The sequence below is a fragment of the Quercus suber genome, unplaced genomic scaffold (genome assembly GCF_002906115.3).
Source record: "Quercus suber isolate HL8 unplaced genomic scaffold, Cork oak 2.0 scaffold_198, whole genome shotgun sequence".
In the NCBI taxonomy this organism is placed as follows: Eukaryota; Viridiplantae; Streptophyta; class Magnoliopsida; order Fagales; family Fagaceae; genus Quercus; species Quercus suber.
Genome location: NW_027069656.1, coordinates 352,716 through 413,392, shown reverse-complemented (window position 1 = coordinate 413,392; position 60,677 = coordinate 352,716). Strand labels below are relative to the sequence as shown.

Sequence of the window (60,677 nt, the reverse complement as noted above, 5' to 3'; positions counted from 1 at the left end):
GAAAGTGCATAAGGTAATCCCTCATCACCGGCCCCATGGGGATCGTCATCCCCCCTTCAAGGAAGGCGACTACGGGAATTACCACCTCGCCCTCCTGCCTGTATATGCGCCACTCCCCGTCCTCACAATGTCTCAGATTCACATTGCCGGGAATTTTATAGTCGGCGATGAATTTCTCCATCGCCTCCTCAGTATCGACGTATTTCTTAAACCTACCCATCCCAGTAGACGCCTAAAAGAACTAAGAAAGAACAGGCGAAGTAGAAAAAATGGTAAAGAGAAAGAGGGGCCAAAGAGAGAGCGACTTACAGGAAAGAGAAAGGGCTCCTCGGACAAGCTTTTGTGCTTGGGGTGCTAGTAAGAGTGTGGCTGAACTCGGGAGGGGCGCACGAATATTCTCGATTACAAATGAGGAACAGGAAGAAACGGTTCATACGGGTATTTATACCCCAAATCGAGGAGCCATGCGGGTTTTCCCGCTCATAAATGCCAGACGAATCTCCACCGTTGGATGGGTAACGCCTCATTGGACGTGGGGAGCACAGAGCTGCCTGAATTTAATGATGGACACGTTACGTGCTCCGAAGCGTCAGCGACGTGCCCTTGGCAGATGAATGGGCCCTAGCACTGACGAGGGGTGATAGGGGGTAAGGCCGAGGATGTCAAAATCTTTCTCCCCGCCCGAGGATGTGTGCAGCAAGATTTTGAGGGGCTATTGTGGGGCCAGAAAATCGAATAGCCAAGGCCCACTTCAACCCAGGCCCAGATGCCCACGTCGAGGAAGCACGATGGGTCTAAGGATGACCCTATCCTCGGTCGTTCGAGGCCTCGGTGCAAAGAGGGGCAAGCTCTGGGCGAACCATCACCTCGGCATTGAATACGTTCACCTAACCCCTCTGGCCGCATTAATGGGGATGTAACCCCTTACTAGGGCGACATCGATCAGGGTGAACCACTTGAGCACGGATATGACCTTCGATGGGATAGGCGGTCAGGAGGAAGGCCAATAGATGATCAACAGGAGGAAGAAGATGGGCATATATAAGAACTGTAAGCAAAATGTATAGTGGGGCTCTCTAAAAGGGGGGGGGGGGGAAAGAGGAAGCCTCATCGGCCATGGGCCGAGGAGCATCCCCCAATTGTAAATTGTTCTAAGTATTATTTCAATGAAAGATAAAGGTGTTCATACTTTGTAAACGCCGGTCAGCGCCTAAACCTTCATCCCACTCTCTACAAATTCATTGTTCTGGGTTCGTTGGGCCTTTAACCCATCTCTTTTGGGTTTAGGCAACAAAAACTGATCCTACACATAACAATAGTGGTTGTGTATATTTTTGCACAAGTATTGTAGCAAAAATGCATAAGCTAAAGTGGGTGTTTTTTGGATTGGTTGGGCAAAATTTGGACCTTATGCGATTTCACCATAGCTTATTTGAGTTAGAAGATTAAGAAAAAAAAAAGTTGAACTCTACATAATTTTTAAAAATCATTCAAGGCATTGAGCCACGTATACAACTTTGCAGGTATATTGCTATATTTTTAACACTTTCACATTGATTTATTTTCTCAATTTATTTTAAAGAATCACATTACATGTTTAAATTGTTTAACTTATAATTTTTTATTTTTTTATTATTAATATCATTTAATATATATTTTTAGATTCAGTTTACTTTCAATCTTGTCTTTTAATCTTACTCCCCTAACCTGAAACCCCAGCTTCTTCACCACAAAATGACTACACGACCTATTAATCAAATGAGTTGTGTGAGGTGGTGTCGACCCTACAAAACCCATTTATCAAACAGATTACGTGAGTTGTCTTGTGTCGACCTATTTGATAAATAGATCATATTAGAGTTGAGAAATCATGACACAATTAATTATTGCATCGTGTTTGTGTCAACTACCAACATTAGATGATTTTGTTATTGAGAGACATAGTCCTATCTCTCTTGTGATTTTTGCCAACTGCCAACTTGAAATTTTCATTAGTGGATAAAGAGTACTTGAATGTTCAAAAGTAGAACATAAAGTTCCTCTATGGATCACTAAGTTATGGACTGGCGTACACTACTAGAGCATTCTCATTGGATAATGCAATGTAGCAACAAATCACTTAAAACCCACTACATTAGCATATCTATTAATGTAGCAAATAACACATGTTATAATAACATCTAAGGGCATTAGTATCTGAAATTCTAAAAAATATTTCATTTTACTATCTCAAAAGCTACTTTATCTATTATATCATACTATTTTCCAACACGCTCAACATCCCAAACTCTATTTTTATACAACTTTATTTAAATATTCTTTTTTATTCATTATTACTATTTCTTTATTCATTATTTACTATTTCTTCCTCTATTATTTACAATTTCTTCCTCTATTATTTACAATTTCTTTATTATTCATTAAAAAAAACCACCAACAGATCGGATCAACAAAAAAACAAAAAAACATCATTAGACCACCACCAACAAGGCCACCATGCCACCATCATGCCACCCACCAAAACCCATTAAAAAAAAAAAAAAAAAACCACCAAAAGATCGGACCAGCACCATAGATTAGAACCATCATTAGACCACCACCAATAGAGCCACACACCACCCACCAAAACCCATTAAAAAATACCACCAATAGATCGGACCAACAAATCAGCATCAGAGAGAGAAGAGGAGAGAGAGAGAGAGAAGAGATGAGGAAAGAACACAGCAAATAGGGAGAGAGAAAAGAGAACGGAAGAATGAAGAGAGAGAGAGAGAGAGAGAAAAGAGGTAGAAAGATAAAAACTATTATTTATTTTTCCAACTGGCCATAGTAAGTTCTAAATTTAGGATGTTATTGTACTTGAGTTGTATATTTTTTTGGTAATTAGCCTCCCGTGTAATGCATGTATTTGTGGAAATATGCTAAAAAAAATAGGATATCCAAAATTTTACAACTCCGGATACTAAGAGGCTGTTTGGATGACCCATTCTCATGACTCAATTCTCAGTTTTCATAACTCAATTCTCAAAAATGGTAGGACCCATAGCAAAATACTCGTTTGCCTACACCAATACTCTATTTCCATAACTCTGTTTTCAATACTCAATTCTCTACTTTTTGAGTTATGAGTTATGGAAACTGAAAACAACTTTTGGCTGTTTTCAGTTTTCAATTCTCAANCTCTATTTCCATAACTCTGTTTTCAATACTCAATTCTCTACTTTTTGAGTTATGAGTTATGGAAACTGAAAACAACTTTTGGCTGTTTTCAGTTTTCAATTCTCAATTTTCAATGGCAAAATTGTAAATAACATTACAAACCGGTCCCACAGTCAGAATTTGCTCCCTCTTTTTTTTTTTTTTTTTTTTTTTTTTTTTTTTTTTTTTTTATCTTTTCTTTTTGTCTTTCACGGACAGACATGCTTTCTTCTTCTTTTGCTTCTTTTGCTTCTTTTTCTCACTTTCTGGGTTTCTTTTCCATTCTCCTTTCTTTTCTTTTTTTCTTTTCTTTTCGTTTCACGTTGGTTCTGGGTTTGGTTTTTTTTTTTTTTTTTTTCCTTTTCCTGGGTTCGGTCTCTCCCGGTGTTCATCCTCTTTTTTTTTTTTTTTTTTGCCTTTTCCTGGGTTCGGTCTCCCTGGTATTCATTCTCTTTCTTTTTTTCTTTTTTTTCCTTTCCTGGGTTCAATCTTCCCATTGTTCATCCTTTTTTTTTTTTTTCCTTTTCCTGGGTTCGGTCTCCCTGGTATTCATCCTCTTTCTTTTTTTTTTTTCCTTTCCTGGCTTCAATCTTCCCATTGTTCATCCTTTTTTTTTTTTTTTCCTTTTCCTGGGTTCGGTCTCCCCGGTGTTCATCCTTTTTTTTTTTTTTTCCCTTTTCCTGGGTTCGGTGATCTGGGTATTTTTTTTCTTCCTTTCTTCTTTCACTGGTTCGGGTTTGGGGGTATTGAAAAAAAAAAAAAAAAAAAAAAAAAAGCTGCGCCAGTGACAAAGCTGGGGCCCACAAATAGTGTGAAAAAATTTGAGTGATGACATGAAAAAGATGGAGCCAAACGGGTATTAATTTTAGAGTGATGGGTGATGAGTGATGAAAAATGAGTGATGAGTGATGAGTGATGAGTGATGAAAATTGAGTGACGAAAATTGAGTGACCAAAAAAAAGTTCCCAAACAGCGTCTAATACTCTAAAGATAAAAAATATTGTAGCAACATGCATTTGATTTATTTAATTTGATTATTTTATACACTTTCCCTCTTTCCTCTCTTTCAATCAAACCACGACTTCTCTCTCACCATCTCTCTTTCCTCTAAAACGAAAATAATAACAATAATAAAGTATGTGGGAGAAAGCGAAAATATATTATTTTAGTGTGATGAATTGTAATATAAAAAATGAGATGTGAGGTGCATTTTTAAAGTAATAATTTAAAATAAATAAAGTATGTTTTGACAGTGCAAAAAAACATAATTTTTAAAGAATCCATTTATATGTGGGAGAAAGTGAAACTATATTATTTTAGTGTGATAAATTATAATATAAAAAAAGAGATGTGAGGTGTATTTTTAAAGTGGTAATTTAAAATAAATAAAGTATGTTTTGAGAGTGCAAAATACATATATTTTTAAAGAATCCATGTTAGGGATGCTATAAGCATATGGATAATAATTGTTGTATTGGGATTTAGTTAGTTAGTTGGTTAGTTAATTATAATTCCAAGCATGTTAATATGTTAGGGATGTTATAAGCATATGTATAATAATTGTTGTATTGGGATTTAGTTAGTTGGTTAGTTAGTTACAATTCCAAGCATGTTAATCATATTTAACATATGTTGGAATTATTAATGCACATGGGAAATAATATGACCATTAGGATAAGGTCATGTGGGCCAATAGAAAAGTTTTATGGTTCTATAAATAACTACTTGTAATTACATTTCCATTATTGAAGAATAAACCAATTTCTTATTGCATTAGTGCATCTTTCTCTCTTAATCTCTTTTTTTTTTTTCCCTATGGAATGTGACTATCTTAAATTAAGTCAATTTCCTTATAATTTTCATCAATTCCCCTATAATTCTCATTCATTCCCGTTAGGAACCACCGGGTTCCTAACAATCCAATAGGAATGCTCACAAGAAGAAGTTATATCCATCGCTACCTTTGTACAACTAGGGACAGAACCAAGATTTAGAAATTGGGGAGGGGGGGGGGGGAGTATAAATATTTTTTTTTTTTCAACATATAGACCAAACTTAACATAAGCTTGTTCAATTGCATTATGTCAATTAACATCATAATTATATTTGTGGAAATTTTAGATTATTTTGTAATGAACTATTACCAATTTTATCAATGGTGATTTTTCAAAAATTTATTTGATAGATTTTAGAAATTGGGACATCAAACTAGATGACATTTTCAATATGAGTTTCTAAATTATTTTTAATTTTTCTTAATAAAAAAAAAAGGTAACAATAATTAATTATAAAGAATTTATCCTATATCTACCTAACCATTTAAATAATATTTTGACATAAGACTGTCAAATTTCTCTCATTTCTTAAAAAGTAATACTACCATACAATTTATCACTCAAATTCATTATAATTTTTTTTTTATAAAGTAACATTATTATTACTGCAAACACAACTAAATACTTTTAAAAAGTAATATTAAACATTTCACAGTTCACACCATGTGAACTAAGAAACTGATCAGTAAAGCACAAATCTGACATTATAAAATCGTATGATTAATCTCATGAGAATCATATGATTTGATAATGTCAGATTTGTGCTTTACTTTTTTTGTCAATATTAGTTTGTCGGCAAGTAATTCATGTTATTTTTTGGGGCAAATTGTAAATTTTCTTTGTGCACACACAAGCTAAGCATTTTTTTTTTCTTCCAAAATTTGGGAAAGGCTAGGTCCATCTGTGTGTGCAACGGAGATATTTTCGTAGGTTTCCATGGAAAGGCGTAAGAAGCCTTCATTGTACACTATTTCAGGCGACAAATTATTTAAAAAAAAAAAAAAAAAAACCATTTTGGTAGTTAAAAAGGCACTATCTTCAGTCTTAGTTCTCATTAATTCCTCTTCTCCAAATACAATCAAAAGACCCACAATGCCATTCTGTCCACCCTATGCCATGTCACGGCCACCTCTCTACTTTTTCTACCTCCTTTTTTGCTTCTTCTCCCTTATCTCCGGTATCCAACCTGCTGACCTTCAAATTCTCATGAAACTGAAATCCGCACTTCAAACATCAAATTGTACTAGTGCCTTTAAATCTTGGGAATCCAGCAATTCCATGTGCAATTTCACTGGAATAACCTGCAATTCAGATGGTTCCGTTACAGAGATTGAACTTTCACGCCAAAATTTAACTGGGGTTCTTCCTCTTGACTCCATATGCCAGCTTCAATCATTGGAAAAGCTCTCGTTTGGGTTCAACAACTTGCATGGTCCAATTATGGACGACTTGAACACTTGTGTCAAGCTGCTGTACTTGGACTTGGGCAACAATTTGTTCTTAGGGTGGTCGGCTCCAGACATATCTTCTCTAAGCCAATTACAGTATTTGTATCTGAACAGAAGTGGATTGTCCGGATCATTTCCATGGAAATCATTCCAAAACATGACTGGCCTTGTTCGGCTGAGCCTCGGACACAATCTTTTCAATCCTTCTCCATTTCCGAATGATGTGTTGCAGCTTACCAACCTCACCTGGATTCACCTATCCAACTGTAGCATCCAAGGAACAATTCCGGCAGAGATTGGAAACCTTAAAGAGTTTATCAACTTGGAGCTTTCGTGCAATAACATGACAGGGGAAATTCCAGTTGAGATTGGCAACCTTGTCAACCTCTGGCAGCTTGATCTCTCCAACAACTCATTCACAGGAAAACTTCCTGTTGGTTTAAGAAACCTCTCGAAGCTTGAGAGGCTTGATGTTTCAATGAACTCTATTGAAGGCGATCTGTCCGAATTGAGGTTGTTGAGTAACCTAGTTTCTCTGGAACTATTTCAAAACAAGTTCTCTGGCCAATTACCGACCGAGTTTGGTGAGTTCAAGAAGCTTGTGAACCTTACTCTAAACAAGAACAACTTCACCGGTCCCCTGCCTCAAAACCTTGGCTCTTGGGCCAAATTCGAAAAAATCTCTGTGTCTTATAATTTCTTTACTGGTCCAATTCCGCCAGATATTTGCAAACAAGGTACTATAAAGGGGCTTTTCATGCATCACAATAATCTCACTGATGAAATTCCAGCCAATTTCGTCAACTGTACCACTCTACTTGAATTCAGGATCAATGATAATTTGCTTTCGGGTACTGTTCCCGCTGGAATCTGGGGATTACCGAACTTGCTCATTTTTGACATCTCGTTCAATAGTATTGAAGGCCCAATTACGTCTGATATAAAACATGCAAAGTCTCTTGTGGCGTTACGTGCGGAAAACAATCGCTTATCCGGTGAATTACCCGCAGAGATTTCGGAAGCCACGTCTTTGGTTTCAATTCTTCTGGGTGAGAATCTATTGCAAGGTAAGCTTCAAATTCCAACTTCTCCTATAACATTGTTTAGGATCCCAAACAATAGACTGACTGGAGAGATCCCATATATGATTTGCAATGCAAGTTTTCTTAAAATCTTTGATGTCTCAAATAACAGTTTGAGTGGTAAGATTCCACAATGTTTGGGAAACTTCAGTAATCATCTATGGGTGTTAAAGTTGCAAATGAATGACTTCCACGGTGCCATCCCTGATACATTTGCAAAGTGCAACAGTTTGGAACTTCTTGTCTTTAATGACAATCATTTGGGAGGGCTATTGCCAAAATCTTTGCTCAACTGTACAAATCTGGCAGTTATTGACCTTGGAAATAACATGATAGATGATATCTTCCCATATTGGTTGGAAGCTCTTCCCCAATTAGAGGTTCTTGCCTTGAAATCCAACAAAGTCCGTGGTCCTATTGGGAATCATAACACTAGTGGGATGTTTTTCCCGAAGCTACGAATTCTTGATCTTGGAAATAACAAGATCAATGATTTCTTCCCCTGTTGGTTGGAAGCTCTTCCCAATCTACAGATTCTTGTCTTGAAATCCAACAGATTCCATGGTCCTGTTGGAAATCATAACACTCGTAGGATGTTTTTCTCTAAGTTACAAATTCTTGATCTCTCTTACAATGAGTTTACTGGTTTTTTACCGAAAAATTATTTTGAAAACTTGAACAGCATGATGATCAATGATGAAGGTAAAAATGAATCACAGTATTTTGGTAAACGTCATTATTATCAAGATTCGGTGGTGGTGACAATAAAAAATTTTGAGATTAAGCTACCAAGAATTCTAACCATCTTCACAACAATTGATTTATCAAGCAACAAATTTGAAGGAGAGATTCCAGCAACACTTGGAAGGCTTACAGTTCTCCGCTTGCTCAACCTTTCCCATAATAACCTAACCAATCATATCCCTCCATCATTGGCAAATATGTCAAGACTTGAATCCTTAGACCTTTCTTCAAATAGGCTAACAGGACAAATTCCTATTCAATTGACAAGTCTAACATTTTTGGCCATGATAAACCTTTCACGAAACCAACTTATTGGACCCATACCTGAAGGCAAGCAATTTGGTACGTTTGAAAATGACTCATACGAGGGGAACTTGGGGTTGTGTGGATTTCCTCTGTCAATGAAATGCAACACTAATGAGCTGCTGCCACCGCCACCACTACCATCAATATTCCAGGAAGACAAGGATTTGATATTTGCTAGTGGATTTGATTGGAAGGTCGTGTTAATGGGCTATGGATGTGGATTTTTGTTTGGAATAACGATGGGATGTATTGCCTTTAAAAGAGGAAAACCTCAATGGCTTATAAGGTTTATTGAAGGAAAACGAAAAGAAAAGGTGAGAGGGTGCAATAATCAAAGACCCAGGAAAAGAAGAAATTAATGCATTCAAGGTATTGTAGAAAATGATAAGGATTTCATTCTCTACTAGGAGTCAGAGGAATGAGCCTTTATCTTACAGCAAAGCATTAGAACCACAGAATGGTATCTGACGTCGTGTTTATTATACTCGTATGAATTAAGGTGCTGTTTTCTTCATTCTAAAATAATCATATTCATCTTTTCTGAGGATATTCTGTTTGAGATTGTATGGAATGTTAGAGCTAGTTTCGATTTTAGTCATATGCTTACTTTTTTTTTTTTTTTTTGTTGATAAAGCAGTCATGCTTAGTTGGAGTTCAATTTAGGGTATTTTGTGTGTTGGTTTCTTTGTTTGAGACTTCGTGGCATGTTGGCCTTAGTTTGAAGGGTGGCCTAGTGTTAAGTTGGGCTTTTTGAGAGTTACATGGTTTAGAATCCTTTTTCGGCTGATGTCAATTTTAAGCTAATTTAGCAAATTAAGTCCAATTGTTCAATTAAGTAATTAAACAATTGATATATGTATAAATAAACAATCAATAAACACAATCCCAATCACAAATATTCAAGCACATCGAACACAAGGATTTTTAAGAGAGAAAAACTCGAGAACTGGGCAAAAAAACTCTTTGAGCCACTACGACACCAAATTATCTACTAGCAAAAATAGATGAACTGGTGTATAAAGTTCAGTTTCAAGAACTATTACTCGGCCCATCAAAAAAAGGAAAAGACAAAAAGAACCACTACTCGGATCCAATAGATTGTATCACATGTATAAAGTTATCACTGCTGTAAGATTGAAATAAGTAGAATTGGATAAGTAGTTTTAACCTAATTTTCTGATAAGCTGATTCTTTCGCATCGCGCACGCATATATATATATATATATATAAACCCATTATTTTATGTTTTTTATTGGCAAATGATTGGAGGAATAATTAGAAGAAAATTGAAGCACTAGTAAAAAAGAGTTATAGCCAAGTAGGAACTAGGAGGTTGTCCCAGTAACATGCCCTGCACAGTCCACACAAAGAAGTGTTACAAAACGCAAGTCTTAGATTGAGAAATCCAATTTGTTCTCTTCTAAAAGAAAAACCGCACCAACCAACACCCTCTTGTTTTATGGTCAATTGACTATGTTAAAACTTAAAACCATCTGCATGAAAGAGTTCTTTTTCCCAGCACAAAGAGGCCTATTGTTGCTTCAAAGAAAATTCCAAAGAAATTGCTCAGTTGGATTGGGACCTAAACATGTGAGTGTGGAATGGGACATTAATTTAAATCTATAAATTACAGGAGTTTTTTTTTTTTTTTTTTTTTAAAAACAAACACACACACAAGAGAGAGAAAGGGGTTATTACTAGTTCAAACCTTGTTTTTCCCTTAGGCTCCGTTTGGGAGTTCATAAGGGAATGTAATGAAATTGAATTAAATGATCATAAGGGAATGGAAATGAATGAAATGTATTTTAAGTAAGGAAATGGAATGAAAAAGAATGAAATGAAATGAAATTAAGTAATCTTGATTGGATGTTTTAAAATAAATGAATGAAAATGAATGAAATGTGAGTAATCTTGTTTGGGAACAATATGGAGGGAATGGAATGGAATCATTTTATGACAATAATACTATTAGACCCCTATTTAAAATAAGGACAAAATTTAGCTAAAAATGATTGTAGCCTTAGGCTACAAACTCATTCAATATCTTTTTATTGGAGGTGAATTTTAACAAATCCACCATTGGATTGCATCTTCTTCTTATATCTCTCATTTTTGCAAAATTTCAAGAAAATAAAAGATCAATACTATGTCATCAATAAATTTTTAAATTGAAGTTTTTTAATTTAAAATTATGCATAAAATATAAGATATAGATTATATAGTAAATGATATCCGATTGATACAAAATTGACATGTGCATTAAGAGCGTAAAGAAATGTAATTCAACGTTAGATTTTCAAAATATAGTAATATTTATTTTATTAAGTGAGTTTGTAGCCTAAGCTACAACCAATTTTGTAGCTAAATTTTGTCCTTAAAATAAATGGTTGAATATATAGGGGGATTTTGAGAATTTTAGTTTAAAAAAAAAAAATCATTAAATATAATTTCATTCCCTCGTATTCTTCCTAATTTTGGGGGAAATGAAAATTTGAGATTTTAAGGGAATAGAGAGGAATGAGGGTTCCCTCCTACACATTCCATTCCCTCCCACTTAAAACTCTCAAACAAGGAAATGGAAGAATATTCTAAATTTTTTTTTTATTCATTTCTATTCTCTCCTCCCAAACGAGACCTTAATTTGTATTACCAATATTTGATCTTGATATATCTCTATCTTTGCTATTTATGAGAGTATATAACCATATTTTCAAGAAATAAATGAATTTTGACTTTCAAATATGCAAAATTGGTAAAGTCTTTGATGGTTGAATAAGAGATATGAGGTTCAATACTTGCCTACATAAAAAAATCAATTAATATCTTGGTCTGATGATAAAGAGCTATTACTAAGAGCGGACGCTATAAATTGAAACTCTCTTAACAAAATGCAAAACTTCTATTCTTTATATATATATATATATATATATGCAAAAGCAGCAAAACTTCTACATGGGTATAAGAATATGTGGTTGAGATTTATTTAATTTTTCTAATAATAAATGTGGATGGCTCTACTCCCATTAATGGAGAGTGGTCACCATTTCTAACAAACGAGAACCCTTCAATAACAGCTCACATACACGGGGACCCATTTGAATTTTTAACCCTTTCTTTTTTGGGTATTGTCAAATTTTCACATACACTTAATCAATTTTTAGGGTTTTTCTTTTGATGCTTTTAACTAGACAATATTCATATAATAGTTTCTATCAACGACTTAATTGGAAGAATCTTTATATATTATTAATATTTAATAAATTAAGATGTTTTAATAAAAAAAGATGGTTGATTAATTATGTATGGTTTAAAATATATATACAGTTATAACCAAAACTTATTATATATTCAACTTTAAGTAATCAAAGAAAATATATATATATATATATAAATTGTGGATAATAAAATGTGTTAGCGGTGAATTTATATGAAATTGATGTTGTATAAATAGTTACTTCTTATATATATATATATAATATATATATTTTTTTTTTGCTACCCTTTTTTTATTTTTCTTACCAAATGTAGCGTGGGATTTGTAGCCAAACTTGCCATCATCTTTTTCGTTTAATTAGTCTTTATCTTTTTTAGTTTATTTTATGCACAACTTTTTTATTTTTAATTTTTTTTAAAAGTTATAATTATACCTCAACTAATATTTGACAAATAGGCAAATCCATAATTGGTAAAAAATTATATTTTTGTTTTGATTGGTAGATAGGAGGAGAGTGCGAGCTGAGGTTTGAATTTTGAACACATACATAAACATCATTAAAAAAAAAGTAATTATTACAATTTATAAGACTATTACTTAAACATAAAAAAAATTTGCATCTACCTCTAAACAATAGGGCTGTTTGGTTTGTGAGTTTAAACAATAATTTTCAGTATTTAAATATTAAAAATTGTTGTTCCCAAAAAAATACGGAGTAACATGTTTGGTAGATGGTTTTTTTTTTTAAATGTGTTAGAAAAACATTGCTTAAATATTGGTGTTTAAAAACCAATTTGAGAGAGCTCCTCGTGGTAGNCAAATTGTCCTTTAGAGTTTTATCTCTGCATAAACATAGGGGTGTATAGGCATTTTTGAACAAAAAAAAATGAGGATCCAAATAGGAGAAGTCCCTTAAATAATAGTATAGATATAGATGAAATGGGGGATAAGGAGCAAATTCTACGTCTAAGATCATGTTTTTCAAAAAAATAAAATAAAATAAATGCTTAAGATTATCAAACACTCCATGGATAAACATGGCTAGTTTAAAATTTAAATTGTGCTTTATATCTAACCAAAAAAAAAAAAAGTAGCCTTTGCGCGTGTGATGAGGGTTTTTTTTTTTTTTTTGTCTTGTCATAATTTTTATAAATTTTGGATAAATTTGATTTGAAGACATGGATTAGTAAGACAGTGTTCTATTTTGTAGGCATTTTAAGCAAAATTGGAGATATATTTTTATGGGGTTGTTCTCAAGTTTTTTTTTCTTATTAAATGTAAAGTTAAGGGGTATTTCTGAACGGACAAAATTTAGCTACAAAATTGATTGTAGTCTTAGGCTACAAACTCACTCAATATCTTTTTATTGGAGGTGAATTTTGACAAATCCATCATTGGATTGCATCTTCTTCTTATATTCTCCATGTTTGCAAAATTTCAAGAAAATTAAAGATCAATAGCTATGTCATCAATAAATTTTTAAATTGCAAGTTTTTGTAATTTAAAATTATGCATAAAATATAAGATAATAGATTATATAGTAAATGATATCCGATTGATACAAAAATTGACATGTGCATTAAGAGCGTAAAGAATATGTAATTCACGGTTAGATTTTCAAAATATATAGTAATATTTATTTTATTAAGTGAGTTTGTAGCCTAAGGCTACAACCGATTTTGTAACTAAACTTTGTTCTTTCTGAACCACATAAAAATTCAGTATAAAGAGGAGAATCCTCTTATAAATAGTATAAATAAAGAGAATAAAAGTCTAACAATAACTATTTGTCACCTATGATTGGTTACTCATTTTATTGGAAAGGGGAACCACATTAGCCAGACGACGTGATTCTCCTAGAGAAGTGAATAACTGTTGACAAATACGCGTTTATATTTTAAGATTTTAAAAAATTGTATATTCTTTTTTTACATGAAAAAAAAAAGTTAAACCAAACATGCAAAAAAAAAAAAATCACCAAATCAACTCGAGCAATGTTTGCATTGAGCAGAGAATCACCACATTCATGCTCAAACCAACAATATCTTAATCAATTAACTAAAGGGATTGAAACTTTTTTTTTTCTTTGGCATAACATTCATAATATTGATAACCACAATATGGCTGAGAATGAATCCGGTCTTGCAAAAGCTGGTTTTGGAGCTATATGTTTAGCTTTCTCCGAACCACGTACCATCCTTTTTTGCATATGCCCACAACCTTCCATCCATTTCTGAGGAAAAACCTAAGCTGATCATCACCATCCCTTTTCTTCATCTGCTTCCTTAGCTTCATATATATCGGGAATATTTGAGACTGAATATTGGTATAAAATTTATGTATTGTTGTCTTGTATATATAACTTTCCTACTACGTACCTTGTGGTTGTCTTTTATATATACCCACTTGTGAAAGTCGTTAGAAACACTTATCTGAACTACCAAATTTAGGTACCCTTTATGTATATTCATTGGTTCATCAACTTAAACTATAGAAGGTTCTCTTCCAAAAGAACTGTAAGTAGAAGATTCAGGATGTATTCTCTCTGTTTGGGGGCCGACACTAATTAATTATAGTTATTTTAATTGTTTACTAGTATTGTATGTCCTAATCAGGGTCGATTTGTTGAATGCAATCTTTCGTGGTGTTCTATATCTGTAATTATGTATATATAGCATGAGTTTGCCTCAAATTAGTTCATTGATAATTTGGTAGAGGTTCTCTTTTTGGTTCCTCAAGAACTGATTTTGCTAGCTTATCGGTAAAGATCTATTTCATTTTCCAAATTTGCGTTCAAAGTTGAAACTCCAAAAGTAAATTAAAGCAAATCAGTCCTGGTAGGCAGATCACGCAAAGCATGTCAGTCTTCTATTTAAGTTTGAATAATGCGAGATACAAATTATTTTACAAAAATTTTTACAAACCGCGCACTGAAGTGATAAGTGATTATTGGTAAATGAAAAAATGATATTAATGGTGGACCTAGATGAAAATTAATAAAAGGTTGGCCACATCAATAGTTTGTAAAAATGTTATAAAATAGTTTATGACTGTAGCATTACTCTTTAAGTTTTGCTAACATGTTATTTTTTTATTGAGAATAGAACCAATAATTATACACCTAATCTTTTTGTGTCATACTTAATCTTAAGTATGACTTTATTAATTTAGATTTTGAATAACTTTTTCTTCTCTTGTAGATTCAACAGGTAAATGATGTAAGCAATACATACATTTGGAAAAAGAACCCAATCTTTCTAGATAATCAAGATTGCTATATAACATATTTAAAATTTTAAACATGATTATGATAATTTTTATTGCATTATTTCATTATAGCTTCTAGTTTTTTGATAAATTTCTTCTTTATTGTGAGATTTTCATCTGACATATTATATATTTATATATATTTTTTGCCAGTAACAAAGTTATCAGGAGATCTGAGTTGAGATTCAATTTTTTTTTTATTGTTCACCTTTTTTTAAAAATAAAGTCTTTCATATTCAAATTGAAAATTTCTAGTAATTATTTATAATTTAAAAATTAAAATAAAATGAACACTAACTACAATATAAAATTAAAATATGACAATAATAAAATAAGTTTTAAAGTGTAGAATAATCGATATAATTTAGGAAAGGTATTATTATTATTACAATTTTGCTTAACATTAAAAATCACCCAATCGCCTTAATATACTCTCAAGCAAAGATGAAATCAACACATAACTCAATGAATTAATACTAACTAAATCAAGATTAATTAGTTTCATATAAAAAATCATATATCATAGTTCAAGACTTCCAAGTATAAAATTTAACCCAAAAAAATTATGAATTTTTTTTTTAAAAAAAGAGTTTAATTTTATCTCATCTCCTCTCTCACTACTTGGGTGTTTCATGTTTGTGCCAGTGCCACATGACCCATGATGTCATGACTCATGACCCATCCTATAATAAAACATTACCCTTATTCGGCCAAAAAAAATTGACAACGAATTAAATTGTTAGGATATCATTCTGTGTTAAGCAAAGTCAGACTTTCACTTCTCACAAATATCCGGCCAACTAACCAAGATGCTTGACCTTCATCTTTTATTCCATCTAACTTTACTAGTATATCTATATTCTAATCACTAGTGATTTTTTGTCTAATATTCTTAAAGCAAACATGTTGAATTTAATTTTAATTTACTCTCTAATCTGCCCATGAACCGCTTTTGCAAAAAAAAAAAAAAAAAAAAACATTATGACATCCCATTTTTGGAAAGAGTAATGCTGGAGGCAGACTATTTTTTATTTTTTTATATCATACATGTTTAGATGGTAAATTATGATTAGTATAAGAGTCCAAATTTGGTAAGGATAGAGTGTAAACCCATGTTTTACACCATCCAACCACGTCAATATTTCACTTAAAATCCAATGCATCATACTACACGTAATAACATCTCAATAAAATCTCAATTTGGCTGAATTTATATATACCCATTAAAATTGATTGGTGTGGCTGTGTTTATTTTTAAATATGTGATAAGATGCTGTAGCATATTAAGATTTAAGGGGTAAAATATGAGTTTTACACCATATTCTTATAGAATTTAATCTCTTAATATAATATTATAAGTTCTTCTATGTACATAACAAAATCTCACAATATCTTTATAATAAATTGAGGTGTCAACCTACCATTTTTCAGAATAAAATGAAATAAAATAAAATAAAATATTAGCTTAGACTCATTACATCTAAAAACAAGCTAGGTATTATGAAAATGTGGCGAGATTTTATTGTACCAAATATTATTTTTTGTAAAGTATTACATGCAATATATATATATATATATATCAATCATATTATGCCAGGGTTTAGTAAAAAACAAAAATATTATGCCATGTGAATTTTGTGTGAAAAAATATTTTTAAATTGAGTAATGCTACAAACACAACAATGTTCACTATATTTGTAAAAGCCCTATAACTCAACTAATATCTTTTAGTGTCCTCTCTATTATAACTGCTAAATTAAAAAATATATATATATATATACTTTTACAACGGTTGAGTTGGCAACTTTCTAAGTAATTTATTGATTTCATCTTTTTACTTTAACAATATACCAGCTATGAAGTTATGAAATAAATATTTTTGTGAATTTTTTTAGTGAGAATTGGAAAATGAGAGAATGCACCAAATGGTAATCGACTCACTATTTGGTGCTCCATCTTTGTTGCTGCTATTTTTCTAACACAAACACCAAAAGAGGTGGCTCAGTCATCAAAGTTGCCAATTCGGTAACAAGAGTTGGCGATCAGATGGTTAGAGTTGAAAATCTAATGACCAAACTGACGACACTAACTACTAGACCATTAACTCTGGTTGATTGGATCAGCGGCACTAACTGGCGAACCAACAAGCCAACCATTAGATGGGGGAGCCACAATGTGTTTTTGTGAAATATTTTACCTAGTTTTTTAAAGTAAAATATTTTATAGCATTTTATAATAAAAAAATTATTATTAATTGAAAACATTTTTAAATTTAACCAAGTTTTACGATGAAACAATCAATAAAAACAATAAAAAGCAAAACATACGTAATAGAACCACANTTTTAAATTTAACCAAGTTTTACGATGAAACAATCAATAAAAACAATAAAAAGCAAAACATACGTAATAGAACCACAATGAAGCACAATAAAAAAGAGTATTATGAGAACACAATTTCACACTCCAAGTAATGATTATTTTTCTTGATTTTATGAGAACACAATCCTATTTTAACTCAAATCTTATTACATCTACGAGCACATTTGTAGACTGTAATAGACACTGTAATGTAACAGTTATTTTTATGGTTTAGCTATTCAATAATTTGGTTATGTTTTTATTATAACGAATAATCATTCCTTATGAATAGTCATTCTTTAAAATGATGAATAACTATTTATCTCTAAAAGGTTGTAATAGTTATTCCTTAGTAAATATAATAATTTATAACATTAATATATTTTTAAATAAATAAACTTTCTATATCTACCTAACAATTATGGAAATAAAAAATCATCAAAAAATTACTCATCTCTCTAAAATTTAAAATATATTATTTTCTAAGAAATATAATTGTATGAATGAGATTTTCCTAAAATAGATCATAAGTTTTATTCTAATGTTACAATTTCCAATCAAACTAATGAATAAGTTTAGTTATTCCATTACAACACATTTTATTCCCGTTAATAAAGATTTCAATTCTTGTTGTAATCCACATTCATTGTACTAAACGTACCCTTAGAGCATCAGCATCAGCATCAATTAGTGCAAAATTTTCATCTATTTTGCAAGAAAAAACCTACTTTTTTTCTATTTTACACACTCACTTTTACCAAACTCTCACATCAGTTTATCTATTCTACATATCTATTCAATAAAATATTCATTTCTTTTAACACTGTCATCTCTCAACTCAACCCCCGCAACCACCATCATCAACCCAACCTCCAACCTCCCACTGAGCAACAAGATCGATACTAGCATCCAAAAAAAAAAAAAAAAAAAAAAAAAACCCAAAGAACAAATCGGTGATCACTAGAAATAGCCCACCATAACCTAATCGAAACCCACACAACCCACCGACCCACACCCACAATCACCGATACCATTAACCCACACCCACAATTATTATCACTGCAGCCTTAAGCTTAACCAAAAAACTAGAAAAAAAAAAAAAAAAAAAAAAGAGGAAAAAAAAGAAAGAAAAAAGATCGGCGATCAAGAGAAATAGCCCACCATAACCTAATCGGCGATCAAGAAAAAACCAGCAACTGTGATCTGAAAGAGTTGATCTGATCCACAACAGATCGACAATTGAGCTTGAGTTGGCGGCGTGGGTTGGCGAGAGTGAGGTGATCTGATGAAATGAGAGAGTTGATCTGATGGCATGTGAGAGAGTTGATCGGAGAGAGTGAGGTGAGAGAGGAAATGAGAAAAAAAGAGAGGTGAGAGTCAGATGTATTGAGAGGAGAGAGAAAAAAAATACTATAATATTAAATAAAAGAGCTACAGTAACCATGCATATATGCACAGTTATTGTAACAATTGTGCACATTTACTCACTTTTATATGGACTGATGTGGGGATTTTTTTTGGTTAAAATGTGCAAAATGATGCACTTTTTGTATTACACACGATTTTACAACCGCTGATGCGGTTGCTCTTAGTGTATAACCGAAAATACTTAATATATCGGGAGTATAGTGAAATGGTGCTCCTTACTCTCATATTTACGATAAATCTCACTATAAATTTAATGAGTGAACCCACGCAGATACGAGAGAAAACAGCATCATCCACCATTATTCAAAAGTAAATGAGAATTACTGTTTAACAAAGATTTTTTCCTCCAAAAAGTTCCAACTACCAACCCATGTTAAAAAAGAAAAAAAGAAAAAAAAAAATTATAAAGGAACTAACCCAAATAACTGTCACTCTTCCCAACTCCAACTAACATTCCAACAAAGAAGAAAGAAAGACCGACTGGTGAAAGTTGAAACTCTCAGTCTCTCTCTTTCAGTCTCATCTCAATGGGCCTTTCTCTTCAGCGATTTCAACCTGTTCCTTCTTCTTCTTCTTCAGCGCCTCCCCCTAGGGTTATGGTTAGGGTTTCAATTTCCCTCCACAATTTTTCTCTCACTCTTCCTCCTCCTTTCTCTCTCTAGAATGGCAGACACTACGACGAGCACAGCTCCTTCTTCTTCTTCTACTTCTACTTCTTCGTCGGTGGCGGCGATCAGTAGGGACACCTCAGGCGATGCGGCGTCGTCTTCGAACTCGTCGCAACTTCGCGAAAACGAAGACCAAACTCAAAATGAGCATCAACACCGGTTTCGAGACCATGAGATAGAGCGCCAACAAGTCGGCCACGTTCCTTATCATCGTGGAGATCTATCGGGTTTCGATGACTCATCAACGGTCATCAGAGACGACACGTGGTCCTGCGTCATCGTCCTCCTCACCTTCTGGTTCTTCGGTACCCCTTCTCTCTCTCTCTCTCTCACATTTAATTACACTTCTATCCTCCGTATTTGAGATTTGGAAAATATGAGAATGTTAATTTGGATAAGTGGAAATACACGAAAAGATTGGATTCGAAATGAGGAAATTCGCTTAAATTTTCGTTAGAGTGAGTAACAGAGAATGTAATTTTGGATAGAATTGAATGATGGAAAGGAATTTATGTGGCGGGGTTCGAGATTTGGGGTAATCAGTCTAGTTTAATTGTGCTTGTTAGAGTGATTAAGCTCAACAAGTTTTGACTGTTAGAACACAGCATTTTCATTTTCAATGTGGTTGATAATGTTAGCTAAGTTTTGGTGATTTTTGTATTGCTTACAGTATCGATGACTTTGATATTGGGAGTCTATGGCTCGGTGAATTTACTGCTTGGACCTAATTGTTCACTTCTTTTGGAACCTAACCCAATTTTTGTGCAGTATATAAAGGTGATTGCCCCTTCATTCTTATTGTCATTTTTTTTCAATAGTTTGTGGTGAATGAAAATCCTCTGTCGACTGTCCCGCTGTGTGTTCCACTTGATGCTCCACAAGCTTGCAATACTTAAATAAGAGGAATACTTGTTTGTTTTCAAATATACCTTTTTTTAAAAAAAAAAAAAAATCAAACACATGGCATACTACAGTTTGTTTGTGAAGAATAAAGTGAAACACTAAGAGTGGGACATGAAACTTTGGTTCGTTTGTGGTGATGTGGTAATCTTAATTGGTTTATTAAAATAGGTGGAAGAGTTAAACGATTCAGGCCCCGGTCCAGTGTTATATGGGTTTTATAAAGCTCCGGTTCTTGATACTGTTACCACTTGGTCTGAAACACGTAATGCCACGGTTCCGGTTGATTCTCATGAGGCAAGTTTGCTTTGACAGAATATTTAATGCAAATCTGTATTTTTAGTATGTTCTTGAACCTTGTGATTGTATTGTTGATGTGGTGGGATTAACTTCTTTTTTTTTTTTTTTCCATCCTTATTCAGGAGTGGGCATATTTGCTAAATGCGGGGTCTCAGATAAATATATCATATAGTGTGGTCTCCCCAGGGTCCTCTGTTTTTCTCATAATTGCTGAAGGTAATGTGTCTGTGTAGAAATTTTATGTTCGTGCAGAAATTCTTTTTTGATAGATAGGTAGTACTTCATTAAATAAAAAGGAAAGTAACATAAAAAACCAAAGCACACAGGCAGTGTGCTAAGGATAAAACAAAAAAACTATAGTACATGTTTGGACAGAAATTCTTATGTATAGAAGTCAGTCACATTCTATGAAAATGGAACGTCTCCATTTAATTTTACAAGTTTGAGTGAAAGCTTGGTGCCCTAACAATTCATAGTAAGCAATTAAAGTAACATCATTTGATTAAGCCCTAAATGAATTTTATGCTCTTGTTTTAGTAATGGATACTGTTGCCTTAATTTCTCCAACTCTTGACTATAGATTTGCACTGTCAAATATGTTAAAAATAAAAAAAGCCATTTGATTTCTCTCTCTTTCTCTCTCTCTCTCCTTTAAGCAAGGTTTGGAGATTGACCTTCACACTGAAGCTAAATTTAACCTATCATAAGGCCTACCATAGTTGCAACATTTCTCTACCCTTTCTTTATAATTATTTTTTATTCTTCTGTGAATGTGTGTGCATAATGTGAAAATTATCTGTGTTTTTTCTTGTCTTTTAAATAAACTGATTGCAATTGTGCATTCATTGTCCAAATTATTCTGAAGCTGGGACATTGCAGGGAATGATGGCCTTTCTCAGTGGCTTGAGGATCCTACATACCCTAATACCACCTTATCCTGGAACCTTATTTCTGGTGAGATGGATGTTGGAAAGTACATATGTGACATGTTCTGTTTATTTCAATCATATACTGATGTTGGCAACTTCTGGTTCACCAGGAAGTGGCATGATTACACAGGACATATATGTGTCTTCTAGTTATTATGTTGCAGTAGGAAACTTAAACACAGAAGAAGTGGAGGTAATTTTGCAAATTTTCAACATATTATATTATAATTTACTGGTTTGATATGGCTCCAACTTGATCTATTTCAGAACCTTTATGATGATAAGTCCATGAATACACTTCTTTTTCTATTATCAATCTATGAAGAAATTCTGTTTTGTCTATCAGAAGTAATATTGTGTTACAACTGAAAAATGGAATCAACTAACTAATGTTTAATTCTGTTTTGGAACCATTTGGACTCTTGGCTCTCATTCGATGGCATATTAGGATTGCCTTGTAGTTGAATTGATTAAATTAAAACAAGTTGGCTGGTTTGGTCATTGTAATCTGTTCTGCTTAATTGAGCGAGCTTAAATTGAAGTACTTTATAAACCATTCTATGGAAGAAACGTTGAGAATCTTGTAAGGTTTTCTATTCAATGCCACATCTAAGGAATTTAATAATATTTAAGGAAATTATTTGCTAATATTTCTTTTCAAACATGATGAATGCCATAGCATCAGAGTGAGATTGTTACTACCCTTTCAGTTATTAGTGATGGCTCTACATGACTTAATGCTGATTCTGTAGCCCCTGCTTGATATTCAAATCAATTTATGTAATGAATATATATTGAGCATGGCATTTATTTCTCTCTGATTTAGTTGTTAAGGGAAAAAGAACCCCTAAAAAGAACCCCCCCCCCCCCCACCCCAAAAAAACCCCTCGCAAATACTGTCTTTAAAACTCATTGACTAATATACAGTGATCTAAATGATTCGTTCAATCCAACTTGTTCTCTTTTTTCAGTATGGAAAGTTTGGATACCCTTTATACTTTTAGCAACTGGATAGAAACTGCAATTTATGAGGCTTGTATAAGTGGTTTAGTCATTCTCAATATGATAGGGTAGATGTGTCTTCACAAAGCCCTTTGTGCCCCAAACCTCCTTTATTTAAGGCACATTCTATGAAACTTGGGGAGCATAGTTCCAGTTCCATCCTGCTAACCTAATGCTCTAGAATTTGTGTCCATTAAATTGATTTAATTCCTTTCCTTTTTAAATCTAGAGATATTATTGAATGAAATTTTGAGTAAACTCACTTCTTAACTTAGGCATTTAAGTTGAATGGTAGACTTTTAGTTAGTCAGTCTGTGCTCATCAAAGTAAAAAACTATTTTGTGGATACAATTTATTACTTTCACTGTCATATGATATGCTAATTGGTTGGTGGGAACCCTAGAATTCCTGCAATCTTGGAGCTGCTAATTTGGTAAGTTTCAAGTAACCCTTGCATATAATCAAAGTGTTTAGAGTGAGCGTCAATTTCAGTGAAATTTAAGGTCCTCAACAAGGGCTAGGATAGTTACATGGTGACTATTGATAAGCAAGCCATTTAATTTCAATAAATCTATTCCTCAATAGAACATGGCTAGTCATTTCTTCTTGCCATTATCTATGATTTAAGATATTTTAAGCAGTTATTATGTTTCTTCCTTGTCAACATTTAAGTTATTTTGTTGGTCCGAACATTAAACAGGTGCAGTTAAACCTCAGAGTGAAGGCTTATTTGTATAATACTACAGAAGCTTATTACAAGTGTACTTTTGCTGATGGGATGTGTGGTTTAAATGTTTTGTTTCCCAATGGGAATGCTGCTGTCCTAACCTCTCCTAGTGCTGAACAGGTAAGACTAGTTCTCTTGGCAGTTACTTTCATTATTATCATTTGCTCAATTGAGTAAACCCTGGAGCAAAATTGAAAAAAACTTTTAATGTAGGAAATCAAACTTTATATATCAGTCTGGATGGTTAATATGTTCAAATCATTTGTACCATAGGCACTATGCTCTTGAAATCATTGTTTCACTTGATTTTACAAAATTGTTTAATTACACCCATGGTTTTGCACTGGAGACATTGGTATAATACCTTCTTACCCTCTCCACTGGACTGAATTTTTTTCAAATCCCTTATATGTACAACAAATTTTACAGTTATTCGGAATTTTCTTTAATTGCTTCAGGGTAAAACCAGTGATGAGTTGTACGTCAGATTGTCCTATGGACCAAGATGGGTCACATATATTGTTGGCATAGGTATACTTTCATTCTTCTATTGCTTCTCTTAATGGAACCTTTATTTATAAATTGTACCTTAATATTTAAACTTGTAGGTGGAATGACTGTGCTCATGTTATTCGCCTTTAACTACTTAAACAAGTTCCAATGTGTCCGTGAAGAGGGAAGGTATGTCCCTTATGGGGAAATAGGATCTGAGAGAGCCCCTCTGCTTTCATACAAGGATGATGATCTCTCAAGTTGGGGTTCATCTTATGATTCCATTTCACATGATGAGGATGATATTGAAGACTTTCTAGCATTGGCTTCCCTAGAAGGGAAGTCCCAAGGGGATGGTGAAACCAGTAACAATACCCGGCGTCTTTGTGCAATTTGCTTTGATGCTCCTAGAGACTGCTTTTTCCTTCCATGCGGGCACTGTGTGGCTTGTTTTGAATGCGCAACTAGGTAACCAGTCTCCATCCTTTCCCTTTTCTTTCTTTTTTTTTTCCCTCTTTTTTGATTGGTAAAATTTGAACATAGAACCCAGCCTAGCCTCACCCAATCCTTTATTGCTTGGTCCCAAGTCCAAGAGTAACAAATTGGTCCAAAGTACATATTATAGATTTTACTAGAACAAATTGAACACCATTTATGATCTTGCAAATGGTAGAGGCACAGGTATTAATAATTTGATATAACATGTAAAAATGTTACTAAGCATGTTTTCTCTTATTTGCTATGCTTAAATGAGATGAAATTTGCCTTCTTTCTCGTCACAAGCATAGGTGTTACGATCTGTACTGTACTACGTACTGTGGCACCATTCTTGACATATTACGAGGGCAATTTAGGTTTTCATGACATGATTCAATCTAAACCCTTGCAGGATAGCGGAGGCGGCTGGTACTTGCCCAGTCTGTCGTAGGACCATGAAGAAGGTGAGAAAGATTTTTACAGTTTAAGCGACATACTTTCTTGTTAAAGTGGGCAAAGCCAAGTTGAATAATATGCAACGTGGATTAGTTGTCTACACCATTGCTTTCCTGCCAATCAATAGCATTCATTGAGAAAATTTGTAGCCGGATCATCAGGTATTGTTTGAAAGTGGAATGACCATATCTTGTGTTTTTTTCCAGTGGACTTTCCACGGTATAAAACAATTTCTAGGTATAGGAATGTGAGAATACACACGTAATATTCAATGTAATGGAAATGTTTTTATTCATTTCTTTGATAGGTTAGATTTTTGGATTTTTCTTTTTCTTTTTCTTTTTCTTTTTCGTTAATTCCAAATTTCCATTGATGTGCTAATATATAATACTGGAAGGGGCGACCTTTCTACTGGTTCTACCATGTAAAAGAAGATTTTATTTACAACAGCTGTGGGTGTCTTGTCTGCCCCTTTATATTGGAGATTATAAACAACAAAGAAATCTTACAAGCACAAATCCTCCATAAAGGCACATTGAAGCAATTCATTAATAACAAAACTAAAGGAATAATGTAAAAGGGCACCAACTGACTCGTTGAACATCTAGTTTGAATTTTTAAACCCTTAAAAATTAGGGAAAACGTGAAATTGATGATCCTATATCTCACTGTTGTGGAAAATAATGTTTGCATGCCATGTGATTGATTTTAATATATTAAAAAAAAAATTACAGAAAAATTTAATTAAAAAATTCTTAATTTAATTTGAACTCCCCCTCTCAATCATTTTCCTTTTTTTTTTTTTTTTTTTTTTTTTTTTTTTTCTAGTCGTCACTGTTCGCGTAAAATAATCTGCAAGCGCATAAAATCGTAACAAGTAGTAAAGTGTTTTTTTAGAAAATGAATGTCGAACCCACAGAGATTAACTATGTTATTGAATACCGAAATTCACTAAATAAATTACTATTTGGAAAATCGAAAATAAATGGAACATTCTACTATCTAAATTAAATTAAACTATTTAATAAAAATAAATCTACGAATAAAAAAAAATTAACAAAGCATAAAAATATAAAAGTGTAAAAATATGATAAGAATGGATCTAGAGCAGTTGATTTCCCCTAACAAATCCCACACAATTTATTCTTCCTAATTATTAAATTCTAATAATCTTCCGTTGATGATTAAAAATTCCTTAACTATTCAATATCTTCTCACAAATAATATCAAAAATATCTTCAGCTAGCAATTCCATATCTCTATGCGAATTTAATTAACTGGAGACTAATTACGTACGAATTTTCTGAAAAATCACACTAATCGCGATAAAGCATCTCTACTTTCACTCAACTAATGATGTTTAATTCTAGAACTAAAATAACAAATCACCTCTCGTTCTCATTGCAATTCAATTGATCAAACAATAATTCGTAAAAAAAATATTAAGCATTAAGAATAAGAATTAAACACTCAATCATGGAAATATTAAAAATAAAATAACTCAGAATAAAAATTGTGTGTTCATTGCTAGACTACATCAACGCTCTAGAAAATAAAATTTAGTTCATAATAAAATTGAAAGGAAAACAAATAAAACTTATATTTTTCATCTGAATTGGTTGATCAACATGAAGCTCTCGCCTTTGTGCTCAGATCCTCCTCCTCAGAAAGACTCCCAAAAAATATTCTTCAATGCGGCCCCCCTTGAATTTGCCCTAAAGAGCCTTTAAATAGGTCAAGGAATCCTATTACAAGTTTAATTCTCGTTTGGAGAAAATCCCAGATTTTTAGGCTTCACTTAACTGACGATTTTGGCCTATTTAACTTCAGAATTTGGGCTCTTGGTAAACTACAAAATTGTAGGCCTTTAAGTTAACTTTCCAGCCCAACTTGAATCATCTCGATTGGACGTCTGAGCCGAAAGTTATGCCAAAAATACTAACTGATATGCGGGTTGGAATCCTAATCCGAATTGGACTTAAATTTAATTGGGTTGGTATTCTCTTAAATTCATGCCTGGCTGGATGTAAGTTGGCTTGATTCAATTGGCTTAGCCCCACTTTGCATGTAAAGCCCTTTTGATTTCATGTGTTTTTGTGGGCAGGCCGAATCTTGCTAATGGTCATACGGCTATTGTTGGGCAACATATGAAATAAATGTGCTGCTGAATAAATGGGTCAAACATCAAGAAATCTCCCAAGTTGAAGTGCAGATTGAGGCCCATTGAAATAAAACACTCTTCAAGTCAACTGATTTGCATCCACAAGATGTGGATTAATCTGAAATCTTCTCAATCTTTCAAAGCACAAATGAATAGATAAATATAAATAAAAAATCAAATCAAATCAAAAGAAATAAAGGAAAACTAACAATTTTAATAAATAAGAGAATAGTAAAAATCATGTAAAAATTACACTTATCAGTCACCAACTATCACAATATATCACCGTACAAATCTAGCCATCTGCCAAATTGGTCGACAAAGTCAAAAAACCTATAACAAAAGGGAGTGTATATCATGAGACTACCATTTCGTAGTATGCAAGACTCACAAGCGTAAAACCCACATATGTTGTGAGCAACAAATCTTATAAGATCGTCTCATAAGATACATTTTACTTACCGACCTTGACCCTTCTGAATCCATTGCCATCATCACAGTGATGAACCTTTGCTCAAAAACCCTCTGAACCTATACCTTCATCCCAAATCCAAACCAGACACCAAACCCTGTATAACCAACAAGTTTATACCCAAAAAAAAAAAAACTGGTAGCACGGTTTATGTACATGACACGTGGAGCAATGTCACAAAGTAAAGATATAAAAAGAAGAATGATAAAGAAAAAGAGATCCTAAAGACGAGACTGATCAGAATTTGTATTTGTTATCCTTAGCTAGTTAGTTAAGTCATGGCGTTAAGGAGTAGTGTAGCAGTTAGATCGACCATTGTATTGAACAATTGAGTGGGATCTCTTGCAGAGTTTGTCAAGTCTGCTTGAGCATCTTTAACGAAATGTAGCTGTAGGGGATATTTGGCAAATCACATAGTTGATTGTTGAATAAAAAATGAAACGAAATACATTTGAACTGATTATATTTTGTGTCCCATCTGTTTATATGCATACTGAATAAAAAATAAAATAAACTCATTCTGTTGATTGATTTTGTTTAAAACCGTGTTCATTGCTTGACCCACTTGTCTTGTTTGATCCTTAATACATGTGTAGTAAATGAAATTACCAAAAAAAGAAAAAGAAAAAAGATCTTGAATTCATGGGACCCTTCAGTCTGATTGCTCAACGCCAATCATTGCTTGCAGTTGCAGCTAATTTAATGTAACAAAAAGTTGAGCCCCAAAGTACAGCAAAATCAAAGGTCAATTACTTTTACCCACACTCTGTAAGAAAATGAGCAATTGAAGGAAATAGTATGATGCACCCCCTATTGTTGCATACTGCAACTTTTCAGTCCCTTCTACTTCAGGGAAATCTTCATCTCCCGAGCGATTGAATCCCCCAGCCAACCACCCCAAGTTCTTGTATCCTCCTTCATATAACTTTGTAGCTGCCATAATGGACCTGAAATTACAACAACAAAATCAAGAAATTGCTAATTAAATTATCAAGCTATAGTGCTTAATTTCTGGGCCTGTTGAACAGAACATTATGGCCTTCATTTTTACTTGAAATGGATAGAGTTTCACAATTGAAATTTTTATTTTTCTAAATTTGACAGTAAAGAAGCATGGACACTTTAAAGCTCGGAACATAATCCTCTCTGTTTCACTTAAAATGGAGAGAATTCATTTCACGGATAAGATTTTATTTCCTAGATTTAAATATATACAAAATGTCACATCATTTAAAATTTGAAAAGATATACTTTTAAATTTGTAATATTTAATCTAAACTATGAAATGAATCAATTTCAATGGAGAAGATTCTAACACTTAAAATTGTTTTTGTCCCAAACACACCAAAGTACCTTATCTTCATGTGTATCCCCATTATATTAAAAGAAGAAAAAAAATTTATTTAAAAAAATTTCTTTCATTCTAATTATATTTTCAAAGATTTTGATCGTTGCTATTTATTTTAAAAACTTAAAATAATCACTATATATATATATATGTATGTATATATATATTCTGATACTGTCAGAATCTCCAAATTTTGAAATGCCCTACCTTGTTCAAAGTTTTCCTTCCACAAAAGCATCAACTTGGGCATTTTATATAGATGCAACTCTGTCAAATGTTCAACCGTCCCAGCATATTGTCCTTCGTTATCGAAGAAAAGATTAGTGACGGAAGGAGACTTAAGATAGCGTAATCCTTCAACAAATACCGAAGGGACTGCTATCAATTTATCATCTCTGCCGTATAATCTGAGAACTTCTAGTTTGCAAAAGAACTCTCCAAAAAGTCGACCATTTGTTTGATTCATGGTTTCATACCAATCCAAATCCAATTCACATAGGGCTTGTTATTAGGCTTCTAATGATGAAAGCTTGAACCTTGAGCTATTTGACCAAAGCTGACAAATGCTACATTGTTGGAGTCACAATGTTATTTGACCAAAGCTTGAACCTTGAGCTATTTGACCAGTCGGGTTCAAACAAGATCAAACACAAAACCATACTCCACATAGCACATAGCCCAAACATCAATCATGCCAGAAAATTGGTGGGCTTCTATATTACTGGCTAGAGGTTGTCTTTGAAGGGGCCAATGTTTATTTATTATGATTGAAACCGTTATCTTTAAAGTATTCGCCACTCACAAATTGAGCGAAACAGAATTGGATTCTGATTGAATTTGCAAATCTATATATATTCATAACATTGCTTTTGTTTGTTAGTCTTATATTTCCCAACAAGAAATCTGTGCTAAATCTCCTCTGGACTAGACTTGATTTTTTGTTTCCCTCTGTTGTGGGGAAATACATAATATTTTAGATTTAATGAATTTGCTTTGTTACTCACAAAATTGAGCCAAACTGAAAAGGATCCTGATTGAATAATCAAATTTATTACATATTCATGCCATTGCTTTTGTTTGTTATTCTTCTATTTCCCAATAATAAAAAGTATGTGCTAAAAGCCTAAAACTCCACTGGACTAGGCTTGAAATTTTTTGTTTCCCTATGTTTTTGACAGATACATGCTATTCTAGATGAGATGGTTTTGGAGGCATAGAAACAAGTTCTGCAGAACTTATGATGGTTGTTGAACAGATATCAAAGTGCTCTCTCTCCTTCTCCACACGCACTTTTTTGTTTTTTTGCACGACTGCTTCTGAAAATGCATAACTATTACTGATGAAAGGTCCGTTTACGCTTTACACACAATGCAAGTCAGAAAGTGCCTCCAATACCATCACCCTTGTCTCGAAATCAGCTTGTGGTGGTTGGAGTCAATGGCATGTGGCTTTTATGTGACCATTGCTTTTTGGATCTTATCTGTTTGACTTGTAATTGTTCTGTTCTGCAGAACTTATGATGGTTGTTGAACAGATATCAAAGTGCTCTCTCTCCTTCTCCACACGCACTTTTTTGTTTTTTTGCACGACTGCTTCTGAAAATGCATAACTATTACTGATGAAAGGTCCGTTTACGCTTTACACACAATGCAAGTCAGAAAGTGCCTCCAATACCATCACCCTTGTCTCGAAATCAGCTTGTGGTGGTTGGAGTCAATGGCATGTGGCTTTTATGTGACCATTGCTTTTTGGATCTTATCTGTTTGACTTGTAATTGTTCGAATGTTTTGGTAGTTGCTATTGGAGAAGTAAAAAACCCACAAGATAATAACAGAAAAATAAGCATTAATTTCTTCAAGAGTTGCTGTTATGACAGAAATTTGAGGGATTGGTGGTCGTATGGCAGAAATTTGAGACAGTGGTGGAAACTAATTTGGTTCTCAGTTGCAATTCCTAGACATGCCTTTATCAATTGGTTTGCTATTACGAATAGATTGGCTACCGAGATATATTACTCAAATGGGGCTACAAAGGTGACTCTCTGCGTTTATTGCAGGCTCCTTATGTGTGAGTCCTCCAAAAGAATCTGGAAAGAAGTTATGAAGAGGTGCTAATTAGGAAGCCTGAGTTTGAGATGGTCCAGACTTGTTGAATGGGGTTTGCATGATCTGAAGGGGAAAATTGAGAAGTTGTGTAAACTAGTATGGGGTTTGTTGTATATCATGTTTTGCATCGAAGTAATGCTAGGATATTTGAGGCCGACTCAAGAATGAGGAAAGTGAAATACAAGCCATTGAGGTCAAGTCTCAATCGGTAACCAAAGTGCCATGTTGTTATTCGAAGATGCCTCTATTTGTACTTGGCAAGTAAACTAAAATCGTTATTTGAATATTTTCACTGTGGTTAATTTATTTAAATTAAATCAAAATGCAAGACTATAAGTCATGCTTATTGTTCCTAAGAGTAAGACTTCGTTAACTTAGTTTGCATTTTTAGTGTTGTGTAATTATTGGTTTTACCGTTATTGAACAATGTGTTTAAGCTTTATGTGTGTGGTTTTCGTTGTGTTAAAAAATGTAGGATGATTGGTGAAATTGGATTGAAACAATTTGAATTCTTACACTCTGCTGAATCTCTCACTATCAGTATCACCCCAATTCGTTGGTCAGTGATCACTAATAACTAATAATAGGAAGACCTTGTGGCGGCCAACATTCAAAGACAGAGGGCAGGAGACAATGATCGAGCAAAGGGTAGTTTGAGTGGTGCTGGTAATTGGTGGCAGTGGGGTTTAATTTAGTGATCAAGATAGATGGTATTGACATCATAGAAGAGATAAAAGGACTATCAGTGGTGGGATGAAAGCTCATGCTGTGGGGTTGTTTGATTCACTTATTTATTTAGAATATGTATTTGAACATTTTTCTAACATCAACAGTGAGTATAGTGCTTTTTAGGACACTTGAATTATAGGCTAGCTCAATAGACTTGAAAGATGTGTCATAAACTTAGAGGTCTCAAGTTTCATTTACAACACTATCGGGACATATTTTTGGGGGGTATTTGTTAGGTTAAAAATGGAATAATTTAGACAAAGAATTGTAATATTCAATCATTTTATTTATTTTTTTCCTTTTGGTTTTGAGGCATTTTACACTATCATTTTCTACAACAAAATTTAAATATATAAACAATTAATCATAGTTAGCTCAAAATCCATACCGAATTTCTTTTAGGTTGCCACCTAACAAATTTTGATAATTGTTTTTGTTTATTTACTTTATTAGTTTGAAACCTTTGTTTTTGTCTAGCTTTGTTAGTATAAAAACTTAAATGTGGTTTGTAATTATTTAGATGACTAGATTTGTTATTATAAAAACTTAATTGTGGCTTATAATTATTTAGATGACGACAGAACTTAGAAAAAGATTTGTGAGTTCTGTGTTATTAATGTGGCAGATTTGGGATTGTAAATTCAAACTAATCGTAGAATGACCTGAATTTAGTTTTGGTGACAAGTTTTTCTGTACTGATTTGACTTCTAAGACGAGTCTCTATAGAGATGAATTCAATATTCTGAAACCATGTCCGTTGAAGTAAATTTTGTGTATCATGAACCATGTACCTGCATATTCCCAAATTATAAGCAAATTCAACTCCCGAGTAGGAGCAAAACTACTTTGAAATTGATGAAAGTTAACCCTTTGCGATGCAAAAGAAAAACAAAATCTGTGATGCATCATTTGATGACAAAGTTGGAGGCATTTCGTTGCTATAACAAGTTAATGTTGTGCATTCACAATCAAAGAAAATACATCCAAGACGCACTGCCAAACCTTAATTAGAAAGCAAAATTAATGCAAAAACTTGTGTGCAGTAGACAACTAAAAGGACAATCTGATCACCACACTTCTGAAGGTACACTCAATTGTTACAGAATTCATATTGGAGATAATTGTACCAAAACATATATAATTTCACTTTATTAAAGCATCAACTGCAATTTAAAAGGAAAAATAAAAGAATTTGAATTTTTTTCCTTTCATCATGGCTATGCACAAATGTTCTTGCATACTAAAAAAGCAATGCCCTACTTCTCACAATCTGAAGATTCTGAACAAAAAAAATTTAAGCACCTACTTCAATCATATAAATATGATGGCCTTCAACTCCGTGATAACTGCTCAAAACCAAAAAATAGTTTGCATGGAGAGGATCAGAATAAGGATATACATTCAAATCCAAATGTTTTTTGTGAGTAAAAGGTTAAATAAATAACAATGTGATGGGACTAACATTCAAATTATTTAAAACTTTCAAACTTCATGCTTCTTGAGACAAATTGAAATGCTATTCAAACTTCATGCTTGGGTTGCTGCTCGAACTTCACTGGGAGGGGAGGAACTGGTGTTGGCCATGGTTGTTGCTTAAGTAGGAAGACAGATTTCGCTTTGTCAACTAAGGGTTCCCTATTTCGTAGTTGGATGACAATTTTCAGTACCATCGTTTGCAAGTTGCACATAACAATGTTATTGTGGAATTTGAAGAAGAGAATTTTGTCATCACTTGGGTGAAAAGCAGGCAACAACATGAGCGGTGATGAAGACTCCTTCGCTATCTTAACAAGATTGGGATGTTCTGTAACCATGTTCTTAAAATAAACTTTGTGTTTCTGGCACTATTTACCTCCATTATCATAATCCTCGAGTTCCCAAATAGAAAAATTGTTAGCGTTGTGACAGGTGGGATGTTCTTGCCTGAGAAAATGAGGAGTGTAAATTAGACTCCAATTTAATATTTAATTTTTTTTTTCTCAGCTTTGGCATATATATATATATATATATATAAAGCAAAAATACACTTTAATTTTGGTCCTTATATTGATTTTGCTATTATTGTAGTCCCTAAAATAAGAAAATCAATTCTATTTTGGTCCTGCTGTCAACTGACCACTAAAAAAAGTCTTACGTGGCGAACAGATTGCATAGATGCCATGTTAGATGTTGACGTAACTGATAAAATAATAATAAAAATACATGCCAGCATCCATGTCAGTATTTTAATAAATAAAAAAAAGCCACCTCAGAAAATTAAAAAACAAATAATGAAATAGTTTTTTTTTTTTTTAAACCGTAGATCTTTCTTTTTTTTTCGCTTTTCATTATTTTTCGAATGAACATTTTTCTTCTACTTTCCCTAAATATGAACTTCATGCTTCATGTTCTTCCCCAAATCAAGACAAACCCAACCAGCCAACCCACTCATAATTAATCTCAATACAGAAAATTCTAACAACCCCATAAATCCAACAAGTTCGAAATTTTATTGGGAAACAAACACAGAAGAAGCCCAAAAACATACAAATTCACATTAAAACAAACACAAAACCAAACTCACTGAGACCCAAACCTATAAACATGAAATCAAGACCCATAACCACATCGATCTCCACCTCCATTACTGACCACCCACCCCCACAGAAACCTAGAAAAACCTAGCCACCTCTAACGAAACTTGTAAACACGAATCCAAGACCCATAGCCACACCAATCTCCACGACCACAACCCACCCCAACGGAAACCCAGAAAAACCCAATTAAACCCACTACCACCATCGCCGAAAAAACCCAACCCCACAGAAACCCAGAAAAACCCAATCAAACCCACTACCACCATCGTCGATCAAACAAGAGAGAGGGAGAGAGAGTAACCAGCTGATGGCAACAGCGATGGTTGAAGATTCGAGCTTCGAGGATGATCAACAGCGATGGTTGAAGATTTGAGCTTCGAGGATTCAAGATTCAAGCTTTGAGGATGGCAACACCGATGACATCGTCAACACCAAGATTCGCATCCTCTCTCTCTCTCTCTCTCTCTCTCTTCAGCAATACTATGAAAACTAAAGTAAGCCTCTAGATCCATTTGTTCTCATATTTTTTAATTTTTAATTTATCTATGCATTATAACCGTTTATTTATTTATATTGGTATGATCGAGTTATGAAAAACAAGTTTTAGTTTTTATATCTGTTTTAATTTTAATGTAAAGCTCTATTTTTCAAAAAATATATATATATATATATATACACGCGCGCGTGCACACACACTCATATATATATATATATATGATTTTTGATTTATTTGTGGATTTCTTTGATAGGGTAGATTTTTGGATTTTTTTTTTTTCGTTAATTCCAATTTTCCATTGATGTGCTAATACACTAGAATTATATAATACTGGAAGAGGCGACCTTTTTATTGGGTCTACCATGTAAAAGAAGATTTTATTTACAACAGCTGTGGGTGTCTTGTCTGCCCCTTTTTATTTGAGATCATAAACAACAAAGAAATCTTCCAAGCACAAATCGTCCATAAAGGCACATTGAAGCAATTCATTAATAACAAAACTAAAGGAATAATGTAAAAGGGCACCAATTGACTCGTTGAACATCTAGTTTGAATTTTTAAACCCTTAAAAATTAGGGAAATCGTGAAATTGATGATCCTATATCTCACTGTTGTGGAAAATAATGTTTGCATGCCAAGTGATTGATTTCAATATATTTTTTAAAAAAAATTTGCAGAAAAAATTAATTAAAAAAATTCTTAATTTAATTTGAACTCCCCCTCTCTCTCAATTGTTTTCCTCTTTTTTCTAGTCGTCACTAACTATCACAATATATCACCATACAAATCCGGCCATCTGCCAAATTGGCCCACAAAGTCAAAAAAACCTATCACAAAAGAGAGGGTATATTAGGAAACCACCATTTCGTAGCATGCGAGACTCACATATGTTGTGAGTAACAAATCTTATAAAATAATCTCATAAGATTTTTTTACTTATCACATATAAGTTGAAAAACCTACCAAAACCGACCTTATTGACCCTTTTTGAATCCATTGCCATCATCGCAGTGATGAACCTTTGCTCAAAAACCCTATGAACCTATACCTCCATCCCAAATCCAAACCAGACACCAAACCCCGTATAACCAACAAGTTTATACAAAAATAAATAAATAAATAAATAATAATAACAATTGAAACTGCCAGCATGGTTTATGTACATGACACGTGGAGCAATTTCACAAAGTAAAGATATAAAAAAAGAATGATAAAGAAAAAGAGATCCTAAAGACGAGACTGATCAGAATTTGTATTTGTTATCCTTCGCTAGTTAGCTTAGTCATAGCGGTAAGGAGTAGTGTAGCAGTTAGATCGACCATTATATTGAACAATTGAGTGGGATCTCTTGCAGAGTTTGTCAAGTCTGCTTGAGCATCTTTATCGAAATGTAGCTGTAGGGGATATTTAGTAAATCACATAGTTGATTGTTGAATAAAAAATGAAACGAAATACATTTGAACTGATTTTATTTTGTGTCCCATCTGTTTATATGCATACTGAATAAAAAATAAAATAAACTCATTCTGTTGATTGATTTTGTTTAAAACCGTGTTCATTGTTTGACCCTCGTCTTATTTGATCCTTAATACATGTGTAGTAAATGAAATTACAAAAAAAAAAAGATCGTGAATTCATGGGACCCTTCAGTCTGATTGCTCAAAGCCAATCATTGCTTGCAGCTAGTTTAATATAACAAAAAGTTGAGCCCCAAAGTATAGCAAAATCAAAGGTCAATTACTTTTACCCACACGTAAGAAAATGAGCAATTGAAGGAAATAGTATGATGCACCCCCTATTGTTGCATACTGCAACTTTTCAGTCCCTTCTACTTCAGGGAAATCTTCATCTCCCGAGCGATTGAATCCCCCAGCCAACCACCCCAAGTTCTTGTATCCTCCTTCATATAACTTTGTAGCTGCCATAATGGACCTGAAATAACAACAAAATCAAGAAATTGCTAATTAAATTATCAAGCTATAGTGCTTAATTTCTTGGCCCATTGAACAGAACATTATGGCCTTCATTTTTACTTGAAATGGATAGAGTTTCACAATTGAAATTTTTATTTTTCTAAATTTGACAATAAAGAAGCATGGACACTTTAAAGCTTGGAACATAATCCTCTCTGTTTCACTTAAAATAGAGAGAATTCATTTCACAGATAAGATTTTATTTCCTAGATTTAAATGTATACAAAATGTCACATCATTTAAAATTTGAAAAGATATATTTTTAAATTTGTAATATTTAATCTAAACTATGAAATGAATCAATTTCAATGGAGAAGATTCTAACACTTAAAATTGTTTTTGTCCCAAACACACCAAAGTACCTTATCTTCATGTGTATCCCATTATATTAATAGAAGAAAAAAATTATTTAAAATGATTTCTTTGATTCTAATTATATTTTCAAAGATTTTGATCGTTGCTATTTATTTTAAAAACTTAAAATAATCACTATATATATATATATATATGTATGTATGTATGTATGTATTCCAATTTTGTTCTAATTTTTCAAAAATTGATGTATACTATTGTGTGACTTGTGTTAATGTTTGTGTCCATGCTTTATTTGTTTGACAATGCATAAGATCTCATGAATGCACCTTAGATTTATAATATTTGATCTAATTATTAATTAACTATGAATTGGATTCATTCTCCAAAAAAAAAAAAAAAAACTGTGAATTGGATCGATTTTAAATAGAGAGATCATTCAATATAAATGCATGACAATTTATTACAATCCATGCCCAGCTAGCGACTTCAGCCTTGAATATGAAAATGAAATTCTCACCTTAGCCCTTGACCACAAGCTACAAGAAGTTTAGAGTCCTTATTAGGAACAACCTCCTCTACTCGCAACAAGAAATCAGGATTCATGGTAGTGAAATATTGGCCAGTCCATAGCCCAATGTAGCCAAAAATGGCTATTGTCCTTGTCCTCAATAAACAGTGGAACATACAGTGACCCCTTCACACGACCCTTCTGTGTCTCCCAAACGGGTCTGATGTCCAGGAGTGTGAAGCCATCGGAATTAATGGCTGCCACTGCTTCCTTCGTCTGTATGGCCCTGATGGCTTGGGACTGTATGAGATGCCGGTCATTATTGCTGCCGGACGCTGCATTGACTTGAAGTGTTGGTCTTCTTTTGGTGGTGGGAAGGGGTGGCTTAGGTTGTTTCTCATGCTTTGAATTGAACGTGGATATGTGGTACAGTTGGATTGCCATCTCTCTCTCTCTCTCTTATCCTGAACTGGAAATCGGTGTTATTGATATTTGTGCAGTGAATTAATCCAATGATCCCTTTATTTTGAGCTATTTCTAACTTCTAAGCAACAAGCATCGAGTCAGGGGTTCGACCCCTGGATAGAGACATGAGTGAGCTTTTTTAATTTTTATTTATTTTTAATAAAATAGATAGGTTAGGATTTAAAACTTATGGTATCCATTTTTATGATAAACTAGTCATAAATTTACACGATACAACTTATAAGTATTACCTTCTCAAAAAAAAAAAAAAAACTTATAAGTATTAGTCCCAAAATCTTTTTAAAAATGATAAGATTACTTTCTACTTATAAAAAAAATGCATAACAAAGTATAATTGATATAATATATTAGATTTTTAAATTAAGTTATCTATATTTTTTATTTGAAAGTGTTTTAAAATTTGTAAGTTTTTTTTTGAGGAAATATAATACATTTTATATTCAATTATTATATAAAGCGAGATATTTTATAAATAATGTAATGTGAGGTTGGAATTTGTTTCTATTGTTTTTTATAAAGAATTCATCCTCTAAAATGACCCGAATTGGATTGAAGTGGACCAAATGGACTAAACAGATCGATGTGGACCAAATTGAAGTGGACTGCATTAGATCGTATGAACCGAATTAGACTAAATTGGACTGAATTGCAGAGAAGTGGATCAAAATAGACTGAAATGAACCGAATTAGACTGACATGGACTGAATTGACCTAATTTGACCAAATTTGACCAAATTAAACTGAATTGGACCATATGGACCGAATTAGACCAAAGTGGACCGAATTGGAGCAAAAGAACCAAAATGCTAAACTGACATGACTCAATAGGAGTGTAGCAAAAATATATAAATATAGATGATAGGATTTCAAATTTGTGGCATTTGTTCCAAAATTACTGCTTTATACCATTAAGTCAATACACATGCTTTATGATAATTACTCATTTTCATTAGGTCAAGACATCAATTTTTTTGTAAGCAAGTTTTTAATCTAATTTCTTTATATGATGATAAGAAACTTTATTATTTAAGCTAATTGAAATTCACATGAGAGAGCTATTTCTAAACATGACATTATATAATGTTTAGTAAACAATCACATAGTGTGAAATGTGAATGTCTAGTTCAACCCTCGCAATAGTTGATGAAATTTTTGGTTCTTGAATAGAGAACTTAGAAGTGAAGATAGAATTTCTGTATCAAAAAAAGAAGTTAAGATAGAATTTCATTAAGAAACTTCTCTTAACTTTTATAAATCTATAATGACTTTATTAATGAGAATAAGGGAGTTACAAAATATCTAAAAAGAAATAATAGCAACTGCATCACTCATTTTATATTTGACAATATCATTCCAGAAATGTGTCAGGGCTAGAATCGCTAGATAATAAAAATCCTGTAGTCTCACTAATTGTCTGGCAAATTCAGCCACACATATCTTTATAGATCTAGCTAGCAAGTAATGGTAGGAAAAAAAAAAAAAATTGAACTCCAAACATAAATAATTGAGAGAGCTAGTGTAAAATGTTCCGATAGTGGTTGTTTGATTCACTTATTTATTAGAATATGTATTTGAACATTTTTCTAACATCAACAATGAATATAGTGTTTTTGGGAACTTGTATGGTAGGCAAAATGGAATTGAAAAATGTGTTATAAATTTGGAGGTTTCAAGTTCCATTTACAACACTATGGTCACATATTTTTCGGGGTGATTCATGGTTAAAAAGTAAAATAGTTTGGCCAAATAATGTAATATTCAATCTTATTAAAAAAAATAATTAAAAAAAAAAAAAAAAAACATAACTTTTGGTTTTGGGGTCATTGTACACTTACCATTTTCTACTACTAAATTTAAATGTATCAATAATCATGGTTAGCTTAAAATCCATTCGGAATTTCTTTTATTAGATTGCCACCAAACAACTTGACTCAGTTTGTTTCATTATAAAATGCTTTCTAACATTAAAGCATTTGAATTGTTGGCCTTCCTAGACTTGTTCTTGCATTCTCAATGGACAATGCACTACTTCCAATAAAATGCTCTTCCTTAAAAGATGGGAATCGAAATAAAGATATAATTTTCAATCCAAATGTTTTTTTTACTGTTGAGTAAGGAAAGATTAACAGCTTATTTAATTGAAGTTGAAAAATTTTGTTGAAAGTATTGTTAATAAATGTAAAAGTGCTGAAAGTATTATAGGTAAAGGTAAAAGTTAACAAAAATAATACAATGAGACTCGTAAATAGATCAAAAAAAATATACTGACACCCATAAATAGTAACAAAAATAAGTTAAATAGTAACCCAATTGTAAGCTAAAATACTTAAATAAATAACAATGACTAGCAATTCAAATTAACAACTTTCAAACTTCATGTTCAACTTCTTGACACAAACTAGAATGCTATTCAAACTTCAATGGGAGGGGAGGAACTGGTGTTGGCCATGATTGTTGCTGAAGTAGGAAGACAGATTTTGCTTTGTCAACTAAGCGTTGTCGCTGAATTTGGAAGAGAGATTCTGAGTTAAATATGTTTTCCTTCGTATTTTCTAGTTCGATGGCAACTTTCAATACCATCGTTTGCAAGTCCCACATAAGAATGTAATTGCGGAAATTGAAGAAGAAAATTTTATCATCATTTGGGTGGAAAGCTGGCAACAGCATCATCGGCGATAAAGACGCTAAATTCGCAAGATCGGGATATTTTAAAACCATGTCCTTAATATAAACTTTGTGTTTCAGGCACCATCTACCTCCATTATCATAATCCTCCAGTTCCCAAATAGAAAACTTGTCAGCAGTTAGAAATTGGTACCTGTATATCGATGGAGAACCTTGATAGATTATCCGAAGATGCCCTCGAAACACACAAAGAGAGACTGACCAGAATCCATCATGCGGAAAGCTGTTGGGTGTTTCAATATAACCGCATCGTTCTGCATCGTTGAATGGATCGAACACAACAATGCCTTGGAGTCCTCTCTCTGTATAATTCGCCAAATGCATCATCGCATTGCAAGCAACAACACCAGCATTCTTAGATATGTAAGAGTACGGTTTCAATCCCCGTGGTGACAAAGAAACAACTGAGTTGCACCATTCACCAGTGTCGGAAGAAAAAATCTGCATATGTAATTTAGTATTGGGGTGAGTGGGAGGATGAAAGCGTACCACCTTATATCTGTAATGTGCATGGGTTTTACATCCCTGCTCTTCATCACAACTATATGGATCGCATATAAAGCCAACTATAACGTCGTCCAAGTTACTGTTGAAGGGAAGGGGAAGGCGAGGGAGCGTGATCCATTGTTTTGTAAGCGGATTGCAGATGCAATACTCACAAAAACCTGGCTTAAAATTTAAAATAAAGTCTTCCTGAACTTCTCTGTATAGTAACAATAAGTCGTTGAACGATGCTCTGATTATATAGTGATTATCTTTCCTAACTCCTGGTTTGATACAGGGAAGAAAGTTGAGAAAATCATCACCGACGACACAGTCCCCAGAATTATCGGATGGAAAAACCAGGAGGTCCAGGAAATTCTTAGTAGAACTAAAACAATTCTGTAACACAAGAGTAAAAGGGTCTGAGTTCGAGTCTGATGAATTTGATTCACTGAATTGATGGCGGTGGTGAATGAGGCCGTGAACAAAGAAAGGATCGGAAATAAGAGAAAACCAGCGCTTTGAGACGGATTTGAATTGGAAAGCAGATCGACAAGGGAGTCGATAAAAAATCTCCGACAACAGAGCATCAGGTAGTTTGTTGATCAATTCATATAATGGTTCCGATGATTCGGTCGGATTTTCTTTTCTTCTTTTGCGACGTGGGAGCAAAGAAAGGTCTGTGCTTGACTTCGAAAGAGACATGGCTGCGGCAAAAGCAGAGAGATTTGTTGGGGAAGAAGAGAAACAGACGTACCTGTATCTACTCTCTCCACCTCTAGGGTTTGTGTTTATGTGAGTGGGTATAAGTAGGGTCCAGTTCACGGCTGAGATTGATTTAAAATCAATCTATGGCCTAAAATCAGCCACGCCATTTAAAATGAACTTAACAGAGCAATGTGACAAACTTAACGTTAGTTTTCAACGTTTCTTCTGTCGTTCTCACTTTCTCTGTGTCTCTTGTCAAAAATCCATGGCTCCTCTCTTCAGTTTCTCCCTCACTCTCCCTAGCGCTCCGCTCTCTCGACTCCGACTGCGCCTCCACCAGTCTTTCCACCTCCACGCTCTCCATTTCCAAGGGAAATCCTTCTCTTCTCTCTTTCTCTCAAATGGGTTTCTCTTTCTCTGTCCCCTAACGCTCCACTCTCTCAACATCCACGCTTGCTCGGTGCGTCTCCCTCAACCTCGTCGGTCACCGCTGCTAGCATACCCAACTCAGACCGATTAGCAAAAAAAAATCTCACCATCTGAAACCAAACCCCCAAACACTCACGCCTACGAGCCCTTTTTAGAAAGGTAGGGCAAGGGTTGGGGTTTGGAGAGAATCGGGTGTAGAGAGAAAGGTTGATACTTTTGGGTTTGATCTAGGGAGTGAAGTGAGATTGAGAGACAGAGAAAGAGATTTTGGTCAGAAGAAACCACCATCGGAGGTGGTGTTGGGTGGTAGTTGTGATGAGCCATGGTGAGGCTGACTTGGGCTTGTTTCAGAGACCACCGACAGGTAGTTTTCCCTTTTATCTCTCATTTTTTTCATTAATTTTTTTTTAATAAACTCTGTTTGGGTGCTGAGTAAATAACGGTGTCACAATTTTGTTGATTGATTTATTGCTGCTGAATTTAATTCTATTTTCTTTTATTTTTAATGTTTTCGGTTTCTAGCTTTGGAATGGAATTTGCAAATCTATGTTGCCTTATTGAGAAGAACTCTGATTGAATTTGCAAATCTATATAGCTACTAATTATATGAAATCATGGTTTTGATGTTTGGTTCTATTAACACCACATTTTATACGATCACATTTTTCTCAACCAAATTCATTTTTTGTTGATTTGACAATATGCCATTTCTATCATTTCAAGCTCGATACAAACATGCATGCATACATACATATGTAAGCGTTTCCTAATTCTAAGCTCGCCTATATAAAAAGCAATTAACAAAAAGTTAAATAAGCTGACGCAATATCGACGCTCTATTTTACTTTGCCTAACCAAAAATGCAAAATTAACTTCAATTTTGATCGTTGTTATTTTATTCTTTTTGTGGGGAATTTGGGATTCCATGTACATGTTGGCTTTGTTTTTTCGTTTATATGAGAGAAAATGAAATGCCTATAACACTACAGTAATCGTGTTTGTTTTCAATTTATTTGGAAGTGTAGGTTGCGCCATAGAGGTCCTGATTGGAGTGGCTTGCATTGTCATGGAAACTGTTATCTTGCTCATCAACGATTAGCTATCGTAGACCCTACTTCCGGCGATCAGCCACTATACAATGAAGACAAGACCGTTGTTGTCACGGTATTTTCTATATCTATTTTATTTTTTTTTCAATAAATCTAGTGGCACTAGAATTTTCAACAAGTGTTAGGCAATCGAGCTGGTGTCAGTGATGTGCCCATGTGAAAGTAACCAATCACAACTTGCTACCTTAAGAAAGTTGTGAAAAAAATTGTCTTGAATTCTTGATTGTTGTTCTTGGTTTTTTCCCCCTCACATGTATGTACTAGGCATTGAGGATAATTGATAACAAGTTCATATACATAGCATACACAACAAGATTGATATATATATGGACAAAGCTTCATGTTACTCATCTTAGAATTTTGGAACTCTGTCCTTAGGTTAATGGTGAGATATATAACCACAAACAATTGAGAGAGAAGCTGAAGTCTCACCAGTTTCGAACTGGAAGTGACTGTGAAGTGATTGCCCATCTTGTAAGTAATTGAAAACCTTTTCAGATTTTGTGCTCATACTTCTTATTATAAGCAATTGAGAACTTAGCTACTTATCTTTCCAGTATGAAGAGTATGGAGAAGATTTTGTGGACATGTTGGATGGCATGTTCTCCTTTGTTCTTCTTGACACCCGGGACAACAGTTTTATTGCAGCTCGTGATGCTATTGGTATTACCCCACTATATATCGGTTGGGGTCTTGATGGTATGTAACTTCATTTTGGTATGAGGAATGTTCTTTCTCTTGAGATCTAGGTGGATATATATATATATATATATTGAATGACGTAGGGAAGTTTCTAAAGAAGAGCCCTTTGGACTCGTCTCTAGATAGTAAAACCTACGGGCAACTGACCCTACCTGCTAGAACCAATTGCAGAGTAATCTAGGGGTTTCATCCCTAACGGGCTAGATCTAAGTGGAAGATTAAAAGTTGTTGGCTATCATATATTGGTCTCCTTTCCTATCTATAGAGCTGGTATGAGGGATGTCCCAAGCATTATTTAATCTTGCTTGGCTCCCAATATTTAGGTTCCTGTAGATTCTTTCTTAATTTATAATTTTCATTGTTGATATATTAATACTTTTATGCTTATAAAAACCATTCTGGTGCTAGACATTGTTTACATGGCAATGCTGATATCTCGTCTTGTGGTCAATGTTGATCATATATAAGAGCACTAGTATGTTTATTCCTATTTCATTTATATGCCTTTGTGGTTTACTTGTTTTAGTGAAGCCTAAAAGATTTGAGAAGATAAACTATTTTGTTAACGTCAACAAGGGATGGCAAGGAGGTTTTTTTTTTTTTTTTTTTTTTTTTTAAAAAAAAAAAGTAAAAACAAAAGTAGAAAACAAAGGAGGATCAGCACAAATAAATAAATAATTAGAATTCAAAAAAAAGGATCAATGGATAAAAACAAAACACCAAGAAAGATCGACGGATAAAAACAAAAGGCAAAAGTTAGGGTTTTTTTTTACCCTCACATTTTCAGCCGCCTCACTCTCTCTTCCTCATCCTCACCTTCGGGTCTCTCTCTCCCTCACTTCGCCAGCTCTCTTCCTCCCTCAGCCTCGCCTTGCCTCTCCCCTTACCTAGCCGCACATCTCTCTCTCCCTCACCCTCGTATCTCCGCCGCCGCCTCAAGCTCCTCCGCTAGACACTGCCGCCGCCCTACCTTCTCTCATCTCCTCCTCTGCTGCTAGTCCGGTACCTCCTATAGAGCTGGTATGAGGGATGTCCCAAGCATTATTTAATCTTGCTTGGCTCCCAATATTTAGGTTCCTGTAGATTCTTTCTTAATTTATAAATTTCATTGTTGATACATTAATACTTTTATGCTTATAAAAACCATTCTGGTGCTATTGTTTACATGGTAATGTTGATATCTCATCTTGTGGTCAATGTTGATCATATAAGAGCACTAGTATGTTTATTCCTGTTTCATTTATATGCCTTTGTGGTTTACTTGTTTTAGTGAAGCCTAATAGATTTGAGAAGATGAACTACTTTGTTAACGTCAACAAGGGATGGCCAGGAGGTTTTTTTTTTTTTTTTTTGTCTTTGTTTTATTATCTTTCTACTTTGACATTCGTTCCTGTTCTTGATTAATTATGTTTTATATATTATTATATATTTCTTAAGTGTAAATTATAGTAGTTGCAATCTTTGTTGACTTTAATCATTTCTAATAAGTGGGGTATGTTGACATATAAGATGGGCTTGATCATGGGAAAAAACTACAATGCTTCTAAGTTCCCATTTCCTCAGCTTTAGTGAGATCTTAAATTAGTGGTAATTTAAAGTCTACCCAGTTTGGCTCAGTTGATACTTTAACTTTTGTTTTGTACTTCATCTAGAGCTTGCCCTTTAATCTGATATTTTAATTTTCAAAATCTTATTGAGGACCGCATACTTTAATTAATGGTTGATCATATTTTGTAGGATCGGTATGGTTTGCTTCAAAAATGAAGGCTCTGAGTGATGATTGTGAAAGATTCATGTCTTTTCTCCCTGGGCATCTATATTCCAGCAAACAGGGTATACATCCACAGAGCTAGTGAAGAGCAAAGTTCTCTTTTGATTAAATAAAGTATTGGTTGTGCATTCTCAAAGTTGATGGACTAATCTTTGTTATGGGTTGGTCTAAATTCTGAAATCTGTTTTGTATTTGAAGCTCCAATTCATGTTAATGAGGATTATTTTATTAATGCCTTTTATGGAATGTTCCTGAAGTTTTTTCAGAAAATTTATAATCATATTGTTAATGGTCAAAGTTGGTTATGTTTTTTTTTAACAAAAAAAGATTGTGTCTGAAATTTATTTTACAATTTGTTTTTGGTTGTGGGGAACTCAAGACATTATGATTAATTTTAGAAATTTTAAACTTTGTACTTAGATGTGTTAGGTGTTCTATGAACTGTTTATTTTATAATCTGTAACATGTTGACAGGAGCACTTAGAAGATGGTATAACCCACCATGGTTTTCAGAGCAGATACCCCCAACTCCATATGATCCTATACTTCTACGTGAGACCTTTAAGCAGGCATGCTTTGAACTTGTGCTTGTTTAAATTCTAGTGCTATTATTTTTGTTCTTAGCTTGTAGGGCAATTAGTTTATCCTCTTTGAATTTGTGAAATATACCAGTTTAGTTGATCTTATTTTCTTGGTCATCTTGGATGTTACTGATTTTCTATATTAATTGCTTCTTGTGTGCTATTCATACTAAATGAATACTTAGTGTTTTTAACTTCATCCTTCTGGTTTTTTGGTATCAAATTCATTTAGGCTTTGGTAAAGAGACTAATGACAGATGTACCATTTGGTGTACTTTTGTCCGGAGGACTGGACTCCTCTCTTGTTGCTGCAGTGGCTAGCCGCCATATGGTAGAATTAGAAGCTGCTTGTCAGTGGGGATCACAGTTGCACACCTTTTGCATTGGTTTGAAGGTAATAATACTTGGGTTATTATTTTTAGTCCTTCCTCTTTTTTCTTTTTATTCTTTTGTGTCTAGGACGGGCTTTAATGATTCTAGTTACACAAATTTTTAGGTGAGGAAAATAAAATGGAATCTATGAAGATAATTTTGTATGGTGTTTTTTTGATAATTGATTTTGCATGTTGTTTTGTTACCTATTGTTATAAAATTTTTATTTATCTTAAAACTTTTATTAGTGCATGCAGATTTTGATTGCACAATATGTTGATATGAATATATATATGAATTGAATTGATTTTTTTTTTATTTTCAGTTTTCTTTTACAATATTATTACAATTTCCAATTCACATATTTATTGCTATTTCTCTATTTCCAAGTCTTCTTCTACTAGTCACTTTTTTCCTAAAACGGCTCTCTTTTGATTCCTTGCACATTTTTTTTTTAATTATTTCCTAAGGACTATGTTTGTACCTTACATACATCTTTTTTAGTATCAAACACACTATTTTCTTTACTTTAATTTGAATCTGTGTGTGTGTATGTTTGTCTGTGCTTTCCACAAGAATTTCAGTAAAGTTTTACAGTTTGTGGGTCTACCAAGCAAGCTCTCTTGTCTTTTGGTTTACTTGAAGTTCATATTATATAATTAAACTTTACTTTTAATAGAAGAAGAATGATCATGCATCCTTGAGGCAAGTCATTTCGTGCATTTATCTTTTGCTTTTTGACAAGTCAAATTTATTCTAGAGAAAAAAAGTAAAGCCACAAATCGTCAGGGGGCCACAAATCGTTCTGTTACTCCTTTTTTAAATAATGACAGAGGGCCCTTTATACTTTGATTATTGCTTGTTTTGCTTTATATTGAGTTTGTTTGGATGAGTTTAGTTTTACAAAATAAGTAGTGTAAAAGTATAACTGTAACTAGGAAAAGTGATACTTTAAAAGCTGTACATAAGTTGGCTGTGAACATAGCATTACGGTTTGATTTTGCTATTGGTATGTTTTCTTCCCTTTTTCTTCTTGATTTTGTGCTGAGTTTATGGTGAATTATACATGAAGTAGGCTATATCTTTTATACATTTCATAGGTGGACATGAAGTAGTATATTATTTTTATAATGAAGAGTGTTTCTTGTTTATTAGCTGATTAAGATTATTGTTGAGATGTATCTAGTAAAATTTTGTTCATGTTTATTTTTCGTTGGTATTAGTATATTTGAAAGTTATACCATCTTATCTTTTCCCTGTTGTGTTTTTGGATGTATCATGTAAACTACTAGTTGAAAGTGTAATTGTCAACGTAATGTATTTTGTATTATTCATTAAATGCATTGTCATAATCAATGTTGTAGATCATGGACATTGAGCTTAGTTAAATCATTAGATGCAAGGAATTATTGCCTTATATTCTGTTTTGAAATTTGAGTGAAAATTAGGTGTAATAAGAGTATAATATGATGTATTTAGTTGAAAGTATATTGAAATACTTGTGAATTTAGCTCATTTTTGTGCCATTTAAGTATAAATAGTTTGTTGGTATTGTGGTTGCATTTGCTATTGTAAATAATTATAATTAAATATATTTAGTTTGTTGGTTTAATGTGGTATTGTATTTGCTATTGGAAAATATGAATTGTGGTTCATTACAGATGCTATAAAATATGTATTATAGGTACATTTTAGGTGCTATAAAATTAAAAAACAAACGAACTTAAAATTGTATGGGAATATCATGCAATTAAAGAAAGTCATAACTATAGCTAAGGATTATAGTAGTACCCAACAAATTTTTCCTTCTGTGTAGGGAGTCCCAACATCATGGTATCAAATACGACTACCAATAGTTTCAAGGCTAATTTTCAATTGTATATCAAAACTAAAACAAGTCTATACCGTGGTTCACTTGTTACATGGTTTTGGACAGGAATTGACCTAATTTACGTCATTTAAGTTATCATAGTAGTGAGTAATGGTCAGTTCACTTTTGCAGGAGCGACAGCTTGTTTGAAGTTTACCTTCTTTTTGTGGGCAAACACTAGGATTGCTAAAAGGTGAGTAAGATCTGCTTCTTAATTCCCTTAAATTGTAAAATAATGTGTCTACATTACTGCTGTGGTGGGTTTTTGTTTTGAAGCAAGCGGGTGGCTTGCATGGAGAGAAAAGGTGGGTGTATTTTTATATTGGGAGTGTTGTTTGTATAGAATATCTTGGATAGAATATCTTAGGTGTAGTACATTAAATTTTCCAATTGAATTCAAACACTTGGCTGCATTGACCAATAAGATAAGAATAACGTCATCTTTTCCAATAATAATTAAATTCAAAGTGTCTGAATTTAATTGGAGAACGGGAAACCTAATATACTGCACCTAAAGTATACAAGTTTTACCCATTACACACACACACACACTCTTCTAAACATGCATTTTATCATGAAATATGTTATTCATATAAACACTCATCCTATGCTACTGACAGGATCCTACAATCACCCTTGCTTCTCAACAAACAAACAGAACAAAATTTTAAAAAGGTTAACACAATTTTGAGTGTGAAATTTCACCATACAACTTTCATATGTGAATATAATCTAGAAGTGAAAGGCAAGGCTCATTAAAGTAGCAGGAGTGCTAAATTTTGTGTACCACTCTAAACGATACAAAAATCTCAATTGACACAACCAAAAAACCAAATGGTGCTGACTATTCTGAAAGGAGTCCTCAGGTCTACCCACATCGTTGCTTACCTTTGATAAATATAGCAACCGTTTAAGTTACACCAACCTCCAGGAGATGTTCAAGCAATAGCGATTTCTTCCATCTTCAAAACCCAAAACTTTGCTAGAAGATTTAAGTGGGTTTCCAATTATCTTTCCTTCAACAATTCCAGCAAATCTGCCAGAGCAATGAAAGTTATATGAAAAATAGTCAAAGATTAGAACCAGGACACTAATCCATACAACTAATTCAAGTTTTAGAAACATTATTCTCCATCGATAGCAAAAGGAAAATGATGAACAAGAAAAAGGATTCAATTTATTTTGACAAGAAGCAGATGGTCCTCTTTACTCATCAAATTAATTTGGGTTACAAGGAAGTTTTACAAACGGTGACAAAAAGAATGAAGGAAAATCATATGTGCGTTGATTAATTTGGGCTACCCACATGGTTCGCCTTACTATTTTTCCTCCTACCAAATGGACCCTACAATTATGTGTTACATAAAAGATCTGAAAAAAAATGAGAAAGGGGGGACGAGTTTGTGGGGTAGGTTCTTAAAAGGTTTTCTAAAATTAATTGTCTAAACTCACAATAAAACATCCAAACCAGGGTACAATGGTGAATAAAACCTTTACCTACCACCCAACACAAGTAGATACAAAAAAGCTCATTTCTACGCTTCATCCTACCAAACATAATGTAAGAAACCATAAAATCATTTCAAACTTTGTGGCATTGCCTGTGTAGATTCAAGTGAAAACTATGCAGAAGAAGTGAAGAACCGGATGTTAAAAATAAGACAATATAATGCACATTTTAAATACCATGACAAAAAAATTTTCCTATAACAGCAAGATTTGAAAGCTTATGCAACTACCTGCAATAGAGGTAACAAAATGAACATGGCGGCCAAGATTTGAAATGGGCAACATAGTAGAATCATTACCTGCAATATCACTATGCAACTACCTTCTCTAAAAGCTTATGTTGTGAAGGCTTTTCAAGCCTTTTCTTGCAAGGTAAAAAATTAAATTGGCACCTCAAATATGTATATATATATAGATGAACATCATTTCTATACTTATACAAAGAAGGAAAAAAGGAAAATAAATTTCTAGACATGCATTTTAATATATATGATGAATTTCAGACTATAATATTTAGGAGAGCCATTTTTTTTATAAGAATAATTTTATTGAAAAAAAGGCTACATACAAAAAGCACAAAGCAGCCAAAAGAATTACACAAGAAAACAAAAAATTATGTACAATAAGGAAGGGACTATAAACACTGGAATGGAGTCACTAGTTGTGAATCTCCATGCGTGAGACCAATCAAACAAAGTGCCTACAAATGAGGCTAAAACATGCTTCCCTCCCTGTGCTGTCCAAATCCTCAAACATACATCTGTTACACTCCCTCCAAATACTCCACATCAACATAATGGCACCAGGTTCCAAATATTTGAAGAATACTTACCCAACCAGTTCCTCCAACCAAACAAAAGGTCAAGCACTTTCTCAGGTAATACCCAAGAGACCCCAAAAGATCTAAAAGCAAAGCTCCACAATTGATAGCCTTCTTATAAATCCAGTGAGATTCTTTGACTTAAAATAGTAGTATTCACAATTAGCTATCAGCAGAAAGGAGCTACTACCTAATTTATCATGCATCATTAAGCTGTTTGGAAATAAATTTATTTCCATTCAAATGGATTTACTATCATACGCCCTTCAATCCAAACCGCCCCCTCTTCTTTTTGCAACACGACCCCCCCCCCCCCCCTCCCCCCCCCCCTTCTTCTCTTTTCTCAAAAACATCATATATGTGTTAAGAACCTGTTGATTCTTGTTGGTTTATGAAATGCATTATGGCTAACTTCGATAGTAGCTTGACCTCCTAAGAGAATAGAGAGAGATTGAGAAGAAATTGAGAGTCAAAAAGTAGTTGTTTGTTCTTGCTTGAGTGCTTTACAAACAAGACCCAGCCTTATTTTTGGGGATAAGTAATAAGATTTATTGATATCAAAAGGGGACACCCCAGTACACGGAGTGTACAGGGGTCAAATACAAAAATTATAATATGTTAGCCTAACAGCCACTAACTGAACAATTAACTTCTGAATTCAGGTAGATGCTCAATTACTTAACAGCATTAGGCATAACAGTAACATAGTACACATGCTAACAACCTTAGTAACTGCTAAACAACTACTAACATTACAAAAGTAGTACATAATGCTTCCGAGTAATAAAAGTAACACACTTCCAAGTAATAACAGCTCTAGTAATCATGGCAATAACACCAATTAGCGTGCCATTCCCTCAATAGTAAGTATAGTAGCAGCAGCAACCAACTCACTTGAAGCAGGTTCCCTAACAACAACCATGCATCCAAATATTCCATCCACTGCCAACATCAAATTCTTATTGCACACCAGTTGCAATTATTCCAATAATTAACCTAAACTAAAAATATAACTTTTAGAAAATACCCACTAAGAAGATTCTAACCAAAGATAAATACTTTTTTTATTGGTTAGTTACACATGCTTCCAATGGGTATGTACATTGACCATTGATTTATTATACAAACACCATTCTTAAGGTGTTGTACTGTACAAACATTATTTTGTTTACATATCAAAAGGTATGTACGAGGATGTTTTACAAACCTTGTGTTTTTTGGTCTTTGACTATGAATATATTTTGATTGAACCATATACTTCATTTTGATCATATCTATCACAGAGATGATGATTGATGGTGTTTGGCTACAAGTTTTTGCTATTCATAGTGTTATTGTATTATTGAATATGTATTTTTAGGTTTAATATTTAAATTTTTTATTTTTTTAAAAATGTTGTGCTGGTATGTTTGAATTGTTTTATATTTTTTTAATATGTAAATTATTGTAGTGTTATGCTTTTAGAAGGTTTTATAATATTAGAAGTTAATTTTTAATGTTTTATGAATTTTGGTTTAATATATGATATATTTTAAATCAAATTTAAATAAATTATAAAATAAAAAATTAAATGAGATGAGGCTTAGGTACTTGCAAGGATACTAGCAGTTTAGGGGGTTGCTTTTTATTAGTTTTGGGGGTATTTCAGTCAGTCATTACTGCCAGTAGGGTTGTCCACGGGTCCGGCCGGGTCGGTTTTGGCCTTGACCCGAACTTGACCCGCTCAGATTGGGTGGAACAAAAACACACCTGCAATCGACCATTGACCCCCATGGGTCGGGTCGGCCAAGCTCAGGGGAGCAAACTGTCGGGTCGATCGAGTCCGATGATGAGCGACGGCGGGCGGAGAAGAAGTTCTACCTTCGTCAATCTGAGTTGAAGGCGCCAGATTCGAGTAGATCGGAGTTTATCTTCGCCAATCTTAGTAAGAATAGCTGGATTCAACCAAATATCTGAGTCTATCTTCGCCAATCTGAGCGTATCTTCACTGATCTGAGTGAGATCTAACCATATATCACCGGATTTGAGCAAATCTGACGAAGGAGGAGAGTAGATTTTGGTTGGATTTGAGTGAAGGAAGACCAAGGGTGGTCGGATCGGAGCTAAGGAACACCAAAAAGTCGCCTTTTCTAGGAAATTTTGGCATTTTTTTAACATTTGTCGGTCGGATCGAGTGGCTCGGGTTTTAGAGACTGAAACCCGCCACTCGACCCACCGGAGTCGGGTTTTAGAGGATAGGAACCGTCACTGACCACCGAAGGTGTCGGGTATGGCCGTGACGGATCGGGTCCGGTTGGTTTGGCCGAGTCTCTGGGTTGCTTGGACAGCCCTAACTGCCAGTATCCTTGCAAGTACCTACGCCTCATCTCATTTAATTTTTTATTTTATAATTTTTTTAAATTTGATTTAAAATATATCATATATTAAATCAAAATTCATAAAACATTAAAAATTAACTTCTAACATTATAAAACCTTCTAAAAGCATAACACTGCAATAATTTACATATTAAAAAAATATAAAACAATTCAAACATAACAATACAACATTTTTAAAAAATAAAAAATAAAAAATTTAAATATTAAACATACAAATATAAATTCAATAATACAATAACACCATGGATAGCAAAAACTTGTAGCCAAACACCATCAATCATCATCTCTGTTGCCCAAATCAAATCAAAACCCCTAAAAACTCTCAATCTTAGACTCTACTGGGAAATCAAAAGAGAGTGAGAAACCATTCATGCTGAAGTCGTCAGGTGAGAAGCTGCACCGGAGATCTTCCCTTGTGCTCGCTCGGAGCCGAAGCTTCATTTCAAGAAGCAAGGTTTTGCGTTTCTTCATTTTATTTTTTCTTATTTTAATGTGAATATATTGCTGGAAGAGCTGGCTGAAGAGGAAGTCGCTATCCAAACGGGCTCACAACAATCTTGCATTTAGAAGATTTAGATAGCAAAACCCTTAGCCTAGTAGAAGAAGAAGGGTATGTCTTAGGTTTGTAAATTTGAAACGGGGACATGGCTGCTGTTGTTGAACTAATAATATATTCACATTATAATAAGAAAAATAAAATGAAGAAACGCAAAACCTTGCTTCTTGAAATGAAGCTCCGGTTTCGAGTGAGCGCAAAGGAAGATCTCCAGTGCAGCTTCACCCCTGACGGCTTCAGTATGAATGGTTTCTCACTTTCTCTTTTGGTTTCCCAGTGGAGTCTAAGATTGAGGGTTTTTAGGGGTTTTGATTTGATTTGGGCAACAAAGATGATGATTGATGGTGTTTGGCTACAAGTTTTTGCTATCTATGGTGTTATTGTATTATTGAATTTATATTTTTATGTTTAATATTTAAATTTTTTATTTTTTTAAAATGTTGTATTGTTATGTTTGAATTGTTTTATATTTTTTTAATATGTAAATTATTGTAGTGTTATGCTTTTAGAAGGTTTTATAATGTTAGAAGTTAATTTTTAATGTTTTATGAATTTTTGTTTAATATATGATATATTTTAAATAAATTATAAAATAAAAAATTAAATGAGATGAGGCGTGGGTACTTGCAAGGATACTAGCAGTTTAGGGGTTGCTTTTATTAGTTTTGGGGGTATTTCAGTCAGTCATTATTGCCAGTATCCTTGCAAGTACCCACGCCTCATCTCATTCAATTTTTTATTTTATAATTTACTTAAATTTGATTTAAAATATATCATATATTAAACCAAAATTCATAAAACATTAAAAATTAACTTCTAACATTATAAAACCTTCTAAAAGCATAATACTACAATAATTTACATATTAAAAAAATATAAAACAATTCAAACATACCAGCACAACATTTTTTAAAAAATAAAAAATTTAAATATTAAACATAAAAATACATATTCAATAATACAATAACACTATGGATAGCAAAAACCTGTAGCCAAACATCATCAATCATCATCTTTGTGATAGATATGATCAGAATGAAGTATACGATTCAATCAAAATATATCCATAGTCAAAGACCAAAAAGCACAAGGTTTGTAAAACATCCTTGTTCATACCTTTTGATATGTAAACGAAATAATGTTTGTATAGTACACCACCTTAAGAATGGTGTTTGTATAACAAATCAATGGTCAATGTACATACCCATTGGAAGCATGTGTAACTAACAAATAAAAAAACTATTTATCTTTGGTTAGAATCTTCTTAGTGGGTATTTTCTAGAAGTTAGTTTTTTAGTTTAGGTTAATTATTGGAATAATCTCAACTGGTGTGCGTTAAGAATTGATGTTGGCAGTGGATGGAATATTTGGATGCATAGTTGTTGTTAGGAAACCTACTTCGAGTGAGCTGGTTGCTGCTGCTGCTATACTTGCTGTTGAGCTAATGCAAGCTTATTGGTGTTGTTGCCATGATTACTGGAACTGTTATTACTTGAAAGCGTGTTGCTTTTATAGTCGGCAGGTTGATGTAATTCTTGTGTAATGTTAGTAGCTGTTTAGCAGTTACTAAGGTGGTTAGGATGTGTACTATGTTACTGTTATGCCTAATGCTGTTAAGTAATTGAGCATGTGCCTGAATTGGGAAGTTAATTGTTCAGTTAGTGTTTGTTAGGCTAACAGATTATAATTTCTGTATTTGACCCCTGTACACTTCGTGTGCTAGGGTGTCCGTTTTTGACATCCATAAATCTTATTACTTACAAAAAAAAAAAAAAAAAAAAAAATTGTTAGTTAGGAGATCAATGGTACTCGAGCAGCCTAGTTTAATAAGGCTGGCTCTTGTTTGTAAAGCACTCAAGCGAGAACAGATAACTTCTTTTTGACTCTCAATCTCTCTCTATTCTCTTAGGACGTCAAGCTACCATTGAAGTTAGCCATTATGCATTTCATAAACCAACAAGAACCAACAGGTTCTTAACACATATTTGATGTTTTTGAGAAAAGAGAAGGGGGGGGGGGTTTGTGGCAAAAAGAAGAGGGGTGGTTGGATTGATGGGTGTATGATAGTAAATCCATTTGAATGGAAATAAATTTATTTCCAGATAGCTTGAATGATGCAAGATAAATTAGGTGTGGCTCCTTTTTGCTCATAGCTAATTGTGAATGCTACTATTTTAAATCAGAGAATCTCACTGGATTTATAGGAAGGATATCAATTGTGGGGCTTTACTTTTAGATCTTTTGGGGTCATTGGTCTCAAGCATGGGGATTCACGACTAGTGACTCCATTCTTGTGTTTCTAGTCTCTTTCTTATTGTACATAATTTTTTGTTTTCTTGTGTAATTCTTTTGGCTGCTTTGTGCTTTTTGTATGTAGCATTTTTTTCAATAAAATTATTCATATAAAAAAAATGGATCTCCTAAATATTACAATTTGAAATTCATCATATATATTAAAATGCCTGTCTAAAAATTTATTTTCCTTTCTTCCTTCTTTATGTAAGTATAGAAATGATGTTTATCTATATATATATATATATACACACACACACACATATTTGAGGTGCCAATTGCATTTTTTACCTTGGAAGAAAAGGCTTGAAAAGCCTTCACGACATAAGGTTTTAGAGAAGGTAGTTGCATAGTGATATTGCAGGTAATGATTCTACTATGTTGCCCCATTTCAATCTTGCCTGCCATGTTCGCTTTGTTACCTCTGTTCATCTGCTTTAATATATATTGCTGATATTGGAGAATTTTTGTCTTGGTATTTATAATGTGCATTATATTGTCTAATTTTTAACATCTGTTTCTTCACTTCTTCTGTATAGTTTTCACGTGAATCTACACAGGCAATGCCACAATGTTGAAATGATTTTATGGTTTCTTACATTATGTTTGGTAGGATTAAGCGTAGAAATGAGATTTTTTGTATCTACTTGTGTTGGGTGGTAGGTAAAGGCTTTGTTCACCATTTTACCTTGGTTTGGATGTTTTATTGTGAGTTCAAGCAATCAATTTTAGAAAGCCTTTTAAAAACCCACCCCACAAACTCCTCCCCCCTTTTTCATTTTTTCAGATCTTTTATGTAACACATAATTGTAGGGTCCATTTGGTAGGAGGAGAAATAGTAAGGCGAACCATGTGGGTAGCCTAAATTAATCAACGCAGATATGATTTTTCTTCATTCTTTTTGTCACCGTTTGTAAAACTTCCTTGTTGCCCAAATTATTTTGATGAGCAAAGAGGACCGTCTGCTTCTTGTCAAAATAAACTGAATCCTCTTTCTTGTTCATCACTTTTCTTTTGGTATCGATGGAGAATAATGTTTCTAAAACTAGAATTAGTTGTATGGATTAGTGTCCTGGTTCTACTCTTTGACTATTTTTCATATAACTTTCATTGCTCTGGCAGATTTACTGGAATTGTTGAAGGAAAGATAATTGGAAACCCACTTAAATCTTCTAGCAAAGTTTTTGGATTTGAAGATGGAAGAAATTGTTATTGCTTAAATATCTCCTAGAGCTTGATGTAACTTCAACGGTTGCTATATTTATCAAAAGAATGCACTTATGTGGGTAGACATGAGGACTCCTTTTAGAATAGTCAGCACCATTTGGTTTTTTGGTTGTCTATTGAGATTTTTGTATCCTTTAGAGTGGTACACAAAATTTAGCACTTCTGCTACTTTAATGAGCCTTGCCTTTCACTTCTATATTATATTCACATATATGAAAGTTGTATGGTGAAATTTCACCCTCAAAATTGTGTTAACTTATTTAAAATTTTGTCCTGTTTGTTTGTTGAGAAGCAAGGGTTCATGTTAGATCCTGTCATGGATCTTGTCATTAGCATAGGAAGAGTGTTCTATGAATAACATATTTCATGATATATGTGTATATATATATATATATAATGGGTAAAACTTGTATAATTTAGATGCTGTATATTAGGTTTCCCGTTCTCCGATTAAATTCGGACACTTTTTGAATTTAATTATTATTGGAAAAGATGACGTCATTCTTATTTTATTGGTCAATGCAACCAAGTATTTGAATTCAATTGAAAAATTTAATGTACTGCACGTAAGATATTCTAAGTTTACTTATATATTATAGATATAAAAATGACAACACATCTTTGCACTATTATTTATTCTCCAAAGACCTCTTTTGCCTCTTTCAGGCCACCAACAAAAATGTAATGGAGGATCTTAAGACTCAGGGAAAGCAATGGGGGAAGGATACATTGTCATAGGTTGTAATAGTTGATTATAGATTTATAGTGTTTTTTTGTGTGCGCTTTCATGGTTCAGATGGCTGTAATACCTGTTTCCCACAGCCTCTTGTATTGAATTCATCACACCCAGTCAAATGGTGTGATTCTTGCTCTATTTTTATGCCCTAAATTGGTCTTGCTTATGCTGGAAGGAAGCTATTGATATGGCCTTTATGGTTGAACTGTTCTTTCTAGGAATGCAACTTTCTGAAAATTCAAAATGTGAGGACGCGTATGGAGAAGATGTTATGTATAGCTGGTTAATTATTCAGTATGCAAGTTTGCCATTCCCTTTTTATGTTGCTAGTGAATTTCTCACTTAGTGTCCATTTGACATGATTAATTTTACCAACTTATTTTGGTCATTTTTAAGTTTTGGGGGTATTTTGGTCATTTTAACATTTCGGGGCTATTTTGGTCATTTTTTGGATTTTAGAGGTATTTTGGTAATTTCTTAGGTTTAGGAAGGTATTTTGCTCATTTTATAGTTTTAGGGGCATATTTTTGTCATTTTTAGGTTTCGAGATTATTTTCGTCAATTTTTAGGGATTTTTAGGCTTCAGGGTTGTTTTGGTCATCTTTTAGGTTCCAATGGGTATTTTGGTCATTTTAAGGTTTCAAGGTTATATCGATCAATTTTTAGGTTTTGGGGTTATTTTGGCATTTTTTTAGGTTTCGAGAGTATTTTGATCATTTTTTAGGTTTCGAGGGGTATTTTGATCATTTTTTGGATTTCAGGAGTATTTTGGTCATTTTTAGATTTCGGGAGTATCTTGGTCATCTTTTAAGCTTTAGGGGAATTTTGGTCATTTTTTGGATTTCAGGGGTATTTTGATAATTATTAGGTTTTTGGGGTATTTTGGTTATTTTTTGGGTTTTAGGGGTATTTTGGTCTGTTTTTTTGTTTTTTTTTGGTTTCAGGGGATATTTTGGTAATTCTTAGGTGTTGGGGGTATTTTGGTCATTTCATAGTTTTGAGGGTATTTTGGTCATTTTTTGGGTTTCTAGGGAATAGAGTGATCCTATCCCAGCGCTTTTCGAATCGCTATAATAGCTGGACCCTATTCTAGCGCTTCAAAAAGCGCTAGGACAGGTTTCTCTCCATAAGGGAATGGAGTTATTCTAGAAAGCGCTGGGATAGGTCTCTCTGCATTACATATTTGATGTTTTTGAGAAAAGAGAAGGGGGGTGGGGGTTGTTGGATTGAAGGGTCCACCTATTCCAGCCCTTTGAAAAGCGTCGGGATAGGATCACTCCATTCTCTTGAAACCCAAAAAATGACCAAAATACCCGTAAAACCTGAAAATTACCAAAATACCCCTGAAATCTAAAAAATGACTAAAATACCCCCGAAACCTATAAGATGATCGAAATATCCCCAAAACCCAACAAAATGACAAAAATAACCCCAAAACCTACAAAATGACCAAAATACTCTCGAAATCCAAAAAATGACCAAAATACCCTTGAAACATAAAAAACCGGCTAAAGTACTCCCTTGAAACCAATAAAATGACCAAAATACCCCCAAAACTTAAAAATTACCAAAATGCCCCCAAAACCTAAAAATTACGAAAATACCCTTGAAATCCAAAAAAGACCAAAATACTCCCGAACCTAAAAATGACCAAAATACTCCAGAAACTAAAAAATTACCAAAATAATCAAAATCCTACAAAATGACCAAGAATATCCTGGAACCCAAAAATTGACCAAAATACTCCTGAAACCTAAAAATGACCAAAATACTCCCCAAAACCCATAAAATGTCCAAAATATCTTTGAAACCTAAAAATTACCGAAATACCTCTAGTCATTTTATAGTTTTAGGGGGGGTATTCCAGTGCTTTCTGGGGCTTTCCCAGCAGATTTCTCACACAATCACTACAGTTTAAGTATTTAACAGTAACCAAATTTCTTTCTAAATACCAAAAAAGGAAGAAAAAAAAAACTGGATTTGATGTCCAGCGTTGATGTTAACGCCAAAAGCCAACCTGTACACATACCCACACCAAACCACCGCAACCCCATACTCATGCCCAAACCCAACCACCGCTTAGCTATCAAAATCCACTTCGGAAGCCCAATCCCAAGTATCAATGTGAAGATCTAGCTTTGAAAGAAAACAAAAGCTATGAGAAATCAATTGGTTTTTTTCCCCCTACCAGACAAACAATTCCTTCTTGATGTACGAACTCACTTACTCTATTTTAACTCACTCACTCAAATCTCAAGTATTAGAATTGAAATTAGTGTCCTCACTTAGGAGCCTACATATTGCAATTAACAATGCATTATTGGGATCTACTATAAACGAAAAAAGAAAAGTGAAATTAGGTAATGCGTCCCTTAAGATTGTGAGAAGACTAATAGCCTTCCCATTCTTGAGATTTTGCATAAGAAGTCTAAGGGGGCGTTTGGTTT

General features: G+C 33.5%; 4 protein-coding genes and 1 pseudogene across 4 annotated transcripts; 3 read left to right on the top strand and 2 right to left on the bottom strand.

Annotated features, from left to right (window-relative positions):
- The first annotated feature begins 6,033 nt into the window (after positions 1-6,033).
- On the top strand, positions 6,034-9,207 carry LOC111984001 (receptor-like protein kinase 7). The gene has a single exon (XM_065779076.1). It carries the CDS (start codon positions 6,126-6,128, stop codon positions 8,970-8,972), a length of 2,847 nt encoding a protein of 948 aa, XP_065635148.1. The 5' UTR covers positions 6,034-6,125; the 3' UTR covers positions 8,973-9,207.
- A 10,150-nt stretch (positions 9,208-19,357) lies between these two features.
- Positions 19,358-25,128, top strand: LOC112019779 (E3 ubiquitin-protein ligase APD2). The gene is made up of 10 exons (XM_024052301.2): positions 19,358-19,855; positions 20,221-20,327; positions 20,622-20,747; positions 20,873-20,966; positions 21,630-21,704; positions 21,790-21,872; positions 23,382-23,528; positions 23,867-23,939; positions 24,017-24,368; positions 24,790-25,128. Exons 1-10 carry the CDS (start codon positions 19,546-19,548, stop codon positions 24,863-24,865), a joined length of 1,443 nt encoding a protein of 480 aa, XP_023908069.1. The 5' UTR covers positions 19,358-19,545; the 3' UTR covers positions 24,866-25,128.
- Positions 25,129-28,161: 3,033 nt separating this feature from the next.
- Positions 28,162-38,067, bottom strand: LOC136069937 (rhodanese-like domain-containing protein 10; annotated as a pseudogene).
- Positions 38,068-40,312: 2,245 nt separating this feature from the next.
- LOC112010969 (putative F-box/kelch-repeat protein At4g22430) lies at positions 40,313-41,934 on the bottom strand. Its single transcript, XM_024043351.2, has one exon. The coding sequence runs from the start codon at positions 41,873-41,875 to the stop codon at positions 40,409-40,411; it is 1,467 nt and encodes a 488-aa protein (XP_023899119.1). The 5' UTR covers positions 41,876-41,934; the 3' UTR covers positions 40,313-40,408.
- Positions 41,874-58,549, top strand: LOC112028063 (asparagine synthetase [glutamine-hydrolyzing] 3). The gene is made up of 9 exons (XM_065779094.1): positions 41,874-41,929; positions 43,333-43,471; positions 43,795-43,890; positions 43,974-44,115; positions 45,856-45,951; positions 46,364-46,458; positions 46,703-46,864; positions 48,845-48,905; positions 58,161-58,549. The coding sequence occupies exons 1-8, from the start codon at positions 41,874-41,876 to the stop codon at positions 48,860-48,862; spliced, it is 804 nt and encodes a 267-aa protein (XP_065635166.1). The 3' UTR covers positions 48,863-48,905; positions 58,161-58,549.
- The last annotated feature ends 2,128 nt before the right edge of the window (positions 58,550-60,677 follow it).

Coding starts and splice junctions, on each gene's coding strand:
- LOC111984001 (XM_065779076.1), top strand. CDS start 6,126: ATGCCATTCTGTCCACCCTATGCCATGTCACGGCCACCTCTCTACTTT.
- LOC112019779 (XM_024052301.2), top strand. CDS start 19,546: ATGGCAGACACTACGACGAGCACAGCTCCTTCTTCTTCTTCTACTTCT. Junction 20,328..20,621: donor TTTTTGTGCAGTATATAAAG/GTGATTGCCCCT, acceptor TTATTAAAATAG/GTGGAAGAGTTAAACGATTC. Junction 20,967..21,629: donor TTTTCTCATAATTGCTGAAG/GTAATGTGTCTG, acceptor GGGACATTGCAG/GGAATGATGGCCTTTCTCAG.
- LOC112028063 (XM_065779094.1), top strand. CDS start 41,874: ATGGCTGCGGCAAAAGCAGAGAGATTTGTTGGGGAAGAAGAGAAACAG. Junction 44,116..45,855: donor TATCGGTTGGGGTCTTGATG/GTATGTAACTTC, acceptor CATATTTTGTAG/GATCGGTATGGTTTGCTTCA. Junction 45,952..46,363: donor TCTATATTCCAGCAAACAGG/GTATACATCCAC, acceptor ACATGTTGACAG/GAGCACTTAGAAGATGGTAT.
- LOC112010969 (XM_024043351.2), bottom strand. CDS start 41,875: ATGTCTCTTTCGAAGTCAAGCACAGACCTTTCTTTGCTCCCACGTCGC.